Here is a 72089-nt window from a genome sequence, read left to right on the forward strand (position 1 = left end):
GTCACCTCACCTCCTTTTTTTATGTTTTATCACGTAACCTCCTTTTTTTGAGGTTCCATCACGAGTTCGCTTAATTGCCCGCCTTTTTTGTGTTTGTTTCTTCTTGCGCACCTACACGATATATTTAATGTGTTTACATAAGTGATATCATTTAACAGGAATTTAATAAAGGGATGCACATGTGCATAAACTCCCATCTGGATCATCAAACATTAATCAACCTTTTTTACCTTTTTGTTTAACCGTCGTGTAATCATATTCCATTCCATCCAGCATTTTAATTGACCTTTCATCCCTTGGTTTCAAAAAAAGATGCTTTCTTCAATTTTTTTCCATTGTTGGTCTACAATAATAAACAAAATAAAATAATATAAAAAGTAGGATCAATAAACATAAATTATCAATGAATATGTGCATTAACTTTAACTTTTTTATCACTATATACATTATGCACATGTGCATCAACATAAACGATCTTATTAACATATTCTGGCAAATTATGCACATGTGCATAGTGCATAATTATGCACATGTACATCAACATGAATGACCTTAATAACCCATTCTGTCAAAGTTTGCAGATGTACATAACTATGCACATTTTCGTATTTCTTTGTTTTGTCCTTTTTTTTCCATTGATTTTCTCTTTCCGTTGACAGTTCAAAACAACCCCACTGTTCTTTAACCCCAACAACCCACTAATTACATCATTGTCCACCTTTATGTTACCAACATCCAATTTAATGACCATCTCTTTCCCTCTAAACTTATCCACCACAAAATGTGACAATTTTGATGGTAAGCTGTCCGTTTTAAAATTCAAAATACTACCAAACCCCATTTTTTTAAACTACAACCTTCTGTTTTTTAGACATTGCGTCCAACCCCATCAACATTTGATGTGGCAACAAACGTGTCAGTATATACCTCCAGTTGATAGCTCTAACAATTTTTTTTACATTCTGCCCCTCTAATAATTTCTTTACTCTCTGTCTTTTCTGCGATTGTTTTAACTATTTGTGATGTTGATTTATTTGCTAATTTCTTTAACTCTTTTTGATGATATCCGTTCTTTTATTGAACCTGTTTATCCACACATTATATGCACATGTGCAAACGCAATAACACATGTTATGAGATGTTCTTACATACTAATGCACATGTGCATCTTAAAGTTTATTAAAAAAAATAACACATACCATCAACAACAGTGTTATCTGCCTTACTAGTGTTATCTGCCTTACTGACATCCTTGTCGCTATTGGCTTTTAATGTTGATAACCTTCTATTATTTGTCATTCGAACTTCAACAAAACCTTCATTTGTTGTTTCCTCTTGTTCCCGCTTGCTAATCCTCCTATTAATGTCCTTGTGCACACCCTTCCTTGCTTTTTTTCACATCTTCATTTATAAACTTAACATGTTTATACAAAGTATACTATCAACAAAAAAACATTAATACAATGAAGCACATGTAAAATATATACTCACAACAAGCAGCAAAATACAAGCATCAACACAACATGCAGCAAAATACAAGCATCAACGATAGACCCTACATGTATGCAGCTGACTAACCCGGAGATCAACAACTCGGGAAGTAAATACGGATCCCAAAAGCACAGACAGTAAACCCAGTAGCCAGTACCTCGGACATACAATAAAGAGCGGATGTAATGTAACTATACACATGTGCATACAGACAGTAAAGAGCGGATGTAATATAACTATGCACATGTGCATACATACAACAATATTATGCACATGTGCATTCCAAAACAAACACAAACACGTAATCGTATTACATGAACAATATTATGCACATGTGCATTCCAAATCAATATTATGCACATGTGCATTCCAAATCAATCACAGATACATAATCGCATGCACATGTGCATTCCAAAGCAATCACAAACCTACGTCGGCTATAATCTATATGAACAATCGCATAATCGGCTGTAATCTATCTACATGAACAAGCACATACATGAACAATCACATACATGAACAAGCACAAAGAACTTTGTATGAAATCGGCTGTAATCTATCTACATGAACAAGCACATACATGAACAAGCACATACATGAACAAGCACATACATGAACTCTGGCTCTATCTACATGAACAAGCACATACATACATACATGAACAAGCACAAAGAACTTTGTATAAGTTACATAGTATGAACTTACATCGGCTGTATGAACTTTCAAGTTCGTAAATCAATGCAACGACGTATGCTCTTCGTAATATATAAACTCGCTGAATATCGAGTACGACCGTTTTTTGCCCTAAGTCGATTCGGTATTTGCCCTAAATCGATTCGGTATGGCCGTTTTTTGCCCTAATTTTGAGCCGGCGATTGATGTGCGGACGGCGATTGAATATCGACGATGATCGTATGGCGAAATTGCTGATAAACTGCTGGAATTGGGAGCTCGGTGAATGAGTATTGAGTATCGGCGATTGAGATTTTTTGGGGAAAAAATCGACTGAATTGGGAGAGCTGTGTTGGTTGTGATAGTTGTTGGACTTGAAATTGTACTGTAGATCATATTTTAATTAAACGCTTGACGTCCGGGGAGCGCGAGTTTGGAATCTTTTTTATTATTTACAAAGTTGCCATCCGTTCACATTGGTTCTCGCGGTTCTCGCAATAAAGGTGGTTCTCGCATGAACCCCACCCTATATATATAAATGTATATATATATATATATATATATATATATATATATATATATATATATATATAGGGTAATGATCAAACACAAATTGGTCTTAACATACTAAACATGAGAAGTGAAGGAATATCTTTTTTTTTGATTTTTTTCCATCTACCTAAGCATAATGTTTAGTTGCAAAATATAAAAAGTCGTGTATTTACTCTAGTAGAGTATTTGTAGAGTGATTACATATTGCTTTACTAGTGTTAATACAAGAAATGTTTATAGATACCGGTCCGGGACTAACATACGTCCTTGGCGGTATGGGAAAAAAATTTCCCTCTCTCACTTTTTACGTTTTGTATGTTATGCTTATTTGTACAAAAAAGACGATCCAAAATTATAATCTAATGATCCATAATGTCTCTTAGACTTTTTAGAAAAAAACACCCTTTATAAACTAACTCTACCATATATATATATATATATATATATATATATATATATATATATATATATATATATATATAGGAGAAGGATCCGTTAGAAACCACCCTTTATTGCAAGAATCGCGAGAACCGATGTGAACACAACAAAAAATACCTAAAAATAGCTAAAAAACACACAATTTTTTTTAAATATTTTTTATCAAAAAATCGCTACTTTTAGTAGCCAAAAAAAATTAAAACAAAAAATTTTAAAGTTTTTTTGTGCTACTAACAGTAGCGACTTTAATGTAAAAAATATTAAAAAAAATTATGTGTTTTTTTATTTTTTTAGGTTTTTTGGGGGTTTAGTTTTTAGCATTTTAGCTTGGGGTGGGGAGGGGTTAGGTTTTTTTAGGTTTTTTTTTTTTTTTTTTTTTTTTTGGGGGGGGGGTGTTTAGTTTTTAGCATTTAGCTTGTGGGAGGGGGGGGGTTAGGTTTTTTTGTTTTTTTTTTTTTTGGGGGGGGGAGGTGGGGGTTAGTTTTTTTAGCTATTTTTGGTTGTGTTCACATTGGTTCTCGCATGAACCTTACCCTATATATATATATATATATATATATATATATATATATATATATATATATATATATATATATATATATATATATATATATAGGATAATGCTAGATAAAAAACCCTAAAATTCTTAGAAAACTCTGGAAACCCAAATGGGAAGCCATTTTTACCCAACCTCCCGACATTTTTTTTTTTGAAAAAAATTACACATGTAATATACATGTTTTAGAGTGTTTTGGGCCAAAAAAAACAAAAAAGCGCCGAAGGGATTTTTTTAAAAAAAATAAACAAATTTCAGCTCCTAACACGTGTTAAGCAAAAAAGACATAATTTCGCTGAAAATTGCTGAAACTTGTTTTTTTTTTTTAAATATCCCTTCGGCGATTTTTTGATTTTTTTGGCCCAAAAGTCTTAAAAACATGTATATTACATGTGTTATTTTTTTCAAAAAAAAAAATGTCGGGAGCTTGGGTTTTCTCGGGTTTTTTATATATATAGGGTTTTCTATCTAGCCCTACCCTATATATATATATATATATATATATAGGCTAATTATAATGAAGAAACCCACTCCAGTTAAAAAAACTGTGAAAACTCTATAAGTGGACCAGAAGTAGCCACATGTTTTTTGTAAGAGATTGACTGAGGGGCATATTGGAAAATTTACAATAGATAAGACATTAAATACACCAGTTGACATTTGAACTAGACATTGACACACACTTCTCTCTCTCTTTCGACACACACTCCTCTCTCTCTCTGGATAACCATTTCCAGATCTAAGATCATTATCAACCACCAAAATTCTTCTTCTTATCAAAATCATTCATAATCAACCACCATAACTCTAGATTTACAAGTGTAACAACCCGGTGATGGTGTAGTTCAAAATTCTTCTTCTTATCCATCGATCCACCACAAATTATCACCAAAACCACTGGTTTTCTTAGCGGATTTAGTGCTTTGATTGGTTCAAGATCCGATGGTGGTTCCAAGATCCGGCGTGGTCAACAAATCCGATGTTGAAGATGATGTTTCAGATGTTGAAGATGATCCAAAAGATGTTTGATGTTGAACATGATGTTCCAGATCTAAAAGATCCTCCAGATCCATAAGTATGTTTGTGTTTTTGTAGATCTTTATTTTTTGTGTTTTGTAGATCTTCAACTTTTTTTGTAATTTTCAGATTTGCAATTTTTTTGTGTTCCAGATCTAAAAGGTCCTCCAGATTTGCACTTTTCAGATTTGCATTTTTTTGTGTTTTGTAGATCTTCATTTTTTGTGTTTTGTAGATCTGCAACTTTTTTTTTTATTTTTTTGTTTAAGAAGATGAATGTTATTACTGATTTATGATTAAATCTAAAAAATCTATTGTTGTTGGATTCTTGTTAATGAAGTTATATTTTTATATAAATTTTGTAACATTGCTAGTTACATTATTTATGTTGGATTATCGTTAATGAAATTTATTTTTGATGTAACAATTCTCATAACAATTCTTGTGCGTCTTAGTTACGAAATGTAACAATCAAAGAAAAAATGCATGTTACATTTTTTCGTGTGACATAAATAATGCATGTTACTGAAAATAAAGTGCATTGTTACACTTTTTTAGATTGTTGTAAAAATAAAGTGTGTTGTTACATTTTTTTCTAGATTATTGTAAAAATAAAGTGGCTGTTACAGAAACAAAGTGTTTTGTTACATTCATTTGTGTTAGAAATGTAACAATCAATCAAAGCAAAAATGTCTGTTACATTTTGTAGGACCGGTTTTGACTCCGAAATGATTGCGTAACCGAACGTGTGACGTGCGGAATCCGTACACGAACGTGACCGAACACACGAGACGTAATATAATCTGTGATTCTATTGATCAAATCTGAAAACGTACAAGAACCTGAATCACGATGTCACTTTCTCTCTCTAGTTTCTCTCTCTAGCTGTTATCTTCTCCAAAGCTCTAAAGTGACTAAAGTTGCAAAAGTCCTAAAACAAAGGCATAAGCCTCCTATTTATAGGCCAAGGCATTTAATGAGGTTTCTCACTAATTACAATTATGCCACCTTGCTTTTTGTCTAGATATTACATCATAACGACTCGTTTTCTTCTGTTTCTCGCTACTGCTCGGATTGACGAAGGCTATAGACATAAATGCACTAACACATTTTTTTGTGTTACAGAAATAATATCCGTTACAGAAAATAAAGTGCATTGTTACACTTTTTTAGATTATTTGTAAAAATAAAGTGTGTTGTCAATTTTTTTTCTAGATTATTGTAAAAAATAAAGTGTCTGTTACAGAAACAAAGTGTTATGTTTTTTTTGTGTTACAAAAAAGAGTGTTACATATGTGACATAAAATTGATCATGTAAAAATTATGTTACGTTTCTATGTAACATTTGATCATGTAAAAATTATATGTTACGTTTCTATGTAATATTTTTATGTTACAGAAATAAAGTGTGTTATTACAGATGTGGCATAAATTGACAATTAAAAAATGTATTTTACATTTTTATGTAACACAAATACAAATGTATATAAAAAAGAAACAAAAGATCTGATATATATAAAAATGGAAAAAAGGAGCATTATATCAAAAAGAAACAAAAATCTGACACATGCAGAGTTTTGTTTGTTTGTGTCAAATAAGTGTAAAATTCTTCCCATTTTACCCTTTAGGTACACATTATATATTTTAATAATGAGAGAAAGGGATAAAAATCATCAGATATGCAAACAATCATCCTAGCCATCCATCCAATCAATGGTTATTATTGGGTTTTCAAGGTTTCTTTAACTCAAGGGGGTTTTCAATTTATCTTTGCCCTATATATATATATATATATATATATATATATATATAGGCTAATTATAATGAGAAAACTCACACCAGTTAAGAAAACCTAGGAAACTCCTTTGTGTGGATTAGAAGAAGCCACGTCACTGTACCTTTCTGTTGTGGAAGATATGAAGCAAGGGTAGTGCGGGAATTTCATAGTGTGCATGTAAAAGACTTTTACACAAAGATATTGTGTTGTTCAGAGAGCACTGTAATCCACCAATCCCCTCTGATCCCATATTTTCCCTTTTCATCAAATGTCTATATAAAACATTCAAAGGGTTTACACCACCATTCACCCAATTTCCTTCCACATTGAACATAGGTCTATTAACTTACTTTAGAAAAAAAATCATATTACAATTTTTTTTCACAATAGTAAATTACAAAACAAGTAATATCATTTTATAACAAAATATATAAATTTTAAAAACAAAATAACAACTCGTTCAATAAATCCGGCATCCATTTTAGTTTGTTCGTGCAACTTTTTATGGAAAGATTTTTTTTGTTTGAAATCATATTTTATGTTTTTTGATGCAACAAATTTGTAGATTTTTTTGAAAAAAAAATATACCATCTTTTTTTAGTTTGTTTTGATGTAACACATATGTATTTTTTTACTTAGTATTTTCGACGTAACATTTTCCCATTGTAACTTCCGACATCAGTTTACACATGATGCAAATCCAATTTTTTTTAAATACTAGACAATTAAATCATAACATAGTCAAAATAAAAACCCACTTGAGTTAAGAAAAATATGAAAACTATGTTTAACCATTGACTAATTTAGATCTATGGCTCTCTTTTTATCATGACCAAATGTCTCATTTTTACATATTAAAAAATTCTGATAATTGCTAAAAGGTACAGAAGGGTATTTTGGTAATTGCTTAAATATGGTAATTTGTACCTATGAGACGATATCTATCAAAAAAGAGCAGACTTCAAAACCCTACAATACTCTATAACATACTAAAACATGTCTTCAAAAAGAATTATAAATTAATAATAGAAAGGACTAATTACAACCATTGAATTAGTTTTAAATAAAGAGAACCGATTATAACCATTGGATTAATTTTAAAGTCAAACAAATCTGTAAAATGGTGTATTTTTTTTTTACTTTTTATACTCTATTCCATACTTTTACTTTTCATATACTTCTCTTTTTTTCATTTGTTTTTGATATACATTAGATCTTTTTTTTATATTTACCTATACATTTATATTACATAAAAATCTAACATACATTTTTACATGCTCGATTTACGCCATATGTAATAACACACTTTATTTTTGTAACATAAAATGTTAAATAAAAATGTTAACATACATTTTTGCATAATCAATTTTATATCACATATGTAACAACCACTTAGGCTTTGTAACACAAAAAATGTAACAACGCACTTTGTTTCCGTAACAGACACTTTATTTTTACAATAACTTGAAGAAAATTAATGTAAGAATGCACTTTATTTTTACAATAATCTGAAAAAGTGTAACGATGCACTTTATTTTACGTCACATATGTAACAACCACTTTGTTTTTGTAACACAAAAAATGTAACAACGCATTTTGTTTACGTAATAGACACTTTATTTTTACAATAATTTGAAGAAAATTAATGTAACAACGCACTTTATTTTTACAATAATCTAAAAAAGTGTAACAACACACTTTATTTTCTGTAACACAAAAAAAATGTAACCGACATTTTTGCTTTAGTTGTTACATTTCTAACACCCTGTTACGAAGTGTTTCAATAAAAAAGACCAGATCTTGGAGATTCATAACTTCAAATAATCAAAATCAAGTATGTTTCTAGCTATTAACACCCAGCTAATCTAAAAGAATAAACACCATAAACACCAAAATAAACAATAATCAGATATACTTTACTTTTCTTTTTGTGCCATTTGAATCCACCATAAACACCAAAATAAGTCAACCAAGAAAATGATACAAAATTTAAATTTTAAACATACATTTGAAATAAAATGTTACATAAAAACGTTAACATACATTTTTATAGTAATCTGAAAAAGTGTAACAATGCACTTTATTTTCTGTAACACAAAAAAAAATGTAACTGCCATTTTTGCTTTGATTGTTACATTTCAACACCCTGTTACTAAGGGTGAGCAAACGGAAAAACCCGACCCGACCATTACCCGACCCGACCCGAGAACCGATCAAACATAAAATACAGAACCGATTCACTACCCTAAATATAGGGTCGGTTCCGGTCCATAGGTCCAATGTAACAATGCACTTTATTTTCTGTAACACAAAAAAAATGTAACTGCCATTTTTGCTTTGATTGTTACATTTCAACACCCTGTTACTAAGGGTGAGCAAACGGAAAAACCCGACCCGACCCGACCCGAGAACCGATCAAACATAAAATACAGAACCGATTCACTACCCTAAATATAGGGTCGGTTCCGGTCCATAGGTCCAAGTCGGGTTTCACCATGAAAAGAACCGAGAACCGACCCGACCCGACCTTATTTTATATGAAAAATTGGAACCGATCTAAATACCTAGGTACTTGGGTTCGGGTCGGGTTGGGTATTGATGTGCACAAAATGCAACATATAAATTACATCAATAATGGCTTAAAACTAACCCTTTTTTAGTACTAATGTTGGAAAAAGTGTGCTTTTGTCTTCCTTTTGTATTTTCAGGATTAAATGAGCTCAAAATAACAAAAGAAGCAAAAAGACAGCAAAATCTAACATTAATACAAGAAAAGGAACAAAAGTGATATGCCCGACCCCCCCGACAGCATCCTCCCAAGTCCCAAGCAAAACAAAGAAGACAGAAGACTGAACACGCCCCGTGCTCAGCGAGCACGGGGCCATGCCCAAGAAGCAGCAGAAAAGACAAACCTATAGAAGCTTCTACTGCCCACCACGGGGCCGTGCCCAGCAGACACGGGGGCGTGGTCAACTTGCTGCAGGCGCATTTATTGTAATTGCGAATTACAATTAATGAAGAGAGAGAGTGTCAGATGGACACGGGGTCGTGCCTGAGCTTCTGTTCAGCCTATAAATAGGAGTGTTTGGAGCTCTTGCAACTCATCCCTTGGCACACCACCTCTCTCACACTTCACCCACCACCATCACAACACCATCATCCACCACCATCATCCATTGTCCATCATAGAGTGTGTGAGTCGTCTCGGGATCCAAGATTGATCGTAAGAGTTCTTGACAATCAAAGGCCATGTTTGCCTAAGTCTCTTACATCACTTGGTGAAGACAATTGTTTAGTGTAATACTTTTTATTTTTAATCTTTTGCACTTTTTAATTGGTTTTGTATTAATGACTTTAATTACTAGTTTCTTATGTTGAAGGTGATTCTTCCTTATCGTTTGTCCGTGGTGTCTTGGCATTATTTTACTGTCTATATAAAATAAAAGATTTTCACCATTCATATCTCCACAGTCTATATGGGGGTATGTTGGCTACCTGGTCGGGGGTTAAGGGAACGGTTTGGTAAGAGTCTTGCCATTGTTCAGTGTATAGATCCTGCAAAGGACCTGGGTCAAATTTAGTAGGACCTCCTTCAATACCTAAAGGTATTGGATGGCGGGGGTCCAAACTCTTTGATCCCCTCATAAGTTAAACTACTATTAAAACTTTAACCCAGCTACTTAGGACTGTATCCCTGCTGACTCAGACTACTTAGCTGAGGGTAACGTCGCCTTCAAAAGAGGGGCCTACCACATTATGCATTAATAACTTGATTAATTATCTTTCAATAATCTGACCCTTTAGGATTGTATCCTTGCTGACTCAAACTACTGGGTTGCCGTCGCCTTCAAAAGAGGGGCCTACTACAATAACTAAGATAATCTCTTAAACAAGTGCAAAAGTGCGAAAATAATCAAAGGTTACACTACACACGAGTTGGATCCAAGTGATTCATCTTGTCTATCTATTTTATTTTTCAGCATTTTAGTTAGTTTTATTTTCTTAGTTTAAAAATCTTTTGTCTAACATTTTGATTTGATTAGACGTTGAGGATAAACCGGTACTAAAAGCTCTTGTGTCCTTGGACGACCTCGGTATCTTTCCAACACTATACTACGTCCACGATGGGTGCACTTGCCCATATGTGTGTTTAGTGTTAGTAAATATCGTGTTTTATAAATTTAAAACTTGGCTAAAAAGTGTAAAAAGGGCTTAAAATATATACCTAAAACATATACACACTAACACGCATCAGGTATATTTTCGGTTCGGTTCTCGGGTATTTTCGGTCCGGACCTAAACTTGCTCACCCCTACCTGTTACGTAGTGTTACAATAAAAAAAGACCAGATCTTGGAGATTCATAACTTCAAATAATCAAAATCAAGTATGTTTCTATCTATTAACACCTAACTAATCTAAAAGGATAAACACCATAAACACCAAAATAAATACCAAAATAAACAATAACCAAATTGTTGTGAAACAACAACCTACTAGCGACTAGTATATGAACTAAAGTGCAAATATTAAAGAAACATAGAGAGAAAGATAGAATAGAGAATTATTATTCATTGAGATATCTACACCATATACAAATGCCACTATATATAGGCATATACATTAATATAAAAGAACTTAAAGAGATGGGAGTTACAGGAGTTGTGTATGTGGAAAGTCACCTTATAAATGATGCATTCATAACACTCCCCTTGACTATCCACATACCTTTAATACGCTTGGTGATGCTGCCTCGTTAAAAACCTTGCTAGGAAAACCCAGTGGGACAAAACCTCAGCTAGGGGAAAAAGAGTGCAGCGCGTATTTTATCCTCTTGATACTTTTGGATCAGGTATGTTGCCTCATTAAAAACCTTACTAAGAAAACCCAATGGGACAAAACTTAGTTAAGGGAAAAAGAGTGCAACTTGAATAAGTCCCCCCCTCATTTTAACATGTGTCCTTTAAGTGACGTATGTCCATCTTCCTTGAAAGTCGAATAAAGCCTTTGTAGCGAATGATTTGTTGCTTGATCCCTTAATGTGCAATCCTTTATGTTGAGCAATGTTGTATAATCTTCTAACTAGACTTTAGGTGCTTCTTTCCAAAAATTATCATACGTCCACGACTGTGTTTTGTTACATTCCTGCATCTACAAGACTAACCAAACTTGTTTTGATGGGTTAGTAAAATATAATCAAATATTGTTTATACCTAAAATGTTTCTTTAAACTCATTCCAATGTCTCTTCGCTTGACAAAGGTTATATCATGACAATATTCTCAAGTAAAAGATATTATAACCATACATAGCTAGCAAAACATATTAATGCACTTATGCATTTAACGATGGTACTTCTAGAATGAGAATCTCTACTTTGGTAGGAGATGATAATATGCATTTCTTATAACAAATGACTTAACAACCTTTAACATACTTTAAGGTTCAACTATGTCCATACTAAAATATCCAAACATCATCTTCTAGATGTACTTGAGGGATTAGTAAAATATAATTACATATATACTCGAACTGCAGTTCGAGTAATAATTAGACTGTGCCAAGGTCATTCAAAAATTCTCCCTCTAAAATCTCGACAATTTCTCTCAATGATGCCTAGACATCATTACTGTAAATTGCGATTATAGTGAACTTTTAAAAGTAGAATGTTCATAGAACATGGCTAATTTAATCAAAATTATATCCCGCTTTATGCGAATATCTCGAGTTGTACAACACTCGTTTCGAATTTTTAGTCCATACGTATTTTGCCAACTTCATATCATACGTTCTTGAGGTTTTGACATCACTAATGCTTCTAGCATTATCAATCCAAGAGGGAATTCCATCTTATCTAAATATGCATGTGCTTTAACTCTTTAGAAGTTTTGCTACATAAATTTGCCCATTTAACACATAGATATCTATATCATATGCAAAAATGTCATGAACACTTGCTTTTATCTCCAAAATCCATATTGTACCATGCGTGTACACTATTTATTGAGATATCTCAATCACCAGGTACAAGTTTTCTATGTATGTTTCTTGGTGCACAAGTATTACATCGTTAAGATGTGTCCATTAACCTTTTAAGCACTCAATTGCTTTTGAAACTCATCAGGAGTTCCAATTATATCCAACATGTAAAATAATCATAACCTATTCAAATTAGAATATGTATAGAATGATCACCTTGTTCTCGAGAACTTACTTTACATGACCTACATAATTTAATCCTTCAGGACTTTCATGTAAACTCTCAGTATCAAGTGATACATAACATTCATAAGACGAATATCAATTCTCTCTTTATATTACCAGACTAATAAAATATTGGAAAGTCAATGCATCCACCACTGTAGAATACGTTTCCTCGTATCAATCATAGGTCTTTGTGAAAATTCTTGTGCCACCAATTTTGACTTATATCACTTAATTTGATTTTCACATGATTCGCGTAAAAGACATATTTGTATCCAACATATTTTACAACTTCAGTTGTATGGACTGTTAGTCCAGAAACTTTCCATTTCATTAGAGAACTAACTCTGCCTTATTTGCGTCTTTCTATTTTGGCCAATCATTTCTTAATATTTATTCATAGGCAGATCTTAAATCTTGATCCTCATCATTTAATCATTTTAAGCGCTACATTATATACAAAAGTATAACGACGTCGATTTTTTATTTCGATTTCATACATATCTTAGACATGATACAACTTATCGAGATCTCTTTATCTTCAGGTACCTAAGGTTCTTCTTGAACCATCATGTCTATTGTCTCTTCAGGAGATCTTATTACTATAACCTCGACTTGACCATCTTAATTACTTGCTCCAATTTTCGAGGAATTTTATTATTGGAATCGACTAGTCTACCACGCTTCAGGCGTGCAATAGACTCATTACAAAATATGTGGTTGTCCTCTTGGGACACAAATATAACTGGAGCATAAGCAGTTGACTATGTGACTTACTTAGTCACTCTATTTAGGTCAGTGAACTTGTCTGGTAATTTGTTCTTTAATATTGGTAAATGAATTATACTTTAAACTTCTAGTTCATAGTGTATAGTCTGAGGATCAAGATGACATGATAATTCATTTCACTTTTCACTTTCCAACTGCTTGTTATCTCCCCCTAATGTTGGGAACATTCATTCACTAAAGTGAAAACCAATGAGCCATAAACAAATTTCTCACTAATGGCTTTAAGTATTCAATCATAGAAGATTATTTATACCCAACATATTCTCAAACTTTTTAGAAGTCCCATCTTTGTGCGGTGTGTTGGATGAGTTTCGATATATGTCGCACAACCAAAAACTTTGATGAGACATCTTTGGTTCCTGACCAAAAACCAACTGTATGGGGAGAACTATAACTTATTGGCTTGATGTGAATTGATGGTAGTATATATAAAATGACATGTACCTAAATGAACTTTTGCTCCTTTCATGATTATTGGCTTTGTAACCAATAGTAATCTGGATTAATATGCTTGCTATCACCTTAGCTAAGCCACAATCACACAAGCTTCAGGTTGTGGATTTTGATAACCATTTAGACGATGCATCCATTTCAGAATACTAAATGGTATCATGTCGGGATACACATATTCCCTTATTATTTCCAAAATATTTAGGGATCTAAACCATACTTTAGTTGGTATATCATTAACTTCCCTTGAGAGCAAATATTGCATGTGTAAGTACCATGAAGAATCTTCTAGTTCTTTGATATTTTTCACATCATCTAGACTCGGTATGGTCTAACCGGTCATGCCATTGAATTAAATAATCACGATCCATAAACTTCTGGTTTATGATTGTATATGTTTTAGTTGCAATTGTGTTTGTTCAATACACAATAGGAAGTATGAGAGAATAATGTAATATTATTTCAACATTCATGGTATAACATGTTTTCCATGTTTTATGTTCGTATAATCACTCCCTAAGTGTGCCACTTTTTGTGGTCGATTTCAATATTAAAATGGTTGTCAACATGAGGATTATTACAATTTCCTCAGTTACCATGATCATGACCTTTATAACGATCACTGTATAGTCATTGCACTATTAACATGGTTGATCTTATTACATGATCATCATACCAAATTTCTCAATTATGTCCATGAACACGACATTTTCAATGATCGTTATATAATCACATTCACTTCATGGAATGGAATAACTAGAACAAACTTCTTAGTTTTTCATTATTTACTCGGTCACATGAATATGAAATCATTTCAATCTTTTCATATTCTCTTAATGATATTGCTACTTTAAAAGCATATCTCACGTGTGATAATTGTAAGTTTTTCAATTTTCCCTTATTGATAAACTTCTCTTCACGTAACATCAATTGAGAAGTAATTATATGTCCGAGTTATATAATATTACCGATCTAACATTTTACGACCTTTGATAATGAGATACAAGAGTATGACACTTTGGGTGTCAAATATAAGCATATTTATACTTTTATTGATAATAAACCACAACTTTGGTTTAGTTGTTTATTCACTAATAACTATAAAATAAATAATAACATATTAAATCAAGGTATATGTAAAGTCAAATTGTACAATACATAACATTATAAGATGTCACCGTATAAACCTATGATGATAAATTTTGTAAAATAAGATCTTTTCATTATGGTGATAAACTTTATAAAATAAGATTTTTTTTCATTTATATTTAGAAATATCTATATAAATTTCCAATAATAATTACATAACTTTTAAGGCAGTATCGTTCCATAAAAGACAAAATTGATGAAAATATTATAAAATCATACATCTTGAATTTTTTTAGATTGCACATATGCAAGTATACAACAAAATTCATATTTTAATCTTAACAAATGTTTTACACAAATTATCTTAATGCAAATGCATTTGAGTCCATACCAATGGTTATTGACACAAAGTTTCTTTTCTATCATGAAATAAAACCATATCTAATTTTTGAGTTAATCACAGTGTTTATAACTTTGAAAAATCAAAGTATGTAAATACTATAATCAATAAGTAAATACATAATTGAAGGCATGTATATCATAATACTAGTTCACTTGTAAATCACCCGATTGCCTAAAATAAGAATTGATCACCAATAAAACACGATTTGATAGATAATTCAAAATTTCTCTATATATGATGCATGTATCTAAACATGTTCAAGCATGTGTGTTCAGATGTAGAAAGGAATATGATGATCATACCAACACTAGACTGGAACATATAAACACTATACTAGAACATATGAACAAACTACAACCGTTCATTAAATAATTAGGAAACCATAAGATAATTTTAAGAAACAAATTAAGGAGATCATAACTCCCAACATTATCATCACTTTATGACTTTAAGATTGGTTGAATAGATAATAAACCATCAAACTATACCATGAATTCACTATCCAACAAAAGCATATAATTTAAATAAATTCATATATAACTCAACTTTAGTTAACAATGTTAACAGATCAATCAACTATGGAAAAATATCAAAAAGTTTTGTAGCACGCCCGATTCAATGTGGATGTGGTTAGAAATATAAAACAAAATAATAGCATAAATTAATAGGTGTCACCTTATACAAATATATAAGAAGCGTGAACATTTATTAAATAGCTTCATATTTGATGTATAATTTTATTTTAAAAATTTGAAAGATCATGCCTTTGATCTTTCATTTTCTACTTGAAAAGAAATATCACCGGTTACCTTTTTATTTTCTACAATAAATTACCGGATATCAAAGGATTCAAGTTCACGTCTTTTTCAGTCCTCACATAATGACCAAACAGTCTATTTTATTTATGTACAAATGCATTCATATTGTATATAAAGATTTCAAGTTAAGAATAGAACCTGACTTTTAAATTAGAAAACTGTTCCGAAAGATGATTTTGCTGTGTGATGGTTGTAGTGGTGCATCAGAACAAGAGCGGTTGGAATTGTCAACTAAAACGTTGTTCAAACAATTGTATGCAAGTTCCCATGTGCGGAAATCACAAGAAATCATGGACGAAGATTATGTTTTGGTAAGAGCACTTTCGTGCTGATAACGTGTTGTGAAACAACGACCTACTAGCGACTAGTATATGAACTAAAGTGCAAATATTAAAGAAACATAGAGAGAAAGATAGAATAGAGAATTATTATTCATTGAGATATCTACACCATATACAAATGCCACTATATATAGGCATATACATTAATATAAAAGAACTTAAAGAGATGGGAGTTATAGGAGTTGTGTATGTGGAAAGTCACCTTATAAATGATGCATTCATAACACAAATCTATTTGCTTTTCTTTTTGTGCCATTTGAATCCACCATAAACACCAAAATAAATCAACCAAGAAAATGATACAAAATTAAAATTTTAAACAAATACATATAAGAAAACCGGATCTTCTAAACAATATTTTCTTAAACCTAAAAACATACTTGATCTTGATGGTGGTTGTCCGATTTTGAATCTTGGTCGTTGAACCGCACCAACACTTTTTTCCAGATCTTGGAGGTTCGGTTCAAATATTGGTTGTTGTTTCGGATCTTTTGGTGACTGATTTACACCTTCTTGAACCAAATATCGCATTATCGAAACCCTTAAACACACATGCAAAAACCCCACAACTTCATCTCCTTAAAGCCTAATCACACCGGCAAAACCACCTTCGATTTTATTTTGTTCAGATCTGAAACCCAGATGTTAAGACTTGTTCTGAATTTATTTTGTAAAAAGCCGGTGTTTATTTGACATACCTGAATATTTGTAGTTGGTAGAAAATTCCGGGAAGATCGTTACCAAATCTTTGAGTTTTCCATAGTTTTGCAGGAGGATCTTTGGATTTTTTTACTGTGTTTATCCGAAGATTTGAATGAAGAATTTGAAACTAGAGAGATAGAGAGAAGTGGTTTTTCAATTTCCCCTAGGTAAACAATTGAATTGATGAAACTTCTTTATCGATAGATTATTTTTAATTGTGGTTGAAAGATGTAAGTAGGTTTGTAGGTTAAGTACGTTTCAATAGACAACATGATGGATGTTACTGTAGATGAATAGAGCATGTTATATTACCCAGGAGAAGTACACATGCAATTTTAATTTTTCTCAACAAACAATTTATACCAATTATACCCTTAGATGTACTCTCACCTATTATTATATTAAAAGAAACAAAAGGGCACACCAAAAGTGACCTCATCCATTAATCTGATTAATCAATAGTTGATATTAAGTTTTCTAGGTTTTCTTAACTCAAGTGAGTCTTCGATTTATCCTTTTCCTATATATATATATATATATATATATATATATATATATAACATAACACTCTTTTATAATGTTTTGAGTTCAACGTTTTAACATTGAACTTTTGATTTTGGACTCAAGTGGTTAAAACCACTAAAACACATGGACTCAAAACGTTATAAAATGAGCGGTCAGGGACTCAGGGCGTTAAACTTTTTAATTTTGAACTCGAATGGTTAAAACCACTAAAACAAAAGAACTCAAAAAGTAATTTACTTCTTCTTAAATCTTATCATTCGGTTTTCATTCTAAGTGTCGGAATTGTATCAATAACGTAATAAACCGAAACAAGTTATGATGTGAACAAATAGATTGGTATAAAATTTTTGGGTAAATTACTTTTTGAGTCCCTGTGTTTTATGGGTTTTAACTAGTTGAGTCCAAAAGCAAAAAGTTTAACGACCCGAGTCCCCGTAAGCATTTTCTTTAACCATTTGAGTCCAAATTTCTAACTCAATCCACCAAGTTTGTTAACTACAAGGCTAATTTGGTCATTTACACACAAAGTACAAGTCTTATATGCACAAGAGTATAAGGAACAAGTCTTTAATGCATCCCTCCTCTCTTTCTCTCTACCCCTACCACCACCATTAACACCACCGCACCACCACCATCCCCACCGCACCTCCACCACTATCACCACCTTTCGTTGACCGTCAACCACCAGTCACCGCCTGCAAATCGTACCTCCACCATTATCACTGCCTTCCCCACCGTCAACCACCACGGAATCACATAGGCAATTTAAAACTGAAAAAGTTAAATCCATGAGACCATGAAATTCCCTCTTACAAAACAATATGAATTATGTCAAAGTTCATACATTTGAAACAAAAAAAAAATCAAAATAAGCAAACTTGAACAATATTTAGTAATCACTGGTCAGAACCAACAACACATAAAAATTGGAAATAATTACCTAATTCAAAAGTAGTTCACCTTTTAAACCACAATAATCAGTCATCGTGAATTTAATCAAACAAACAGCATTTTCAGAATTCGAGGAGATTCGATCAACACCACCAATCACTGTTGGTTATCGTAGCCATGAGATTGCTTGTGGGTTTTTGTTGGGTGAATGGTTTCTTCATTATCGATATCTAACAGACGTTTCTCTTGATGAGATTTGATGTTCTTGATCCTGCAATTACTCAAGAACCCTAATCAAGAATCCTAATCAAGATTTCTTGCAATCTTCTTGAATTAAACCCAAAAGATAAAAACAGAGAGTGTGTGTGGTTGAGGTGGTGGTTGGAGACGGAGGTGGTTGTGGCTGTGGTGGCGACGGTGGTGGTGTTGGTGTTGATGGTGTTCTAGAGAGAGAAAGAAAGATGAGAGGGAGAGATGAAGGTGAGAATTTAGAGACAGAAAGAGATAAGGTTAAAGAAAGAGATAAGAGAGGAAGAGAAATTTTTGGTTTTATTTTTTAATTATAAGGGTATTTTGGTCATTTAACAATACTTAACCAAAATATTCTAACAGTGTTTGAAATCTGGACTCAAATGGTTAAAGATAATGCTTATGAGGACTCAAATCGTTAAATTTTTTTTGCTTTTAGACTTAAATGGTTAAAACCCATAAAACATAGAGACTCAAAAAGTAAAACATAGAGGCTATCTAAGGAAGCTTGAAGTGTAGGAACTTGAAGGACCAGGTAACCTTGTGGAGCTTTTAACCTCTCATTTTCTTCCTTGTTCATCATCTTCATTCTTGTGCCACTTCCCTAGCCATTAGAGCTAGTAGTAAGCCTCTTGATCACTAAAATAAGTCATGTTTATGTTATGTACAAGTTTCACCATCTAAACAACTTAACTTCTAATGTTAAAAATGAAAAGATCTAACATATTCATGAAGAAAATAAGCGACTACATGAATTTTTGGTGTATGTAATGATGTTGATGTTATATCTTGTGTTATGTTTAGATCAAGTATGTTAAAGCTTAGAGCTAACAAGTTTAAGCATGGATCTTGAAGGATCCATGGTTAAACTTGAAGATGAACATATGAAGCATTATGTGAACATGAAAAATGAATTTTGATACATAATCTTGTAATCTTGAAGTAATAAAGTGGGTGTAGAACTAATTTTTGAAACTAAAACTCATGGAAAGTTTGTTAAAAATTTAACATAAAGCTTATTTTTGAAAGATCTAAAGTTATTAAGCATGGATCTTGAAAGATCCGTGATTAAACATGATGTTAAAAATAATGATCTTTCTAATAAACATAAAAGTGGTTTTAGAACATGATTTACAAACTTTAAAGATCATTAAACTCATGGATGAGTTGGTTAGTAAAATAAAGTTTCATAAAAGTTTGTTTAAAATACTCAAGAACACTTATTTTTGGAAAGATCATCTTATGTAAAGTGTAGATCTAAAAGACTACACATTTTTAACAAGAAACAAGTTCACCATGATGTTTATATGGAAAAATTAGTATATGTTGTTGATGATTATTGTTCGAAAATTGTTTTGATGTTGAAAAGAAAATAAACACATGTTTTGAAAACATGGGAAACCTCCATTTTTAGGGGAAACTATGTCAAAATTTTCATAAAATTTTGTCACTTAGAAAAATATAAGTTTTGGTGAAACTTATTCCCAAAAAATTCACCTAAAAGTGTTTACCAAGGCTTCCCTAATTTTTGCAAGAAATTACAAATTAAGAAATGATGATTTCTTCAAGTTAAAAGTAATATTAAGTATGTATATTTTTAGGGATATATATATATATATATATATATATATATATATATATATATATATATATATATATTTAGTGATCACCAAATTTTGTGCTAAGTGTATATTATGTGTATTATATGTAGTAGTGTATTAGAGACTTGAAAATGCACTAAATACTCCCAAGGAGTATGAATAAAAAAATACACATACAAATACATGAGAATACATAAGTATACAAGTTTACAAAAATTCCTCACAAGGAAATACATGGACAAATACAAGAAAATATATAATAATGAAAATATATTTCTTGACATATTATCTAAGTTGGATAAGTTATGAATTTAAGAATATATTTTGGACAAAAATATATAACCTATACCAAGTATTGGAATTTATACATAAATCGGGTGTATAACAAGAATAACTATATATATATATATATATATATTTTAGCATGACAAAATATATATTTCATACAAGTCTTAAAAATATATTATTTTTAAGAAATATAATTCCGGAAAGTAATAAAAATCAAAGTATTGATTTTTGGAGAAGAATACAAAATACATAAATATTTACATAAAATACAGGTATACTTTCCTAAGAATACTTGTACCAAAATAATATTGAGAATATTATTTCACAAAATACTTATATTTATTTTTGGGAAACTAATATAAGTAACTCACTTGAAAAGTTAAAAATATAAATTATTTTTAACAACTTATTACCTCGAAAAGTCTACATGAACGTATAAAGAACAAATACATAAGCTGAAGATGGTGACTTGTACTTGTGTGATACAGGTCTAGTGACTAACATTAATAGAACACGTATAGGTCACGACGCTATAAAACCAACCGGTGAAGTTTGCGGCGCAGGATACGCAAAGTTGTGAGTTCATGTCCCCACTTTTAAGCTTTTACTTGTTTTTTTAAACTTGGGGAAAGTACATGTAAGCACCATTAATCAACAATATACCTAGACCGCGGAACAAAAGGTTAGATCTAATGGGTTTCAGGCAGCCACACTCTGGGCCACGTGCTACCTGGAGTGCTTTTGTGTCTCTAGTCGTTAACCGACAAGTAAAATGCCTATGGTTTGGATGCTTCCTATGTCGTGACACATGTTAGTGGCCTTGCAAACCACTAGCGATCTCGTATTCCTTACATTTATAGAACTCAGTTTCAGATACGTCTTTACAAATCACATACCATGTTTTCATACAAGTATTCAACATTTATTACAACAACTGCATGAATTCACACCAATATTATGTTGACGATTTTCCAAAACTTACATGTATTTCAGGTAACTAAAGTGGATGTACGCGTGGTCTCACTCTTGCTCCTGGATGTCGCTTATGTTTTAGTCATGTCGTGTCAAGACTCCTTGCCTATTTTGTGGGATTTGGTTATTATACTCCATCCCGTGTGGTGATATAAGAACCAAAACCCTGATGTCTATCTCTTAAATAAAATTGTAAACTTTTCAAACAATATGTCATCTTGTGATGTAAACACTTAACTTATGTTATGATAATGGCATTTGGAGTTATTTTACGAGCGTGTAGTATGTTTACCATTCGTATACAATGAGAACCTTTCAGGATCACACCTCGTGCTTCCGCCTTAGAAAGGGGTGTGGCAGTTTGTGGTTGAGGTGGTGGTTGGAGACGGAGGTGGTTGTGGCTGTGGTGGTGTTGATGGTGTCCTAGAGAGAGAGAAAGAAAGATGAGGGGGGAGATGAATGTGAGAATTTAGAGAGAGAAAGAGATAAGGTTAAAGAAAGAGATAAGAGGGGCAGAGAAACTTTTGGTTTTATTTTTTAATTAAAAGAGTATTTTGGTCACTTAACAATACTTAACCAAAAAATTCTAACAGTGTTTGAAATCTGGACTCAAATGGTTAAAGATAATGCTTATGAGGACTCAGGTCGTTAAACTTTTTGCTTTTGGACTCAAATGGTTAAAACCCATAAAACATAGAGTAGGAGTGTGCAGAAAACCAAAATAACCAAATTGTAACCGAAATAACCGACAAAACCGAACCGAAACAAAAACCGATGGTTTGGTTTTCAGATTTTTAATAACCGAAAATTTCGGTTCGGTTTTCGGATAACCATTTTCAATAACCGAAAAAAAACCGAATCGAACCGATAAGTTACAATACATATATTTTTATATTTAAATTTAAGTTGTGTAAGTGTTTAACCTAATGCTAGTAGATATTATTAATTTTATTCTTGAATGTTAAGTCTTTATAATAAAAACATTATATGTTTATTTATAATTGAAATGATTTATTTATTACCTATAAAAAATAACAAATATCAATATAAAAATTAAATGATCTTCAAATTATTAAAAAAAATGTCTTAATAAAAACTTTGGAGGAACATAAAAATGATTAGATGGTTTAATTTATTTAACCAATATTAATTAAAGAGATTAACTATTATATCTTAAATGTAAACATATAACAACGATTCTTATATTTTAAATTATACATTTTATTTTTTGAATCTTACATAATATTGTTCCAAAAATCTGAAATAACCGAACCGACGTAAAAACCGAAAAAACTGAAACCGAAAAAACCGAAACCGAATGGTTTTAAAAAACCAAAAACCGACATTTCAGTTTCAGTTTTGATTTTGCCCAAAAAACCGAACTAAACCGAACCATGCACAATTTTAACATAGAGACTCAAAAAGTAATCTATCAAAATTGTAAAAGTAATTTTTAGAGTGTGTTGGTAGGAAAGTTTACCATGTCATTTTCAATCTTGAGAGGGAGAAGAAAAAAGAACTTGAATTTAGTACTTTTTATTTTAATGATGTACACATCCATCCATGGCAGAAAACAAGAAGGGACACCACAGGCCTCCTACATCAGGATAGCACCACAGACCAAAGCCACACCTACACTTTCCCTCAAATTCTAGAGAGAGAAACACACACAAACAAGAGAGAGAGAGAGAGTTCAACTTTGAAGCAGAAGCAGAAAGATGGAGCTCACATAGTGATATGAAGATAAAAGGTTAGTGTCATCATCAATTGGGTCTCTGATTATCAGTTACATGAATTCAAATCTCAAGCAAATAACAAAACCTAGTACAAAGCTCTTATCTTTTGGCTAAAAAGTCAAGTTTTCTTGAAATTTTTTTTTTCCTAATTAATTTATGTTGTTTTTTTCTCTCTCTCTCTCTCTCTCTCTTTTTTTTGTGGGGTTTGATGGGTTTTCTTTCTTGTTCATTAGTTGAGCTAATCTCAAAGCCTTAAATCTGTTAAACCCACAAAAAATATATCATTTTTGGAGTAAAAAAATCAAGAATCTTGCAAATTTTTTGTTGGGTTTTTAATTTTTGTATAAACTGAGCTTTGTTACATCAAAGCTCATTTTGAACACATCTCAAACCTCCAAATCTTACAAACTCACCAAAAAAAAAATCATGTTTTGACTAAAAGTAATCAAGATTTCTTGAAAGCTATTGATTTCTTGCATTATTTGGTGGGCTTTAGGATTTTTTTTTTCTTTTTTAGTATTGTTTCATAAACTTCATTTTGAATTTTGAACCACCACCCTTTTGATTTTTTGACATGAAAAAAACCAAGATATTTTTTGCTTATTTTTTAAAAAAAAAATGTGTAATTATTTTCTTAACCGTTTCAAATCTTTTTAGGGTTTCAGTTTGTTTGACAACAGATGAGAGGTATAGCATTTGAAGTTGCAACTTTTCAATCTTCTTTAGACTCCCACAACTTAAAACAAGTCAGTTTTAGTTATAATGAACCCATATCAGTTCTGGACACAAGGAGTCCCAGCCCTTCAACCTCAACCTCCACCCCCTCCTCCTCCATGGGCGGCGGCAGTGGTGGCTGCACCACCACTACTCCACCAATGCTAGGTGTCTCCGGCAACCCATCCCACCAAAAGTGGCCGGAGTTGCAACCCATCCCACCTGAACTTGAACTTTTACAACAAAGATTTGGTGTTGGGTTGGAAGACTTTGAAAGTTTGTTATCTGAATCTGCACAAGACCAGTCTCTCCGGTGGATCTCCGGTGACTTTGATGACTCATCTCTGAGCTTACAACAGCTGTTGCAGTGTAACCAAATTGACCAAAATGCCCCTCCAGCCACCCTGTCTGAAAATTCACAAAATCCCAATTTGTTGCCACCGTTACCACCTCAAGTGCAGTTCTACCACCACAATCTTCAGAAATCCCTTGTTTCTGATCTGGGTCATCGAAAAGATTCGATTTTGAACCCGGGTTTTCAAAAACTTCCGATTTTGAATCCGGGTTTTCAAAAAGATTCGATTTTGAATCCGGGTTTTCAAAAAGACTTGATTTTGAATCCGGGTTTGCAAAAAGTTTCGATTTTGAATCAGGGTCAAGAGTTACTGCTCAAGAAACCGTCTCCGGTGGCGGTGGTAAAACAAGAACCACCACAAAGTTCGGTACCGCCATCCCACCACCACCACCACCACCAGTACCAGGTTATCTGTGACCAGTTATTCGCTGCGGCTGAGCTAATGCTCTCTGGGAACCGCTCACACGCGCAAGGGATATTGGCGCGGCTCAATCACCAGTTCGCTTCGGGTCCGACTCCAAGTAAGCCTTTTCAAAGGGCGGCTTTTTATTTCAAAGAAGCCATGCAAATGCAATTACAGTCGAATCTGAATCCGAACAGAATTACTCCACATTTTAATGGCATGTTCAAGATGGGAGCTTATAAAATGTTTTCTGAAGTTTCTCCGGTTATTCAGTTTATGAATTTCACTTCGAACCAGACACTTCTTGAGGCTCTTGGAGATGCGAAAAACATTCACATCATCGATTTTGATATCGGGTTTGGTGCGCAGTGGGCGTCTTTCATTCAAGAACTTCCGATTACAAACAATGGCAGTGATGGTGGAGGATGTTCGCTAAAGATTACCGCATTTGCGTCACCTTCAACACACCATCCCCTTGAACTTGGACTTATGCACGAAAACTTGTCACAACTCGCTCAAGAAATCGGGATTTCCTTCGAGCTTGAAGTTGTGAACTTTGATTCTTTCGATCCGCGATGGTTTTCAGTTTCTGAAAACGAGACAATTGCGGTGAATTTCCCAATTTGGTCGGCATGCACTCGCTTATCTGCAATTCCTTCGATTCTCCATTTCGTGAAGCAACTCTCACCGAGAATAGTGGTGTCGTTCGACCATGGGTGTGAAAGGACGGATTTACCCTTCCCACGTTACCTTCTCCAGGGTCTCCAGTACTATGAAGTTTTGCTGGACTCCATTGATGGCGCTAATGTTGTTTCGGACACATCAAACAAGATCGAACGGTACCTTTTTCAGTCTCAAATCGAACGGATGGTGTCAGGCAAACTTCAATTTCCCGAGCCAATGCCTCATTGGAAATCGCTATTTGCAGCCGGAGGGTATGTGCCTGTCGGGTTTAGTAACTTCGCTGAAACGCAAGCCGAATGTGTGTTGAAGAGGATGCAAGTTCAGGGATTTCGCCTCGAGAAGAGGCAGGCCTCGCTTGTGCTTTGTTGGCAGAATCGCGAGTTGATGACGGCTTCAGCTTGGAAGTGTTGAATATGAAGAAGATGATCAATGAGAGGTTTTTGATGAACTTTGAACTCTTGATCATCAACTTGTTGAATAAGTGTTTGTGCTAAAGCTAATGTTGATGTTTGATTTTGTGTACTTTCTTTGTTGTAGTTGATCATGTCATCTATCTAGTCTAGACTGTTTATTAACATGAAAGTTGTTTGTTATTGATGTTATGTGTAGTAAATTTATCTAAACAATTCAAGCGTGTTGTAAATAGGTTGTGTGATCAAGTTTAAACGTGTTGACAGGCTCTGATAATTGATTGAAAAGGGCGTAAAGGTTCTCACAATGTATATTTTTAATTTAAACCGGTTGACATGTTTAATTAAAGAATAAACTGTTAAAATGGTCTATCAGGTTTAGTCACTTTTGCCACTTTTGTTAAAAAATCCAACCTTTTGAATCTGGGCTCATGTGTTTTCAATTTTGTTGTCATTTTCATTCAAAATCAAAATCTGGTTTTTTAGTTAACATCCAGTTTTATTTTATTTATTTTTTTTTGTCTTTTTCCTCCTTTTAATGATGGGCAAAATTATCCTTTAACGTTTTATTATAACAAATTAAAAAAAATCTAACCGTTTTGCCTTTCGTTAAAAAAGAGGAAAAAGACAAAAAAAAGTTGGATGTTAGCTGAAAAATCTGATCAGATTTTGATTTTGAATAAAAATAACAATAAAATTAAAACCACAGGGACCATTCTGGCAGTTTACTCTCAATTAAATGTGACATGATGTGTTGATTACTTTATTAAGCGGGTTAAACATGTTTATGGCATACTTAGGTGCATTTTGTAATGTGTATTATCAACTTGTACTAAGCATTTCATGATTCACAAGATTTCAACAAGTATATTCTTGTCTTTTTATACAACATTGGATTTATTAAATTCTGAGTGTTTAATATAAGTTAATGTCAAAAGTAAGGTTTCTTTATCAGACTATTATATATTTGTATGAATATAAAAGTTTATTTTACTTGTGTTTTGATAAACTAATTATTCTAATACATTAAAATATTAAATGATAGGAACATGGGGTGATAATTTATGTACGTATTTTTTTAAGTTAATAAAATACAAAACATGACATCGTGGTCGTTGAAATCAAACTTTTATATAGATCCTTGCCAAACAACCTTGATAATTGTTACAGATTTGGACTAACTCTATATTTAATTAATTGTTACCTGTTATCATTATATTTTAGTGTATAAAGAATTATTATTTGAAAATGTCTAAGAAGATAATTATAGAAAAAAATAATTATACTTGCCTTAAAAACTAAAAAATCACAATTCTTACCCCTTTTGGGTTAGATTGGGTAAAGACTAGAGGTGGCAAACGGGTCGGGTCAGGTCGGGTCATGGGTTAAAATGGGTTCGGGTCAAAACGGGTCAATTATAAAAAAAAGGTTGTTTTGGTTCGGGTCAGAACGGGTTTCAGGTGGGTCAGTTTTTTTTTTTTTTTTTCCGGTTGATTTCGGGTTGACCTGTATAAAAAACAAGTCTTGTTCGTCTGTTGAATTTAAAACAGCTGTGAATGTTTTGATTAAAAACAGTTGCGAGGATCGTTACGAATGTTTCGATGTGGTTCGTCTGTTGAAATTAACCGCTGCTTGTTTATGTAAGCTGTTGCTGGCTTCATGATCATCATATAGTTGTTTTTGTTTCTGTTTTTCAAATGATGGTGCATCAATCCAGTCGTTTTTAGCTATGTTAGCTGCATCATGATAACTATTTTGATCTGATACAACATTAGAATTAATATGCAGCTGTTGATAATAGCGCGAGATATTATAAACGGTAACATGCAATCATCATGTTTTGAGCTGGCCGGAGATAATAATAAGCTGACTTGCTCATTTTATAATACAACTTTTATCATATATGTACTTACGTAATATTTAACGAAGATGAGCTTGCTAGGATATTTATAAATGGTAATGTGCGAATGTGCACCTTGATATGCGTCGAAACGGTACGGGTCGAAACGGCACGCGTCGAGACGGTTCGCTTCGAAACCCGTCTCGGCCCGAAACTCAATTCGAACTGAACCTGTTCTGATCCAAAACCCGTTTCGTGCCGTAACCCGTCTTGTGCGGATACTTTGCCGGCTCGAAACCCATTCCGATCTGAAACCTGCCCCGTTTCTTTAAGACACTAACCCACATCGACCCATTTCTTTAATGTTGTCAACCCGCTTTGACCCGAAAATAACAAGATGAAATTTCAAGTGAACCATTGTGACCCATTTAGTTAAAATATCTTATCCAAACCAACCCATATAATTTTAAAAGCAACTCAAACTGACCCACTTGGAAGGCTTTGGGTCAAGGTTGCCCCCTCTAGTAAAGACAACCTAAAAGGCCTAAGTTCACAGGGTATAGGTACTCTTAATCTCTTATCCGTCACACAAAACTCTCTTCTACACATCAGCAACGTATCACCATATTTCAGTTTCATCTTTGTCATAACGAGTCACATATCGAAAGAAGTCTCACCTCGATCAAGGTAGAGAAAGCAGTGTCACCTCGATCGAGGTAGAGAACGAAACCTTCCTTATAAGGGCAGTGGGAGCCTTCTCTAACAAGGCATTGTCCGGGTGAGCAATTTGTCAGGTGAAAAAAAAAAGCTCCAAGTTCCTTGCTCGGTTCAAAACCAAGTCGAGCTCGAATTGAGATTTCAGATCCGAGCTGAACTGACTAGGTTTATAATCGAGCCGAGCCCGAGCTTTCCCTGGCTCGGCTGGACTCAGCTCGTGAACAATCCTACACTACTAATACATCTGAATTTCTGCACTATAATCTGAATTTCTGCACTATACTATTGAACTGCGGGTTATTATTTTATGGATGATCATTTTATAATCATGGTCTCACTATTAGATTTAAGTATTTCAGTGAATTACTTGAAATCTCATTTGATAATTCAATAATCAAGAATGGTGTTTAAATACTGAAGGGGTATGGTCCCAAAAAGTCGCGCAAACTTCAGATCAGGTTGCGCGAGAGACCATACTCCTTAACACAACAAGGTGTTAACAACAACCTTGCGCGGCCTTCATCGCTCTACGATTATCCCGCGCGAGGGAATGCACACAACAAACCCAGATATCAGCACTTAACATAAAACAATAGAAGAAATGAGCCACTCGGTAGGGAAGCGCGCGGCTACCTACAGTGGTACACAAGGTACAAGTGGCAGTAAAAGGAGCCAATGAGCGTCTAGCAGGCTCTGGTCAATCGTGCGCCACGATCGCCTGACGAGAAGTACACAAGGACGCCTACATGGCACCAATCAGAGGACAGAGACAACTGTCCCACGATCTCCACTCGTCTGCTGATGACAGAAGGACAACAAGGCCGACAACAATGACACGTGGCTCCAATCAAGGTGCGCCAGCACCAACGAGCATCTAGAAGCCACTAAGCGGTCGACGCCAGTGAGACAAAGAGCATATCCGTTTTGTTGTCCGCTTCTGGCCCAAGGCCCATCAGCCCATAACCCCTCACACCTCTCCGGCTATAAATAGAGACCTTACTTCACAGGTTAAACATTCTATTCCCTTGGCTCTCACTCTTTACACTTAAATTACTCTCAAAGCAGTCGCTTATTCTCACGCCGGAGCCTGGTTAAGAGGGAAACCCCCACATTCCCCTCTTAACGAGTAACGGTGTTCTGTTTTGCAGGTTAGACCACCAAGTCGGAGCTTAAATATCTTTAAGAAGATTAACCAACATGAAAGGAACATAAACCAATCTAATTAACTCCCTAATTAGATCACTGTTTCTTCATTGGCGCCCACCGTGGTTTTCTATAACCACCCTCATCTTCTTTTATTTGAGCTTTTGACATCTTTTCCTTCCTTCGACTATGACTGGTCAAGGAATCATCCCAGAGTTCGGTTTCGGAACCAACTCTAACACGGCGTTGGGTGAAGGAGTCCAAACCTTCCAAGCCCAACAAATCGAAGAAATCGGCGAAGTTGAAATCAACAATACTGGGGGTCCGCGCGGGAGCTTCACCCGCATCACACAAGTGGTCACCCCAGGAAACGGTGAAGGACCTTCGAACACAGCGCCACCTCAAAATGTATCTGCATTACTTGGCTTACCAGAAGGCGAAACCCCAGCCTCGTGGTATGCCAAGAACATCGCCACTATCAATGCAGCATACCAATCGCTCATCGCGCAGCAAGCAGTTTTGACGGCAGAACCGTCCTTGGTCACCCCTCCGAGTCAGGGGGTGCGCCAAATGCCACCACCAGCCAATATACAAGGCAGAACCAACAGGCCTCCCCCTACAAGACGTTTAAGCGTACAAGACACGCGCGATACAAGAGGGGAAACGGATAGTTACTATGAATATCCGTCGAACCTTCAACGAGGCCCTGTTCACAGCCGGCTCACGCCGCGCAACATGAACAATGAATGGGAAGAAACCGACCCATATGATCCTACATGGGAAGGTGACGAAGAATCATCAGTCTTTAATCGTTTACCAAAAAACCATGAGTACTATAAGCCAAGACAACACATTGGCTATACAGAAGAAGCTGAACGAGATTTCCGCCTGGCATACAGACCAGCGGAAGCTGCGGAACACTCCAAGTTTATCCCGAAAATCGCACTCGCACCGCTCTCACGAGAGAAGCTACCCCCAACCGTTGGGAAATTCAATGGGTTGACTGACCCAGACGATCACGTCAGAACATTCACGAGTGTGGGCTGCATGGGAGGTTGGAACATGCCCATGTGGTGCCACCTGTTCATTCAAACTCTTACCGGAGCGGCTCGCGCCTGGTTTGACAGCCTTCCGCCCGGAAAGATTAAGTCATGGACAGATTTCAAGACGCAATTCTTAAGCTACTTTAGCCAACAACGTCGCTACCAACGTGACACAGCCGAAGTAGAAGATATTTGGAGAAGAGATGGTGAAGGTCTGGAGGACTTCATCACGCGTTTTAACAAAGAGTGCCTGGAAATAGGCGGCGTCAGTGAGCAACTCATGCGCTGTCACTTCAAAAAGGCTATACGCTGCGATAGTCTCATTAGAACCATCACAGGCAAAGATGGAATGCCGAAGGAGTGGGATAAACTGATGGAAGCCGCAAAAATCGTCGCGCAAACTGAGGAATCCCTTGCTGGTGGAAAGGGCTACTACCCAGAAGATCGATTTTCAAGAGGAAGTACGCGCGACAACAACAACAAGCGCAACAAATACAAGAGTCATGACTGGAAGTCTGAGAGACCAAGAGGCCGTGACGACAGGCCACGTTACAGAGAAGATGCGCGAGAAACGATTGACCGAATCGGTTACAAGAAAGCAGTCAGAGACGACAATCGTGACAAACACTGGACTCCGCTCACAAAAACTCCAAAGGAGGTATTGATGACGGAGAATGTCGATTTCAAGGCGCCAAGGCCAATGACAAACAAGAAAGGGCAAGACCCTAACTTGTACTGCGATTTTCACAAAGATTCAGGGCACCTAACCGACGACTGTTACAGCTTGCGCCAAGAAATCGAGAGAGCGCTCAAAAGCGGCAAGCTAAGCCATTTAGTGAAGAATGTACGCAAGGAAACCCGTCAACTCCAGCGCCATGATGAAGGTAACCACAAAAAGGTCCGACGACTAGAGACTCACATGGTCAACGGACCCAGGTACAGCGCGAAAGAGAAAGGCAAACGCCCTTATGAACCTTCGTGGCAAGAGCAGCAAGTTGTATTTCCAGTAGTGCGCGGCGGACCTCGCGCCACACGTCCTGTAGTCATCACCGGCATAATCGGGCATTATGAAACTGACTACATATTCATAGACCCGGGAAGTACTGCCGACATCATTTATGAACAATGTTTCAATCAGCTGGATGAAGAGGATAAAGCGCGACTCGAACCTGTCGATTATCCTCTGTCTGGATTTTGCAACGAGATGGTTTTTCCTCTCGGACAGATCAGTTTCCCCGTCACGCTCTCTGACGGGAAACACTCAAGAACAACAAATGTAAACTTCATGGTAATGCCAGTGAAATCGAGGCATGATGTGCTTATTGGGAGGGAAACACAAGGCGAGCTAAACATGGTGACTTCAACGCCTCATTCTGCAATAGGTTTCCCAACCAAGACAGGAGTAGCAATCATATATGCCAAGAAAGAAGTAATGTCAACCGAAGAGCTGCGCCCAACAAAGGCGGCAAAGGTCTCCACGACCGAGCCGGAGAAATGGGTTTTAAACCGAAAATACCCCGAGCAGACCGTGACAATTGGCCACGCCATTTCGTCAGACATCAGAACACGTCTAAAGCAACTGCTGTTTCGAAACATGGATATATTTGCCTGGACGCCGGCAGACATGACCGGTGTCCCGCGCAACATCACCGAGCATTGCTTAAACACGTACCCATCTGTCGAGCCAAAGGTCCAAAGAAGGCGCAGCCTAGGGGCAGACAAGACAAAAGCAATGAACGAGCAGGTATGTGAGCTGCTCAAAGCCGGGATCCTGCGAGAGGTAAGATATCAGAGTTGGGTGGCGAACCCTGTGATGGTCGAAAAATCAAATGGCGGATGGCGCATGTGCGTAGACTACACTGATCTCAACAAGGCGTGCCCAAAGGATTGCTATTCCTTGCCTGAGATCGATAAAAAAATAGATTCTCTCGCGCCATACCGATGGAAGTGCTTTTTGGATTGCTATAAAGGATACCATCAAGTGCAGATGAAGCTAGAAGATGAAGACAAGACAGCATTCAGAACAGATCTTGGAATCTTCTGCTACACAAAGATGCCTTTTGGTCTGAAGAACGCAGGCGCGACATATCAACGCTTGATGGACAAAACCTTCGCAGGCGACATTGGGAAGCATATTGAGGTTTATATCGATGATCTAGTGGTGAAAAGTCCCGAGGAGGACCAAATGTTGAAAGACATCGAAAAAACGTTCAACTCATTGCGCAGCGTAAATATGAAGCTAAATCCAGCCAAGTGTTCCTTCGGCATGGAAGAAGGGAAGTTTCTGGGCTTCATTGTCACAAACGGCGGTTTCAAGGTGAATCCGGAGAAGGTACAAGCTATAGAACGAATGCCCTCACCGAGAAACATCAAGGAAATGCAACGACTAGCCGGCTGGCTGGCCGCGCTAAATCGTTTTCTCTCCAATCACGCCGCAAAGTCGTATCCCTTCATTAGCACGTTGCGCAATTGTGTAAAGAAGCAAGAGTTCAAATGGACCCCGGAAGCCGAAACAGCTTTTCAACAAATGAAAGCGTGTCTGATCGAACTCCCTACCCTGACGGCACCATTTGAAAAAGAGCCCCTTGTGCTGTACTTGTCCTCCTCGGATAAGGCAGTAGGGTCAGTATTGTTGGTAGACGGGATCGGTGTGCAAACCCCGATCTATTACGTCAGCAGGGTACTCACAGACCCAGAAACAAGATATTCCACAATGGAAAAGCTGGTTCTTGCGCTATTACACGCCTCCCGAAGGCTGCGCCGATACTTCACGGGCCATGTGATAACTGTGCTTACAAACTTCCACATCGGAACCATACTACAGAAGCCTGAGACGTCAGGCAGATTGGCGAAGTGGGCCATTGAGCTGGGAGGCCACAACATCTTGTATAGGCCACGCCCAGCAATCAAAGGTCAGGTTCTAGCCGACTTCATCACAGAAGTGCCGGCTGATAAAATCAAAGAATGCGAGATGATAGAGACTCCCAAAGAAGATACAGAGGAAACTTGGATGCTTTACACCGACGGGGCATCAAATGAAGATGGCGCGGGAGCAGGTTTGCGCCTAGTAAGCCCCGAGAATCACGAGTTTACTTACGCCATTAAGTTGGATTTCAAAAACACCAACAACGAGGCTGAGTACGAAGCATTCCTGGCAGGCCTACGCCTCGCCATCAAGATGGGAGCAAAGAACTTGCGCGCGCATGTTGACTCACTCCTGATAGCAAGTCAAGTAAACGGCATATACGACGCAAAAGGAGAGGTCATGGCCTTGTATCTGGAACAAGCGAAGGAATTGCTACAGCAATTCAAATCCCACAAAGTTATACACATTAATCGCTCAGAAAACAAGCCTGCCGATGCTTTGAGCAAGCTTGCCTCGACTTCCTTTCAACATCTCGCCAAGGATGTAAGGATAGAGGTACTCAAGAACCCATCGGTATTACTGCGCCAAGTTAACGTAATCGAAGCAGGGCAGCCATCGTGGATGACCCCCATCATCCAATACTTGCAAGAAGGGGTGCTTCCCGAAAACAAAGCGGAAGCAAGAAAGATCCAAAACAAAGCCCTACAGTACGAAATGAACAACGGTATCTTGTACCGAAAATCCTTCCTGGGACCACTACTGCGCTGCGTGGACCCCCAGGATGCGAATTATCTGATAAGGGAAATCCATGAGGGGATTTGCGGCATCCACTCCGGGCCACGGATGGTAGTCGCGAAGATCATGAGCGCCGGTTACTACTGGCCGGGTATGCATGTTGACGCAATGAAGGAGATCCGCAAGTGTGACTCTTGCCAGAGGCACTCTCCAAAAACGCTGCGCCCTAAAAATGATCTTATCCCCGTGTCCACCGCATGGCCCTTTCAGCAATGGGGAATTGACATGGTGGGACCCTTCCCCGATGCTCCCGGCGCCGTAAAGTTCATCATAGTAGCTGTCGACTACTTCACAAAGTGGGTAGAAGCCAAAGCCCTTGCATCCACCACAGCTATGATTGTGCGCAAATTCATATGGGAGCACATCATATGCAGATTTGGCCTCCCGCTCAAGATCGTGACTGACAATGGCACCAACTTTGCTTCGGACGATCTTAAGAAATGGATGAAGGAAATGAACATCGAACACACTTTCACATCCGTTGCGCACCCACAAGGCAACGGACAAGTGGAAAGCGTGAACAAATGCATCGTCGAAGGGATAAAGGCCAGATTAGGAACAAGGCGGCGCGGATGGGTTGATGAGCTCCCAAGCATTTTATGGGCTCATCGGACCATGCCAAAGACGAGTACCGGCGAGACCCCTTTCAGCCTGGTCTATGGCTCAGAGGCGGTAATCCCGGCGGAGATTGGCCTGCCCTCGCCACGCATGACAACGGTCAACACAGTTGACAATGAATCGGAAAGGCGCCTAGACTTGGACCTGTTAGAAGAAAGACGCGAAATCGCGAGAATCAGAGAGGCCAAGTACAAAACCCAGCTGGAAAGGTACTACAACACAAGGGTTCGCATTTGTACCTTCAATCCAGGGGAATACGTCTTTCGCGACAACGAAGCATCAAATGCGGAACGCCCAGGGAAATTGGCACCTAAATGGGAAGGCCCATATCTGATTCATGAGGTCCTGGGGAAAGGGGCCTACAAATTGCGCACCCTAGATGGCCACATCTTACCAAGAACTTGGAATGCGCAACAATTGCGCAAATGTTACATGTAATCTATTTCGGCCTTGCGCCATCTTTCAATTCAATACGCCGGCTACAAGCCATTAGCAATTATGTACGAAGGCCTAAGCGCCCATTTCTGACTTGAATGAAAACATACGACATGTTTCTCTATTACATTTTTTCGTTACAAATGCATGCTAAACTTTTGATTAGCGCGAAAACACTCCAGCATTTCAGGGTTGTTCAAACCACCTCCAAGGTCCTCCACGAACAAAGCGCGAGACCGGGTGGATACCTTAGATACTTAAAAAACGCTTCCATTTATTCGAACTAATTTAACATAAAGTTTTTATAGCAATGCAATAATTGCAACGGAAAAAACCAAAATGTTTCATTTCATTTAAAACTTGCGCAAATGCGCAGCATTGTACATAGTGTGAAGAAATTACAAAGGCACAAATGCCTATCATCCACCTATTCAACAAACTATCCTATTCATCGCGGCGATCATCACCATCATCATCGTTGCCGTCATCTTCACCATCATCATCGTCGCCATCATCATCACCATCACCGCCATCATCACCAACTGGCTCTTCGTCGGACAACTCGACGGTAACTGGTGGATCGAGGACTGCCTTAAGACGCTGGCACCAGTCGTCTTTCTTCAACGATTCAACAACCAACTCCATGATAGGCAAGGAAAGGTTGTCATAGGAGCTTTCAGCGCTTGCCAGTGCAGCATCAGCATGTTCCGTCACCGAGCAATGACTTATGTCAAATTCCTGCCCAAGCATCTGCTCAACATGATCGGCACACTCCAGATAGCCTCCCCGATGACCCACCGGACGCGCCGCATCCGTCAAAGCCGCTACGGCGCGGTCTAGCTCGCTCGCATTCAGGATGGAGTTGGCAACCTTCACAACAAACAAAAAGCATTAAAGATAAAACTCTCAACAAGAAAAAGCATAAGTCAAAGGCACTTACCAGCACTACTCCTCGAGTGCGCATCCATTCAGCCTCCGAGACAAGCGTATCAACGATGCCTTGGGTCTCAGAGTAGTTTGTCTGGGCCACATTAAGCGCAGCAGTGCTGACAGCACGCGCCTCCTCAGCATCAGCAGCCTTGACCTTCTCAGCCTCAAGGTCAATCTCCAAAGACTCGCATCTGTCGATTTGCTCATTCAAGCGACGTTTGAGTTCCGCAATCTCAACGTCCTTGGCGTGGAGATCCTTGTCCTTGTTGGACAATTGCACCTTGGCTTCAGTCAGCTCAACCTAAAAATTGGCAAACGCCTTGAGAATTGACTTAAAGAAATCTCATAAACAAAAAAGGGAAGAGCGAGAGTCAGTAGAACTAACCTCCATCTGCTGCTTGGCAGCTCTTTCACCCTGCGCTTCCTCCACCTTTGAGGTCAAGTCCGCAACTTTAGCCTCAAGATCAACGATCTTCTGTCGTAGCGCATAAGCATGATCGTTGTCTTGGGCGCATATACGCTTAAACTCGGCCTTCTCCTTGGCCAGTTGCTCCTCAACATTGTGGAGTTTTTTCTGCAGACCCTCGCGGCCCCACTCTTCAGCCTTCTTGTCAGCCTCAAACTTGGCTCTCTCCTCACCAAACGCGGTTTTCGACTTTTCGAATTCAGCAATACGTTTCAGCATACGCTCGCGATAAGCCTCCCAGTCGGCGCGCTCCCTAACCATCGTTCGCCATTCGCGAACTATTTGATGGTTGGCAGCACGAGCGTTGGCCTCACCAAGAATATAAGTACGATACAACATTTCGTGAGGTTTCGCCCTTTGCCGATGGACTTCAGCAGGTGTAAAGGAGTTCAGGAACCACTCGCGCGCAGGGCTGAACTCGATGAAAGTATCTTTCTGTTTTAAACTCCAGGGGGCTTGATGAGGAGCGTCCCCACGCTCTTCTTCGGTGTAAGTCTTGTAGTAAATATCCCCAACGGTGTCCTTCGCACCTATCACATTGGGGTTATAACCCCCAGCTCCACCAGAGCTCGCGCCGCTTGAGGAGAAGCGGCTGGAACCCTTGGAAGTAGTAACAGGACCGGTGTTGGTTGGTTTGGTGACCTCAGGACCTGGAGGTTTAAGAGGCTGATCCATAGCCTTTTTCGCCGATAGCTCCTTCTCCAAGGCCTGCTTCCTCGCCACTTCAGCCAACCTCTCCTGCTCCGCCCTCTACTTCCTCTCCTCCTCCTCCTTTTTCTTTCTCTCCTCCTCTACCTTCTTCCTCTCTTCTTCTTTCTTTCTCTTCTCCTCCGCAACTCTCTTCTTCTCCTCCTCTCTCTTCCGATCCTCCTCCACCTTTCGCTGCCCCTCAGCAGCCTTCGCGGCATCCTGAGCCGCAGTGTCAGTGGACTTGACGGTAATCTTGGGCCTCTTTACCCCGGCCTCACTAAACGTGACACCCTTTTCAGGGGTCTTCTTCTTGATTTCTGAAAAATAAAGCAAACGCATTTGAGTAAAGAGAAAAGTATTAAGAAGAGAAGCGAAGAACTTACCAGGAGAAAATCTGTATAACGAGCGCAGCTTGCTCGTTTTCCCAACAACGGGAATCACAGCAGATGTAGGGGCGGAAGCCACACCAGTCGTGGCTTCGCTCCTACCCCTCTTCCGCCCAATAAGCCGGGCACCAGCATCTTCCTCTTCTACTTCTTCATCCTCTGGGAAAGACGGAGTTGCGCCAGCTTCAGGGTTGCGAGAACCCGCGCTCCCAGAACTCTTCGACCCACCAGCACCAGTTTTCCCCTTAGCTGCATGTGATAAACCTTCATATGAGTCACTGATTATCACATAGTCGTCTAAATCACGTTGACGAAGGCGAAGAGTACCTTTGACAGCAGCAGATGTTGCGCGACTAGGGTCGGTGCCCTTACTGGTCACCTCAGGCTCCACCTTTTTCTTCTTCTTCACCGGTTTTTTCTTCTTCTCCTCGGGGTCAATCCCCAGGTCGCGCAACACACCTGCAAAGATTTCAGACCAAGAGCTTAGCTCGCCGTTGGAAGAACCTACAGACTCCTCGCTGGAAAGATAGAAAGTTTCTTTCCCAGCGAGAGTCACAGAGCGCAATGGACGAGGTTTAGGGTATTGCGCACCTTCAGTAGCGGTTGGCGGCGAAGCGAAAGCATCAGCAGCTGGAAACATGAAGTTTCCTTTAATCTGGTCATACCAGCTTTCTTCATCATCGCGCACTGAGCGAACGCCCATGGAGCCACCAAACGTGGAGAAGGCAGCTTGATAGAGTTGCGCTTCTACACACAAAAATAAGTAAGTAACAAGGTAAAGCGAATACACTTAGAAAAGGAACAAAGAAAAGTCTAACCTTGATCACCGATCTTCAAGACCGGAACCTCCTTGCTGCTAGGTGACCACTGGTCACTCATCTTAGCAGCAACCAAAACACTTTCCCCAAACACCCGGTTAGGGGTTGGGGTTAGCTGCTGGTACCACCGAGCAGTCTTCGGGATCGGGAGATCTTCCTTGGGTATGACCTCAGTCCATTCCCTAAAAGGCATAGCGATTGGCAAAACTTCTTCCCTGATGAAGAAGAACTTGGGTTTCCAATCGTGGAAACTCTTAGGAGGATTCAGCAGAATCTTCTTCGCCGCACCTCGGCTCGCAAATGAGAAGAACCCCATTGTTCTCTGCAACTGGTAGAAAGCACGAAACTTATCTACCGATGGCTCAATGCCATGAGACCGGCATAGGAATTCGAAGTGCCGCACCCTCACCATCCCGGGTGGGCTCATCTGGGATATATGGAAGTTATAGTAAGAAAGAATACTGCCCAGAAAATTGGTCGCCGGCAGTCGGAAGTTCCCTTGAAGAAAAAAGTCTTCATAAAGGGTGATATAACCGGGTGGTGCATCAGCCGCGGTCTGGCCCTGAGCCGGATACCGGGCATCCCACTCCGGTGGGAATCTAAAACTACGAACAATCTGTTCGAATAGACCTAAGTCCCATCTAAGGACAGGAACCGGCCCCTCCTCATTAACAGGAGCCCCTTGGTGTTCTTCACTCATGTTTTTAAGAAGATCTGGAAAAAAGGCTTGAAGAAAGTTTGAAGATTTGAAGAAATCTTGAAGAAGACGAAGAACACTTTGAAGATTCAAAGAGTTTTGAGAGAAAAGTGGAGAAGCAACGAAGAGAAGTGAGAATCTCTCACCTTCTCTTCGGATATATATACCCATCGCATTTAATGCGATGGGTAACCGTGCCGCGTTCGCCGCTAGGCTAACCAACGGGAGGTTGCCACGTCAAGCGGAAAACCAGGGGTGACGGTTACCACACGCGCGTGGGCCTCACTCTCCTGACATGAAGTGCAACCGCCGCAGGCGGCATGATGACACCCGTGCCAGGGGTCAACTCAAACGTCGCCCTCAGCGACTTATCTCACCAACCTGTCAGAAGTTCAAATTTCGAAGTTTCCCGCCATAAAACGTGCAAGTAACTTCATGTAGAAGTCACATGAGTCGCGCCAGATATACGTAAACTACTATAACCTCGCGCGCCTAAAAGGCCAAAAAAGAAATCACTCGACACCTGCCTAGTACCTGCGCATTGAAAACAACAGTTTTCAACGTCCGCCATACAAGTCAGGATCAAAAGAACCATTTCCCCTTCTCTTATTTTTTATTAAGTCCAGAGCTCCAACCACTTGCGTTGCGCATGGTGCAGCACTGGACTGGGGGGACTTGAAGGGGTATGGTCCCAAAAAGTCGCGCAAACTTCAGATCAGGTTGCGCGAGAGACCATACTCCTTAACACAACAAGGTGTTAACAACAACCTTGCGCGGCCTTCATCGCTCTACGATTATCCCGCGCGAGGGAATGCACACGACAAACCCAGATATCAGCACTTAACATAAAACAATGGAAGAAATGAGCCACTCGGTAGGGAAGCGCGCGGCTACCTACAGTGGTACACAAGGTACAAGTGGCAGTAAAAGGAGCCAATGAGCGTCTAGCAGGCTCTGGTCAATCGTGCGCCACGATCGCCTGACGAGAAGTACACAAGGACGCCTACATGGCACCAATCAGAGGACAGAGACAACTGTCCCACGATCTCCACTCGTCTGCTGATGACAGAAGGACAACAAGGCCGACAACAATGACACGTGGCTCCAATCAAGGTGCGCCAGCACCAACGAGCATCTAGAAGCCACTAAGCGGTCGACGCCAGTGAGACAAAGAGCATATCCGTTTTGTTGTCCGCTTCTGGCCCAAGGCCCATCAGCCCATAACCCCTCACACCTCTCCGGCTATAAATAGAGACCTTACTTCACAGGTTAAACATTCTATTCCCTTGGCTCTCACTCTTTACACTTAAATTACTCTCAAAGCAGTCGCTTATTCTCACGCCGGAGCCTGGTTAAGAGGGAAACCCCCACATTCCCCTCTTAACGAGTAACGGTGTTCTGTTTTGCAGGTTAGACCACCAAGTCGGAGCTTAAATATCTTTAAGAAGATTAACCAACATGAAAGGAACATAAACCAATCTAATTAACTCCCTAATTAGATCACTGTTTCTTCAAATACTTAGCAAAACAACACAATATTTTGATGCAACATCACAAGGTTTTGATTCGGCACTTAAATCGACTATTGTGAACCGATGTGACTTTGTTTTGACGAGTAATTTAATAAGTGCTCAAATGAATCGGTTATTAGGACGCCACTCACTGACCAGGCCGCGCCCCTTGGATCCATGAACGGTACTGTCCACTTGACTCCTCGCCAGAGCCAAAAATTAAATTAGATATTTAAATTGGTTTAACGCGCACTCCGCACAACCTACAATCATATTAGGTGCTTTTTTTTTTTCAAATAAATCTTAATTAAAATGATTTAATGATACATGAATTATTAACAAAAAGTTAAACATATTACCCTTCATCACTATGCAAATCAAGTTTGTTGGCACCTTTTTTATGTGTAGAAGTGGGGCTAGTCAAGTAGTGCTTTTGTGACCAAGAATACTCAATCCACTCTCCTGATCTTTCAATCATTTTGGTGGCAAAACTAAAAAGGAAAAACTGGTCAAGTGGGTCAATTTTTGATAATCTCTCCTTTAATTTACTATTTGAAAAGTAATTAACGAATTCATAAAGCATATTTAAAGAAATAAATAAGATCATTGTCGAAATTTCGTTGATTATATTATTATAAAGACTTACCATTTATGTATTTATACATTTTATAGAAATATTTAGTCATTTAGTTGTTAACTTTGAAAATAGTCAGTTAGTTGTTAACTTTGAAAAAAAGCTGGTACAATTTTGTAGGGCTGACAATAGGGTAACCTGTAGGTAACCTGCTAAGACACGATAACAGAAAATTACACCATGTGATTTTTTACGTTTTTAAAAATAATCAAAATTTGAAAGTTAGGATCCATTATTTCTCCTTCTAGGTGCATAAATTATACATCTGTCTTATTGACATTGGATATAAAGTAGTTAAACGAGTCGTATTCATGTATAAAATTTTTGTTGTTTGCCTTATCAGATACCTGTTAAACCTGCTAAGACATGATTTGCCAACCCTAAATTTTGTGTGCATTCATTGATACAACAATTTGGTCTGGCCAATTTCTAGTTATTTAAACATTACATAAAACAAAACATATATAAAAATATAAAAGCTTATAGATGACTCATGAAAATTATGGATTTGCATTATAGCTTAATGGCATTTTAGGGGTGGGATAAGAGTTAGGGTTCATTAGGTACTGGGCTTGATTCTTACAACGGGTATTTCCCAGATTTATTGAGTATGACCACCCAGAATCCTATGGCCCATTGACGTCCGTGAGGTAATGTGACAAGCCTGTGGAGAGGTGTGGGTCGGAGGTTGCCGCAGGGGAGGCCCGTTTGAACGGGGGTGGGGTTGGGCAAAGGATGGGTGATGCTGGGCTAGGAGAAATGCTTTCGTTTCTTTCTATTCGTTAACGACCAGGGGAAAATGTTTTTATTTCTTTGTGACGTTATTTTAATTTCGTAATAAACGTAATAAAAACACAAAATAGTATCTTTAGTAGGGACTGTTTTTCTTTATATTGTTAATGTTAATTAAGCAGTAAGTGCTATACTTCGTGCAATGTATTCAAATTAATTTTCCTTAATTAAATTATTAATTTAAGAGACTGGTTGATTTCAAGTTTTCAACACTGTTAAGTCAATAAGACCGGCCACGACTTGGCAAGTTAGCTGGGCTGGGCTGCAATCATGGGATACAAACATGGGGTGGGCTGTAATCATGGGCCGTTTTCAGATCACATGGTTTAATTACGTTCAACTTTGGCGTCGGCTGGGTGTCTTTCGTAAGGTTTGTTTATGAATTCAAATCGTATTTTTCAGGTTTGATATTTTTTTAAACTGAGTTCGAATTTGAACCAATTTATGATCTAAACTAGGTTAGAACTCGCGTCTACACGCAGTTTAATAAATGAAAATACTTCGAATTTGTTCAGATTTAATCAAAACTAAACGAGTTTCTAGTGGAAGGATCCAATAAAAAGTAGATTTTGCCTAAGTAGCGTAAGAAGGATTGTGATGATGTCATGTGTCACTCCATATAAGTAGGAAGGAAAGACATTTTGGTTCTTATAAATAGGAGTGTGAAAATGACACGTGGCACCCTTTTTTTCTAAAAAATACAGCAAAAAAACCCAGTATAAAAAATCTAGCACAAAAAATCCTATACAAAAAAATATAGCACAAAAATGCAGTACAAAAAAATATAGCACAAAAAACTCTAGTACAAAAAAATATAGCATGAAAAAATTCAGCACAAAAAAATATAGTATAAAAAACATTAAGTTCATGATTGCTTCAATCTTAGCGCGATCCACTTGGATACCACGCTCACTAATAACATGTCAAAGGATTTGGACTTCGCGAACCCAGAACTCGCATTTGGAGAACTTAGCATAAAGTTTCTCCTGCTGCAATAGCTCCAGGATGCATCTAAGATGTTTCTTGTGATCGGATTGATTACGAGAGTAGATGAGTATGTTGTATATGAAAACAATGACAAACTTATCTAAATATGGCTTGCAGACTCTATTCATGAGGTCCATGAATGCTGCAGGTGCATTAGTGAGCCCAAAAGGCATCACTAAGAACTCGTAATGGTCGTATCTTGTCCTGAAAGCGGTCTTGGGTACGTCTTAACTTCTAACTTTAAGTTGATGATACCTTGACCTTAAGTCTATATTGGAGAAGAAGCTTGCCCTTGCAATTGGTCTAATAGATCATTGATCCTGGGCAAAGGATAATGATTCTTGATCGTTACCTTGCTCAACTCACGGTAATCAATGCACAGGCGCATTGAACCGTCATTCTTCTTCAAAAATAAGATTGAGCTCCCCAAGGCGATGAGTTGGGCTGAATGAAGCTTTTCTCCAACAACTCATCCACCTGGGCTCTTAATTCTTTCATTTCAGTCGGTGCCAGACGATACGGAGCTCGTGCAACTGGTGTAGCTCCAGGAAAGATGTTGATTCTGAACTCCACTTGCCTCTCAGAAGGTAATCCAGGTAGTTCATCAGGATAGACATCTGGGTATTCAGAGATAACTGGAATATCTTCTATCTTGGGCTTCAGTTCATCCACTGTCACTTGTGCCATGTAGATGACACATCCGCTTTTCAAGCACTTGGATGCTTTAAGTATGGATACTTGATCAGGCAATCCATAGTGTATATCTCCCTGAATGGTGATCATTTCACCGGAAGGGGTTTTAATTTCGACGAGTTGCTTGTCGCACGCGATACGAACTTGGTTATGCGACAACCAATCCATACCCAAAACTACGTCAAACCCCGCCAATTTCATTGGCAGAAGATATAATGGGATAGACTGATTCTTACCGCATATCGAACATCCATCAAGAATAGAAGAAGCGGTTTCTGGGATACCATCGGCAAGCTCTACCTCATATTTAATATCTAGTGTTCTTATGGGAAGATTTAAAAGTTTACTAAATTTAAGATCTACAAAAGATTTTTCCGCACCTGAATCGAATAAGACTCTAGCATAGATGTCATTAATGAGGAAAGTACCTGTTATGACGTTATCGTCATTCATCGCCTGCTTTGCATAGGGATCGCAATGGGTCGGGTTCGGGTCGGTATTGGTAATTCCATACCCGTACCCGGTTATAAAATCACGTCCCATACCCGACCCAATACCCGTAGGGTATTTGACGGGTAATTAACTGTCGGGTATCGGGTTTACCCATTAGTTTGTTAAAAGATATATGTTGAGATTTCTAAATACATTTTTTACTATTGTAATTATTATATTATTTTATTTATACAACAGCTACTAAAATTAAAAATGTACATTACATACATATAAGTTTTATCATAAATTAATAATAACTTTATAATATTTATACACTCACATGCATATACTTCACAACATACAAAATATAAATACTATTATCAAATGCATATACTAAAGAAAATTTATTTTTTCACATTATGAACATACTAAAATAAATCATTAATAGACAAGGGTTAATAGAAATAAAGTATAAATTAAAAAAATCGGGTATATGATCGGGTAAATGGGTATGTGCTTTCGGGTAATCGGGTCGGGTATCACCAAATCCCATACCCGACCCATACCCTCAAAATTTTTTAAAACTAATCCCATACCCGGCCCAATACCCGTCGTGTATCGGGTATACCCGTCCCATTTGTGTCGGGTTTCGGGTATACCCGTCGGGCTCGGGTATTTTTGCCATCCCTAGCTTTGCATTCATTTGGAATGCCCGTGCATTCCTCTTTTTAGCCTCGTCGGGCTTTTTATCATTTTTAGGGCAGTTGGGCTTGATGTGTCCTTTCTCATTGCAGCCATAGCAGACTACATCCTTAAGGTTTTTGCATTCATGGGTCTTATGCCCCCTCTTCTTACAAATGCCACATGTTTTAGCCTGTGGGTCAGAGTCACACTGTCCCAGTGTCTACGGTTGCAAGTCTTGCAAGTGGGCTTCTCACCCGACCTGTCTTGGTTCTTCTTGAACCCGAATTTACCCTTCTTTTTCTTGTTAAACTTTTGGGAGTTGTCATCCTCCCTCTTCCTTTTTCCCTCTGTATCGGTCTTTCCAGACCTGCTTCTCACCACATCTAAGGTGATTGATAGAGACAGATCCACAACAGATCTGTAGGTTGTAGGCTTTGAAGCCTTCACAATGCCCTTAATTTCTGGTGCTAGACCTCCAATAAAACGCGCAATGTGTTTGGGCTCAGGTATGGTCAAGTAGGATACCAACCTCGACAGAGAGTTGAAGTCGGTAACATATGTCCTACAATCCAAGTTCTTCATAACAAGAGTCAAGAAATCTGACTGTACCTTTTCAACCTCATGTTGAGGGCAGTAGGTTTCCTTGATGAGGTCCACAAACTTAGACCATTCTAGATTGTAAAGGGGAATCTTCCCCGTGGACTGTACTAATTCCTTCCACCAAGTAAGGGCCTCACCCTTAAACGACTGGGATACGAACTTCACAGTATCCTCTTTCGCACAACCGCTGATATCGACCACAGTTTCCATCTCGTCTAACCAGCGCATGCAATCAATAGCCCCTTTTCGTTAAGTCTCTTGGCTTGCAAGAGACAAAGTACTTGTAAGTACTTCCTTTAGAGGAACGGGGCTTGTCATCAAAGACAATCTTCTTTTGTGGTTCACTCTTTGCATTCGAAGAGTGAATATAATCTTCTTTATGTGATGAATGTGGCTTAGATTGGGACTTGGAGCGAGTAGCACTCGACTCTTTAAAGTTTTCCATGATCTTTTCCATGGCCTTTCCAACAGTCGCGTCAATGTGAGCTTGAAAAGCATCGTCATTGATGTTTACGTTCACAGCGTCATCAGTACTATCGCGGCGACTACTGTGTGCCTCATCAGAGTTTGCCATTTTAGAAGCTTTGGTACTAAACACCAAAAATAGTCATTGCTTAGTCGCATCACAATAGTAAATCATCGCATTGTTGATTTAACAAGCCATGGTATTATTAAACCATATAGGCTATTAAGTTATAACATTTCTAATGAATGTTGTTTTTGAAATTAATTCGATATAATTAGCCCATGTCATAAAAGAACCATCAACAACATTCAGATAGGACATAGTCCATTATTTATTAGAAAGGGGATCATAAGTCACAACTGTCATTGTCACACTGACAATATTAAAATAGCTCAAAGGCTCATCTCGAGGACATTTAAAATATAGACCGCGATCTCATTTGATCAGGGACTTTTAAGGCTTGAACATAGTTCATTACCTTTAGACAGGGAGTCGTAGACTACAACTGTCATCGTTATAAAAGACGATATAATTTGGCCCGTAGGCAAATCAATTGACATCACAAAAGGATGTTAGAATAATAATCATCGCACTGATGATATTTGTCTTGATCACATTAACCATATTGACTATAAGGCTATACCTTTGTACAAGGGGCGTAGACCACATCTGTCGTTGTCAAAGTTGACGATATAATATGGCCTTTAGGCAAGTTAATTAACATCACAAAAGGATGTTCAAATATAACAATCATCGCATTGATGATATTAGTCATGATCCTCTCGGGACTTAAACGCCACTGAAACAAACATTTCGATAAGTCAATTGCGCAATAAAAGAAAGATTAAATGTACACATTCAGGCGAACAGAACATGTCACTAAATACGGTCCATAAATTGGGGATTTATAGAATTAATAACCGTTCACTTTCGAATACCAAGCCCTAACCGTACGGATCTATCAAAACCCTATGCAATTGTAGAATCCAAAGTTGAAATTAATATTTGTATCTTTGTATCTAAATTAACTTCTAATATTACTTCTTATTTTTGTGTTTTAATATCCACGTACATCAATCTATACTTGTACGGTTTTATTTAAATTCATTAACACATAAAACTTTAAGGCAAATGAATCTCGTCACAAACACGAGATCCGATTACGAGCAATATAAATTGGAACTAAAAGTGTGTTTATAGTGCATAATAATAGCCCTACCTATAGCATAACGAGCTAATTTGAACAATAAAGTATCGCAAACGAATCAATTTACGAAGGATACATGTTAGGGTAAAGAGATTTGAGAAGAAAATTAGATGATACATACCTGATGTCGTCACGCAAACGAATCAATTTACGAAGGATACATGTTAAGGTAAAGAGATTTGAGAAGAAAATTAGATGATACATACCTGATGTCGTCACCATGATGAACTATTGAGGAAAACTGATGTTGTCTATTCAGATGTGAATGTGAAGCACCATCAGCACACACAAAGCACAGAATGGTTGGAGAGAGAGAAAGAGGAAGGGTGAGATGGCTGAGAGACAGTATCAGCACACACAAAGCACAGAATGTTTTTATATATGTAATATTTTTAGTTTTATTTAATAATGAACATTTCAAATAAAAGAATGAAATAACCAGAATACTATACAACAGAGACAGTATCCGTGTTGAGTAAACAATATAGACGGTATCCATCATTTATAAAACCTATGGATAAAAGGTGAAATCTCATCTTTTTTTAAATCAAATTATTTTTTGGGATATTATGTATTCAAAATTTCTTCCACCACAATCCAGATATGTGAATGTGAAGCACCATCAACACACACAAAGCACAGAATGGTTGGAGAGAGAGAAAGAGGAAGGGTGAGATGGCTGAGAGACAGTATCAGCACACACAAAGCACAGAATGTTTTTATATATGTAATATTTTTAGTTTTATTTAATAATGAACATTTCAAATAAAAGAATGAAATAACCAGAATACTATACAATAGAGACAGTATCCGTGTTGAGTAAACAATATAGACGGTATCCATCATTTATAAAACCTATGGATAAAAGGTGAAATCTCATCTTTTTTTAAATCAAATTATTTTTTGGGATATTATGTATTCAAAATTTCTTCCACCACAATCCAGATATGTGAATGTGAAGCACCATCAACACACACAAAGCACAGAATGGTTGGAGAGAGAGAAAGAGGAAGGGTGAGATGGCTGAGAGACAGTATCAGCACACACAAAGCACAGAATGTTTTTATATATGTAATATTTTTAGTTTTATTTAATAATGAACATTTCAAATAAAAGAATGAAATAACCAGAATACTATACAATAGAGACAGTATCCGTGTTGAGTAAACAATATAGACGGTATCCATCATTTATAAAACCTATGGATAAAAGGTGAAATCTCATCTTTTTTAAATCAAATTATTTTTTTGGGATATTATGTATTCAAAATTTCTTCCACCACAATCCAGATTATTGACCAAGAAATAAAAGTCAAAATCAACAATCTCTAAATTTATTTTATTTCTTGCTTCATCCCCAAGTTCCGAATCCACCAACATCAATTACATAAATAATATTGACTTCGAAACGACCTAATCAACCATCTTCAAATGGGTTTAATTCTCCGAAACTTCTCATTCATGGCGGGAACCCTCCTCGGAATCTATGTCGCCCAAAATTACGACGTCCCAGATGTCAAAACTCTTGCAAATCAAGCCCTTACCACTGCCAAACAACTCGAAGAACGTTATCGTAAGCGTAATTAGATTCTCGCTCAAGATTTTTGCATCCATTTACAGGTCTTTGTTTTAACATAATCTCTAATTGTTAACAATGGTGATTTTGGGTTTTATAATGTTTGTTGAACGAATTTGAATGTGGGTTTTGTTCCCTTTTTATTTTGATTATATGAATACAATGTGAAGATGAAATTTAAACGAATGTTGATTATATTTTTGATTAATTTGATGTGTGTTGAATCTGATCCTGGGTTTTATTGTTTCTTGAAATTAGGGGTTTTTACGTTTCATTGCAATTAACTTGATAATTAGGGTTGTAAACGAATCGAACGTTGAGCGAACTGTTCATGAACCGTTTGGCGGGATGTTCGTTCGGTTAATAAATGAAGGAACACGAAAAAGAAATTTCGTTCGTTTAGTTAAATGAGCGAACATGAACAGAGACCGTGATAGTGAATTGCTCATTTATGTTTGTGAACGTTTGGTAACGTTAACGTGTTTGTTTGTGTGTGGGGTTTATACTTTTTACTTTTATGTGATGCCGATTTTGTTCGAATGTTAATATGTGTTCATTTGTGGTCGTTTATGTTCATTGACGTTTGTTTGTGTTCATGAATGTTGGGTTGTGTTCATTTCTGTTCATGAATGCTTCTTTGTATTCGCTTGTGTTCATGAACTCTCGTTTGTGTTGGTGTGCGTTCATGAACGTTCGTTTGTGTTCGGTACCTTAAAATTTAACTAACATGAACAAGTTCATTTCTTTAATGAACGAACACGAACATACAAACTTGTTCTGTAAGTGTTAATGAACTGTTTGTGAACACATGTATTTCCTTCACAAAAGACACGAACAAGGCCTTGTTCGTGTTCGTTCGGTTCGTTTGCAACCCTATTGATAACGTGTTACTGTTTTTTTGGTTGTCGTTAACAGCAAGATTTGGAAACTTTGGGGTCCGAGATGCAAGAAATAACTTTTTGGATAAAAGTGGCCAAAGTGACGAAAATGACAGTTTACTCATTGCAATCAAATTGATAATGTGTTACTGTTTTTATTTATTTATTTATTTTTAATCTTTTTTTTTTTACATTAAATCATTGCTCTTGTGATAGAAAAATGTTCAGATCATAATAGTGTCTTCATTGTTATCTACAAACTGAGTGTATTCTATGGATGGTCCCTTATTATATCTAAGCATAGTTAGAGCCTCACAGTATAAGTTCGCATGATCGGAAATTGCCTACAGTTCATCGGGTGTCTCAGGTTCTCGAGATATCTACTGATCGGCATTGGAGTGTGCTTAAGCATCCTGCGTTAGTAATCTCAGTCAGTCTTGTTATTGAGTGTTCTTTTGCTCTTTACATGCTTATGTTGATTGGGGTGAATGCTCTAATGATCCGATACACTGATCTAGAAAAGGGCCCAACTTAAACGAGCATAGCTTTTAATCCATTTGGAGTTACGGGCCCATAAATTATGGACGCAGATGGAAAACGGGCTGTACGTTTGTAAAAACTCCGTTCATGGTTTGCCCGACTCTCAGACCCAGATTCTCTCAGCCCTGATTTTAACTTTGATGGATTTTCTCAGTTTTTAGCCAGTAAAACTGTAAAAGGTTTTCAATTCCGGGTCGTTAATTTGGAACATCTTCATTTCTTCTTTCTCCAAACACATGGCGGCTTCCCCCACGTAAAATCAGTATTATACGTAAGAAACCGACACAAGCTAGAGTATATGTAATACCCCAGCAATCCTTTTTGATGTCTCCAAGCTGAGCAACGATTTCGGTTGCCGTTTCCAAGTTCAGTATACTTTGGAACACTGCCTTCCAGTGGCGGATCTTGCCCGTTGAACCTGCCAGGGCCAAAAGACACGGACACTAAAATTAGCACTACGGCCGAAAAACTTGCCAGGGCCGAACATAGTATATATACAAAATTTCGAAAGAAATGCGGAAAATTAGCACTACGGCCGAAAAACTTGCCAGGGCCGTGGCCCTGCCACGGCTCCACTAAGATCCGCCCCTGCTGCCTTCCACTGCCTTCCTTTTCCTCATTTCACCAATGGAGATAAGTGGTGCGAGGTCTCTTTGATCCGTTATGGGAAACTCTTATCACGAAGCCAGGGTTTCCTTACCTATGCTCTTTCCAGCCCTCAAAATGCCTCTGGTATCCAGTCGGAAAGAGCACGCAACTTGACGTGAAAGTTGTCGAGTTTCTCTTGGTAGCAGGAGCCATTGCACAGTTATGAAGTAGCCATGATAGGATCATTAGTCTGGTACATTCTTCTTTTATATAGTTTAACTCTACTCCGTATAACAAATAAGAATATCAATTTTTGAGTGTTTGTATGTCTATTTAAAGGGATTTATTGTCGGTCATTGATATATGTCATATACCAAGTCAACACTTGAAAACTAAGTAATAAAATAACAAACTGACACTCAGCATACTTAATCTCACAACTTAATCAATTGCTTAGTTATTTATGCTTGGTTCATCAGATTAAATGGGAAAATCAGAATATAAACACAATCATCAGAATGCTAACAACCCGGTCATGGTTGGAGAGACATCTTTGTTTTGAGTCTTGCGATAAATTACGGACGCACCCACTGGCGGAGCTTCTTTGGAGCCGGGGGTGCCCCGGCCCCCGCCCGTTTTTCACTCGTAGTGTTAAATTTTACCGAAAATTTTCGCAAAAGAAATATATTTTTGTGGTGTAAAATATTGGATTTTTAAGAGCTCGAGCCCACCGATTTGGATTTCAAGAGTCTGCCCCGCTGAGTTTTTGTTCTAGCTCCGCTACTGGTAGCACCCCCCTTTCGTCTTTCCTTTTCTATCAACCAGGGTTAGCAGTTACATATATCTGCATTGCACAAGGTAAAGAATGCCAAGCCATACAATGATAACAAACCCAGCTAAAGTCAAAGAAGTAGAAAAGAAAAGAAAAGAAAAAGGAGAGAACAGAAAAAAGAATGAAATCGAAGCTAATAAGGATTCAACGGGTTATCCACAACAATTGTTCGACCCAAAGGGGCAGGGGTTTGTGGTCGGGAGGTTGGGGTTTGCAATTTAGAAAGGGTTGGCGGCGCAGCTTGTTGCCCGTCTACCTTCTGTTTTGATGTAACTTAACAAGTTTTCTGGTTATATCAATCGTTCGTTTAAAAAAAAAAAAAAATAAGGATTTAAACCAAGTCTATCAATTAAAGCTTAAAGGGGTTAACCACCCCAACCACATCTCATACTTTTATTTCATGGTGTCACCATAAGAAAAAAAAAAACGGTGTCGCCCATGTTTTGGTTAACATATTGCATATCTATACTTATATAATAAAGAAACCAAGTTTTGGACACGTGTCATCTATAGAAGGTATCCTTAAATTTATACTTATCTTATATTAACTAAATAAATAAATAATAAATTAATATTAAATCTTATCATACTTTAATAAGATATTATCTTCAAATCTAAATTGTTAATTTAATATATTTTTAAAACAAATACCTTTCTTTCCAACTTATATTATATTAAATATATAAATAATAAATTAATATTAAATGTTATCCTAATTTATTAAAAATATAACTTTTTTTATATATGTTCATAAGCTACATTTACAAGAAACTAAGGATCACGTGCACCTTTACATTTCTATAATGACAAAGTTTGTTTCAACCTTCTAGGGTAGTCCAGTTGCCCAGCCTCACCCACCCTCTCCCTAGAGGTCCCGAGTTCGAATCTTGGTGTCCACAACCCACAGCCAAGCTCTTCGCTCTCAGTTGGGTATTCATTCCCAGGCAGCTATGGGGTTAAGCTAGCTTGTGGAGTGTGATCACTCCAGCGGTTGGGAGGACCGTGGAACATCCCCCCCCCCCCCCCCCAAGTTTGTTTCCCCACACTCATTAAAAAATACTTGGTGGATATTGGATCACTGGAGTATCATCGTGTCACCAGCGGAGATAAAAAATATATTAACGTTTAATTGTTTGTAAAGATAGAGATTAATTTACCTTTCAAATTCATAGTCATGCTTCAACATCAAAACAGAATGTACTTTGTTTCTTCAATTTCTTCAATTCGTTTTGATTGGGACTACAAGAGAATATATAGAGTTTTTGGGTCTATAAATCCATCTCCATATACAACTCTATTTTTTATTTACTTAACGGATTAGGATGAATGTTAGTGTTTCAAATTGAGCATTATAAGTTACCTTTTATGTATAGATTTTCGATTCCCACAAGAGAGGTTTTTCCAAATTATTGGGTTTACTCATGAATTGGTGTATAGGCATCATGCCTACTGGAATTGAATATGATCGTTTTTCCGGTGATCAGAGACTAACAACATTAGGGTTCCGTTAGTCAAGGTCCATTGGAAGGCAATATGTTAATAGTTGGGACAGCCAGTGGTTATTTTTGAAATTGGAATTGTTAGCGGCCAACAACGAATAGTTGGGATTATTAAAATCCAATATTCCTTTCTTTAATTGTGTTTTTAAAAATAAATATAACTTTCTTTATTATTTACTATAAAAAGTTACATTTATATAACACGTGTAATACACGAAGTTGTTAAAGATATAACTTTTTATCATTTGCTATGTAAAATTAGATTTATTCAACACGTGTAATACACGAGGTTTTTAAAGATACAATTTTTTTTATTATTTGGCAGATTTTTCAACCCGACTGACTATACACGGGTTTTTTAAAGATACAACGTTTGGATGTAATATTTTTATTATTTGGTAGATTTATTCAACCGGATTATACACGGGTTTTTTTAAGATACGACGTTTTTAGTATTTAGTATACAAAATTACATTTATTTAATCTGTGAAAAATAATATTTTTTATTATTTGATATATAAAATTACATTTATTTAACCCGTACAATATACGGGGTTCATAAAGATATAACTTTTTATTATTTAATATATAAAATTACATTTATTCGACCCGTGTAATACACGGGGTTCTAACCTAGTCAGAAAATAGAGTAAATCGTCTTTTATTTATATATTAAATTTATTCTTTGTATTTAAAAAAACAAGCAAAATATTATTTAGTTTCTAAGTTTTGCATGCTCTTTTTTTCTTTAAGCTAACCGATGTTAACTTTTCAGTTAATTTAAAGGTAAAATGACCATTTTGCCTCAAAGACATAATCTGAATTTTATTTATAAAGGACATTATTTTATTTTCTTTCTTTTTATTTAATGAGTAACGTAGAGCATTCACATCTATGGCATCAAATTTTGTGTGTGCTGTTTTTAAAATATAAAGAGTATAAAAAGTGGTTGTGAGTGGAGAAGAAAGAAAATGTTACTGTTCATCTGTATATTTGGGGGGACACTGTTCACCCGCTATAATTTTTAATATATTTTGAAAGTGGTTGTGATTGGAGGATAAAGAAAAGTTAATGATAAAGGTATAAAAAATATTATTTAATTGAAAATGAGAGAGAAAATGTAGTGTTTTTAGTGTAATTTAGGGTGAAAATATGGTGGGATGGATGTGAATGCTCTTACAAGTTTTGTCCTTTACGTTAACACTCTTTTGTAGGCAGTGTCCTTTAGTGCAAAAGTTGACGAGTTTTGTACTTAACGTTTTAAAATACTGCATGTTATGTCCTTTAGACCCAACCAAGTTAAAATTTTATGTTAAATTAGGGTATTTTTGTAATTTTAGTAGGGAGATGAGGGTACTTCTGTGATTTTACATATTGATAAACTTAAAACTCTCTTTCTCTCTTTTAGTCTCATCTTTCTTCACACTACCCCCTCTCTCTCCCTACCATCTCCCACCACCACCACCATAAACAAGACATGCTAATAGACCGTTTCAAAAACGGTCACTAAACATCAACGGAATATAAACTCGAATGAAGAATACAATCGAAATATTAAATCGACATTCGCATCGGTACTCTTTTAAGTCCAATATCAATCAATCACAATCCATAACTAACAAATAACTACAAAATCGAACATAAACATCACCAAAAGTATATGCGTTTGTGATGTGCGTGTCGTGTTATATATTTTTATGTATATTTTTAGTCCTTTTTAACACTTTAGTCAACTTTTAAATTTATAAAACACGATATTTTACTAACACTAAACACACATATGGGCAAGTGCACCCATCGTGAGCGTAGTATAGCGTTGGTAAGATACCGAGGTCGTCCAAGGACACAAGAGCTTTTAATACCGGTTTATCCTCAACGTCTAATCAAATTAAAATTTTGGAAAAAGGTTTTAACATGAAAATAAAAACTAAAAAATGCTGAAAATAAAAATAAAATAAAAACAGATAGACAAGATGAATAACTTGGACCCGACTCGCCTTTAGTGTAACCTTTGATGTTTTCCGCACTTTTGCACTTTTTGAGAGATTATCTTAGTTATAGTAGTAGGCCCCTCTTTTGAAGGTGACGTTACCCTCAACCCAGTGGTTTGAGTCAGCAAGGATACAATCTTAAAGGGTTGGATTATTGAAAAATAACTAATTAAGTTATTAATGCGTAATGTGGTAGGCCCCTCTTTTGAAGGTGACGTTACCCTCGGCTAAGTGGTTTGAGTCAGCAAGGATACAATCCCAAGTAGCCGGGTTAATGTATTAATAGTAGTTTACATATGAGGGGATCAAGCCATTCGCACCCCCGCCATCCAATGCCAGTGGGTACTGAAGGAGGTCCTAGTAAGCTTGACCCAGGTCCTTGCAGGATCTATACACTGAACAAGGCAAGAACCTTACCAAACCATTCCCTTAACCCCCGACCAGGTAGCCAACATATCTTTATATAGACCGTAGAGATATGAATGGTGTAAATCTTTTATTTTATATAGACAGTAAAATAACACCAAGACACCACGGACAAATGATAAGGAAGTTTCACCTTTAACATAACTAGTTATTAAAGTCATTAATACAAAACCAAATAAAAAGTGCGAAAAGATAAACAAAACAAAAGTATTACACTAAATGATTGTCTTCACCAAGTGATGTAAGAGACTTAGGCAAACATGGCATTTGATTATCAAGAACTCTTACTATCAATCTTGGATCCCGAGACTACTACACACACTCTATGATGGATGATGGTGGTGGATGTGGGTGTTGTGATGGTGGTGGGGCGTGGGTGAAGTGTGAGAGAGGTGGTTTGTCAAGTGATGCCTTTGAAGTGAACCAAACACCTCTATTTATAGCCTGCACAGAAGCCCGGACACGGCTCCGTGTCCATCCACTTTCTCTTTCTTCATTAATTGCAGTTTGTCTGCATTAGTTGACCACGCCCTCGTTGTCACGCCCCTAGCCCCGGTTTGACCCGGTCAAGAGCCGCGGGACAGGAACCCCGTGGTATTTAATTTATATGACAGCGGAAGACGTCTATCAGGATCTTTTTAAAACTTGAAATGCTTGTTTATTTCATAATTCGGGATGAACCCTGTAATTTACAATAAAGTGATTTCACTGGGATATCTTTATTTTACAAAACATGTTTCTTCATTTATTTATATTGAGTCACTTCCTTAAGCTTGTAGTGCTTCACGGCACTTTTCCTGGATCACAACAGATCACCTGAAACATGTTTAAAAATGGTTTTATCAGCGGGGAAATACTGAGTGAATCATTCTTTTTGTCTAAAATAATACTTTTGTTATAATTTACAGTATTAAGAGCGATTACAATGTTTATACATGTCAACCATATACCCACGGTATTTGTCACTCGACCACCTATTGGCTATCTCGTTGTCCAATGGTGTCTGTGACTATGGTCATATCACCCCTTGGCTAACCCGTTGTCAAATGGTGACGGATAATAAGTAATGTATACAAAACCCCACATACCGGCTGTAATGAAGACTACAAAGACTTAATCCCTGTAATTATCACTTTGAAAACAAACATGATTTTGAAAGCAAATTTGGTAAAAAGAGAATGACTCACATTGCAGATTTATGCGGGCAGAGTTTAGCCTAGTGATTAGCCTGTTAACCTAATTTAAATAACAATGCACACGAACTGGGTTAGTAACTAATACAACATTTACGACAACTCATGAGATTAAACCCTCAAAACAAATGACAAAGTGCGATACTTAAACATTCATCGAATTAACGACGAATGACAAAGTATAAACCCAATTTGAGCAGCACTTAAACATCCGTTGGATAGTTTCAATCGATCGGATATTGAATCGTAATAGCGATCGAGTTATTACCCTGTTTATCGCTGCAGCGTTTAGTGATTTGTGTGTGTTTGTAGTAATTAAGCGATATCTCAGCGTACAAATGGAATTTGAACGTCGAACGAACACCAGAATTCAAGTGCCAAACTCCCCTTTTTATATCTGAAAAACCGACTCCCTCGCGTGGCGCGAGAAGTCGTCGCGTGGCGCGAGGCGTGCTACCCTACCATAGGGTAGCCCCGTGTGTTTGTTGGCTTGCTGAGTTGGTCGTTCGTCAAAATTCGATATACACGTAAAACTGTTTAGATATTACCGACTAGGGTTTACCCCCTGAGTTTTAGGGGCCCTGATCCTGATTCTGATTATTCTGAAAATTTTAGGGTTTATGCAGGATTACTTGGGTTTCTCAATTAGGGTTTCCTATTGAACAATTAAAATAATAAGTAATAATTTTAGTGAGAGTTGTTACATCATCCCCACCTTAATAAAAATCTCGTCCTCGAGATTTACTGGAATAGATGAGGATATTTTCGCTTCATTTCTGATTCTAGCTCCCAAGTGTATTCTGGTCCTCTTTTTGAATCCCACTTGACTTTGACTAGTACTAGTCGTTTGTGTTTAAGAAACTTGATCTTTCTATCTTCTATCTGCAGTGGTTTCTCCACAAATTTCAGCTTTTCATTTACCTCTATATCTTGAAGAGGTACTACCAGGGATTCGTCAGATAGACATTTCTTGAGGTTGGATACATGAAACACATCATGTACTCCAACATATTCTTCTGGTAGTTGTAAACGATAGGCAACTGGTCCTATTCGTTAGATTACTGGGAATGGTCCTACGTACCTTGGACTCAGCTTTCCTTTCTTACCGAATCGTACTACTCCTTTCCAAGGAGAAACTTTCAAAAGTACTTTGTCTCCGACTTGAAACTCTAGCGGCTTGCGGCGATTGTCTGCATAGTTTTTCTGACGATCTCGAGCCGTTTTCAGGCTTTCTTTGATTTGAGTTATCTTGTCAGTGGTTTCTTGCACAATTTCAGGACCTAATAACTGACTTTCTCCTATTTCTGCCCAACAAACTGGAGTTCTACATTTACGTCCGTACAATGCTTCAAATGGGGCAGCTTCAATGCTTGAATGATAACTATTGTTATAGGAGAATTCAATTAAGGGTAAGTGGTTATCCAAGTTACCAATCAATTACACATGCTCGGAGCATGTCTTCTAGAGTTTGTATCGTCCTTTCACTTTGTCCGTCTGTTTGTGGATGATATGCAGTACTTAAATTTAGTCGGGTTCCCATTGCTTCTTGAAAACTAGTCCAGAAATGGGAAGTGAAACGACTATCCCTATCCGATACAATGGAGAGCGGAACTCCATGTAAGGATACTACTTCGTCTACGCATAACTTGGCTAACCTTTCCATGCTAAAGGTTTCTTTCATGGGTAGAAAATGAGCTGATTTCGTTAATCGATCTACAATTACCCAAATTGCATCATTACCTTTTCTGTTTTTTGGGTAATTTAGTAACAAAATCCATTGTTATGAGTTCCCATTTCCATACAGGCATTTCTAACGGTTGTAGTAGTCCCGAAGGTTTCTGATGTTCTGCCTTTACTTGCGAACAAGTAAGACACTTAGATACATATTTAGCTATGTCCTTTTTCATACCTATCCACCAGAAATTATTTCTTAAATCTTGGTACATCTTATTGTTTCCTGGATGTATGGTATACCTAGATTTATGAGCTTCTTCTAAAATTTTATCTCTTAAATCTCCCTGCTTAGGTACCCAAATTCTTTTCTTATGGAATCTCCAAATTCCATCATTTCCTTGCTCTAACTCTTTTATTCGTCCTTTCATTCCTTCAGCATCGTCTTTGATTGCTGTTTCTTGAATTTTCTTTAATTGTTCCAATCAATCAAATTGCAGATTTAACCTAAGAGCATGAACTTGCTTCTGCTTTTCATGATACTTACGACTTAGAGCATCAGCGACTATGTTTGCTTTTCCTTCGTGATATTGGATATCACAGTCGTAACCACTCAGGATTTCCATCCATCTTCTTTGCCTCATATTCAACTCTTTCTGCCCAAATATATACCTTAGACTTTTATGATTCGTATAGACTGTAAATTTACTACCGTAAAGATAGTGTCTCCAGATCTTAAGGGTAGAAATTATTGATCCTAATTCTAAGTCATGAGTCGTATAATTTTCCTCGTGCTTCTTCAATTTCCTGGAGGCATACACAATTACCTTCTTGCGTTGCATTAGCACACATCCTAATCCTAATTTTGAAGCATCACAATATACTTCAAAATCTTCAGTTCCTTCTGGCAAGGCTAGAATTGGAGCATTTGTCAACTTTTGCTTTAATATCTTAAAAGCTTCTTCTTGTCTAGGTCCCCATTCAAACCTAACTGCTTTACAGGTTAGTTTAGTCAAGGGTACAACTATCTTAGAAAAATCCTTAATAAATCGTCTATAGTATCCAGCTAAGCCTAGAAAGCTTCTAATTTCCATAGCTGTTTGCGGGGCCTTCCATTTGGTGATTGCTTCTATTTTAGAAGGATCTACGTGAATACCTTCGTGATTCACCATATGCCCTAAAAATTTCACTTCTTGTAGCCAGAATTCACACTTCGAGAATTTGGCGTAAAGCTTTTCCTTCCTTAACAAGGTTAAGAGTGCATGCAGGTGCTTACAATGTTCTTCCTGACTTTTGGAATAAATAAGTATATCGTCGATGAAGACAATTACGAATTTATCCAAGTATGGTTTACAAATCCGATTCATCATGTCCATGAATGCTGCAGGAGCATTTGTTAGTCCGAAGGGCATGACTGTAAACTCATAATGACCATACCTAGCTCTGAAAGCAGTTTTAGGTATGTCTTCCTCTTGTACTTTCAACTGATGGTATCCGGAGCGTAAGTCTATCTTAGAAAAATACCTAGCTCCCTGGAGTTGATCAAAAGATCGTCAATCCTAGGTAATGGGTATCGATTTTTTATTGTAACCTTATTTAATTCCCTATAATCAATACACATTCTCATTGACCCGTCTTTCTTTTTCATAAACAACACTGGTGCTCCCCAAGGGGATGAACTAGGTTGTATAAATCCTTTGCTTAGTAATTCATCTAACTGCTTCTTCAATTCTAGCATTTCCGTGGGTGCTAGCTGGTAAGGTGCTTTGGCTATTGGTGTAGTTCCAGGAATTAGATGAATCCTAAACTCTACTTCCCTATCGGGTGGTAATCCAGGTAATTCTTCTGGGAATACGTCAGAGTAAGACTACTGGGATTTCCTTGAGTTCCTTACTTTTGTGTTAATGATTACTGAAATCATGTACACTACTTCTTGTTTTCTTGAATAACTAGCCAACTTCATTACTGAAATGAATTTCGGTGGCTTTCGAGGTTTATCTCCTGTGATTGAAATTACTTCTCCTGTAGGTGTATAGATTTCTACAGAATTTTTATCACAGAGAATTCTAGCATGGTTGGCTACTAACCAATCCATTCCTAACACTACATCGAATCCGGCTAACTTCATAGGTAACAGGTTTGCGGAAAATTTATGGCTTAAGAGTTCTCTCGTTTCTTCTCGCAAAACCTTATCTATGTTAACAGAATTTCCATCTGCCGTTTTGACTGTAAAAATTTGCCTAAGATTGGTCAATGGTAAATTAAGAGTTTGGCAGAATGAAGTATTAATAAAACTTTGGTTTGCACCAGAGTCAAATAATACTTTTGCATACACGTTATGAACCAGGAACGTACCAGCTATCACATCGGGAATGAGTTCTGCTTCTTGAGTGGTCAGCTGGAATGCTATGGCATTCTTTTTAGTAGTTTCGTCGGTCGTCTTAGCTTTGTTGTCTGCTGGTTTGACCAGTTTTGGACATTCGGTTCTGAAATGCCCGGTTTCTCCACAGTTATAGCAGATCCTGGTCTTTTTCCTACAATCTTCCTCGCGATGTCCTATAGCTTTGCAAAAGTTGCAGGTTTCATTGCATTTTCCAAAATGTTTCTTTCTGCAATTCTTGCAGAAAGGCGGAGTGGAAGATTTCCCGGTTCCCCTCTTCTTGAACTTGCTATTATTACCCATATGAAATCCTTGGGAAATTTTCTGAGCCAATTCCTTCTTCCGATTTTCTTCTCTTGTACGTACCAGTTCGTCAGTTAGGGTGTTAGCTAGTTCTACCGCATCGTCTATAGTGCGAGGTCTCGCAGCTTTAACGATATTACGGATTTCGCCAATCAATCCCCAGATATAACGGGAAATAAGCACCGGTTCTGGCAAAGCCAGAGTTGGTACCACTCTCGCATACTCGAAGAATGTTGAAGTATATCCTCGACAATCTACACTCATCCTACGATGGCTCAGGAATTTATTTGCCATTTGTTCCTTTTCATATTCGGGACAGAATTTTCTTTCCATTAGCTGTTTAAATTCTTCCCAATTCATGGCATAGGCCATATTCCTGCCTTTGGCTTGAAGTACTGTATTCCACCATTTTAGCGCCCCTTCTTTAAAAAGATGCGAACCATACATAACCTTGTCTTCTTCAGCACATTTACTTATCATAATTACTGCTTCGGTTTTCTCTAAGCAACGCAGTGTCGTAGTCGCCCCTTCATTGCCTGCAAATTCAGCTGGTTTACAAGCAAGAAATTCTTTGTAAGTGCAACCAGGTGTTGCAGCTTTTATTTTCTTAGGGAGTGGGGCCTGCCGTGGATCATTATCGTGATTAGTATGGTTGCCGCCTCCGTTTATGCTATTAATTCAGTTATGTTCTTGAGTACGTTTACTAGGAATAATTTGTTGAGGTTCAACAGGTTTCTGGGCAGCAGCCAGGATTGCTGGAATAGCATTGGCTATCCCTTGAGGAACGATATTCTCGATATCTTGCCTGGTCATAAATTGATTTTCCTGATATTGCTCAGATTGATTCACTTCATTAACTGGTTCATTACCAGCGTTCTCCATCTGGTAATTATTATATGTGTAAATTATTAGTGTCAAATAATCGATAATTAAATATAACAAAACAATTGCACATAATCACACCAACTTTTATAACACACATATAGCCAAAATTGTCGATTTCTCGACTTCCATTTTTATAGATTATATTAGGCATCCGTACACACTTGTTGTTTTACAAAAGTTTTTATTTTAAGCTATTTTACAGAGTTATATTTTCATTACTACTGTTATTATACAAACACAGCCTCCCAACCCCACTATTCCTTTGTCAGGTGGCATTTTTAGAAGTGACATTCCCTCTCGTCGTACTTCCAGGAGATTTGTTCTCCCACTTCCCGGATCCTATTCCCTGCACCTATCAGCTCCTCACCAAAATGGCGGAGTTCAGCTAAGTTTTCATTACTCATCGGTGGGTTTGGTATAGGTTCTGGGTCGAACTGAGGGAAAAAGGTATAAGGGTTATTAAGAAGGTTTTGAAACTGCCAGTCGTTAGTCCACCACTCGTCCATTTCTCCTAAAGGTTGGGTGTGGATCAGAGGGTCTGGAATAGCTGGTTCTAAATTTATTGGGAGTTGGGTTTCAGCAGGATAAGGGTAGAGATTGTTGGTGATAGGTCTAATGATATCACAGCTTGCTAGTAGATGATCTAATTCCTCCTGAAATGGAAATTCTTCAGTTTGCTTAGAACTTTCCCCAATTTCTATTCTTGTTTGCCTAGAATTTTCTCCGATTTCTATCTCTGCTGGCCTAGAACTTTCTCCGATCTCGATCCCTTTTCCTTTATCCATAGGATTCTCTATTTTGGGAATTTTCCTAGTTGCTGGTTTCCTCCTGCGTACTTTCCTCCATCTTACATATCTTCTTCTTTTCTTAGGCTTTGATTTCTCCGGAGGTGGAGCTTGAAATTCCATAGGTTCCTCCACATCGGCAATGTAACCAGTAAAGTCTTTGGAAACTTCTATTGGTACAGGATAGAGATTGAGATTCTGAAGGGCTTCAGATAACTCATTCATGCTATTTAGCATATATGCAAAATGCACACAAAATGCTAAGTTAAAATTTTATAACAAAATTTCACAGATAAACATTTAAGTATTATTGCGTACCGTGTGACTAATTTAATACAAAGGGCAACTGAAAATTAAAACATACTAGGGTTTATTTATTTATTTACTGGGTAAACTTTTCTTTAGAGCTTCTAGCTTGTAGGTAATATAGGTGCTAATACTGGGTCAGGGTACTGATAGTTTTTAAAGGTTGGTATTTACTGCTACCGTGGCTAACATATAGAGATCTACCCATTTTTCATCTAATTTATCTTCCCATGGTGGATTATTGCCTATTTTCTGGGTTTCCTGATTAAACCTCACTTCCTTTAATTGTGATTTCTTTCCTTTCTCCTGACTTTTCCCTTTTCTTTTGGTGTACTATCTAATTGACGATAGATATCCGAAAGTCTTTGCTTACCCATACTGTAAACAAATATTTAAATAATAAAACATATAATCACAAAATGGCAATTAGTAAAATTAAGTATTTTACTGAATACTTAATAGGCTTAAATCAGTGGCTCTGATACCACCTTTTCCTGTCACGACCCTAGCCCCGGTTTGACCCGGTCAAGAGCCGCGGGACAGGAACCCCGTGGTATTTAATTTATATGACAGCGGAAGACGTCTATCAGGATCTTTTTAAAACTTAAAATGCTTGTTTATTTCATAATTCGGAATGAACCCTGTAATTTACAATAAAGTGATTTCACTGGGAAATCTTTATTTTACAAAACATGTTTCTTCATTTATTTATATTGAGCCACTTCCTTAAGCTTGTAGTGCTTCACGGCACTTTTCCTGGATCACAACAGATCACCTGAAACATGTTTGAAAAAGGTTTTATCAGCGGGGAAATACTGAGTGAATCATTATTTTTGTCTAAAATAATACTTTTATTTTAATTTATAATATTAAGAGCGATTACAATGTTTATACATGTCAACTATATACCCACGGTATTTGTCACTCGACCACCTATTGGCTATCTCGTTGTCCAATGGTGTCTGTGACTATGGTCATATCACCCCTTGGCTAACCCGTTGTCCAATGGTGACGTATAATAAGTAATGTATACAAAACCCCACATACCGGTTAGTAACTAATACAGCATTTACGACAACTCATGAGATTAAACCCTCACAACAAATGACAAAGTGCGATACTTAAACATTCATCGAATTAACGACGAATGACAAAGTATAAACCCAATTTGAGCAGCACTTAAACATCCGTTGGATAGTTTCAATCGATCGGACATTGAATCGTAATAGCAATCGAGTTATTACCCTGTTTATCGCGGCAGTGTTTAGTGATTTGTGTGTGTTTTTAGTAATTAAGCGATATCTCAGTGTACAAATGGAATTTGAACGTCGAACGAACACCAGAATTCAAGTGCCAAACTCCCCTACTTATATCTGAAAAACCGACTCCCTCGCGTGGCGCGAGGGGTCGTCGCGTGGCGCGAGGGGTGCTACCCTACCATAGGGTAGCCCCATGTGTTTGTAGGCTTGCTGAGTTGGTCGTTCGTCAAAATTCGATATACATGTAAAACTGTTTAGATATTACCGACTAGGGTTTACCCCTCCTGTCACACCCCCGTTTTCCACGTGTCACCGGTGGGCCCGGTGTGGGGTACAGTGACGTAGTTGGCATCGTCATAGACAATCAACACAATATAATAATGCACAGCGGAAGCAGAATAGAAACATTTCAACTTTAATTAAAGTGCAATAATAAATATCACAGTCGTTGAAATGGATCCACAGGCGGATCAAATAAAATAAGAATAAAATAGTTCAACAGATATATGTCGTCCGAGTTTGCGAGACTATTGTGGACGCTCTTTAGGAAACAGCCAGCCTATTTCCGTATAGTACCTGCACTTAATCTTTTGGGAAAATACGTCAGTTTACACTGGTAAATACAAATCGACTGACTCATTTTGAAAATGATTGAAAATTGATTTAAATGCACAAGGCATAAATATTTTTATTAACTTGGGATATTTATATAATATAAACTTGTGAACGAATTACATGCACTTATATCTCTGGTGGCCCGGGATCTACTGTCCGGGCTAGAGATTTAATTGACACACCACATCAAAGAGTTATACACGACGGGTGTACGCCTACACCCCGTGCTCTGGTCGTGGCCATCTCGTAAGATAATGCCAAGGATATCCGGGACACGGTCAATAACCCCCCAAAGCCTTTAAGTAAGACAAAACTGTTTAAACGAAGTCGCACAAGCTATTCAAGACTGTACACCTATAAGGCGCAGGACTTGTGCGCCCGATCAAGCGGTATTTTAAATACCGTACCCCAAGCCCGTATAGGGAAAATAAGTCAAAATGTATTTACCTGAGCAAGTATAAGTCACAAACGATAAGTGGTGGTAGCTTTTACCGGGCCTCCTAATCTGGAACAAAGGTTTATAATTAACCTATTAGATTCCTAACGGGTCTTTTATTTAAGCCTAAGCTTTGACCGGTTAGTTTTAGGAATGATACGGTTTACGCACGATTAAGCGAAAGACCGGATAGAATGTGATTTAGACCCGACAAGTTTGAATACTTGTATAATATGGGTATACTAAATACATTCTGGATTTTGAAATAAAAATGATATCGTTTGACCCGGTTCGGTCAATTTACGCAAACTAGTTACGTAAACCGAACCGAACGCGAAAAGGGCGATACGGGTAGCCAAAAGATTCAAATGCAAGTTCCCTGAATTAATATGCTTAGAACATGATATCATATCAGTAAGTTATGTTCTATATTGCCCGGAATAGTTTTAAACCCAATTTATGCCTTAGAAGGGCATTTTGGTCATTTAAAAGATAATAAAAGGATAAAATTAGAGATCTGAGTTTCGGGTCTGGTTCATACAGTAGATATACTTAATATAACATATTATATCAGTAGGATATGACCCATATACCAAATATATCATTTAAAACCAAACTATGCACCGTAGGGGTATTTTAGTAATTTCACAAGGGCTAAAAGTGCCAAAACTGGAAACCTGAGTTCAAAATATTATACTTACTGTTATTATATGAAAATATGTAATTTACATTAGTAGGTATAAGTCTTGTAGGTTTAAAACAAGTATAACGCTTACTATGCGCTTAAAACGCTAAATATGCGATTCAAGGGCGTTTTCGGGTTTTCAAATTAAATCTGAGATTTTTATATTTCCAGAATACTTAAAATAATTTATTCATCATATAAAATCAGTAGAAAAAGGTTTCGGGTCAAAAGGATGTGTAAAACTCATTTTATGGCTAAAACGGTCAAAACCGACATAAGCCGAATTGACTAGGCGACCTAGGATCCGTTCAGCCAAAAATTAATTAAAAATCATCAAAATTCCCAGAATATTATAATACATCAGTTGGTAAAAAGTTTTGTACCAAAACGTGGCCAGAAACGGGTTCTACGCAAAAAGGACCGTTTATGTAAATTTATAATATAGTTTTACGCTAATGGCCATAACACACAATCTGGACCACCAACTGATCCGAAACTTTCGGTGCAAGTTTATATAATAAAAATAAAGGTTTCTATCCTTTCACTTTTCCAAAAATCCCGTTTTAAATCAAAAAGGGCAAAATAGTCAACTTTATGCATAAACCGGAAACAAGCATTCGAATAGGCTAAGCATAGACTCAATCAAAGAAAATTTCAGAAAGTTTAACTAAAATAAAAATAGTCAAAAATACTTTCCAATACAGATCTTGAACATGCATGTACGAATCCGAATCGATAGTCTACGAAATAATCGTTTTACAAGACTTTCGGTTCCGATTCGTGTCTATACTATAGATTGTCGAGTTGATGATGATTAAAACACATTCTTATATGTGTTACAAGTTATTTTTAATGATCAATCAGGTTGCATGTCATCTATATCATTAATCATGTCATTTTTCACAAAAATCGCTTCTGTTGACTTTTTAAAAATAGGTTTGACTCGACATTAAGCATGCATGTAGTGGGAATCAGTTAGTACCCTTTAGAGGGTTTGTTTCCCACATAAATACCAATCTATAACAAGTTTCAATTCGAGAAATGACTGAAAGAAATCCGTTTAATCGGAAAGTCAAAGGTTATGAACACCCAGTTTGACTTTTACTAATAATCAAAGCAAAAACGGATTATAGAACGAATTGAATGCTTACAAGAGTCCTATAGAGGTTTAGTGAACACTAAAAGTCGGCCTTGATGATCAGATTTCCTCCAGAAAGCTTTGAGAGCTCTTGCAAGTCTTGGTGTTCTTGTTCACAATTGCAAATGTCCAAGAAAATGATCAATAATCTGATTTAAAGGTACAAATTCGAGGTTCCTGTAGTAGTAGGCATGCATGGCATGTTATTGGGCTAATTGGAGGCAAGTTACAACTGTAATGCACTCAAATTCGGACTCAAATCAACCAAAATACGATTTCTGGTCGCTGGGCAACCCACGCGGCCCGCTTGGGCTTTCCCAGGCGGGTCGCCTGACCCCTTGTTCAGCCAAACAACTTTCATTTGTTGACAGCTTTGACCCCTGAACTTGTACGCGATGTTTCGGCTATTTTTCTCGACCCGTAAACCCCCAAACTTGGTTTTTAAGAACCTTAGGACTTTTACCAACATGGTAATGCCCTCGGATAACTTTGCGCTCAACCGAAAAGCCCTGAAATTCGACGTTGACGCTTTTAGTCCCTTAAGTACGGTTTTGGCCATAACTTTCTCATACGTTGACGAAACTTCATGAAATTTTTACCACATATTCTAGTGAGTATATTTTAGCTATACAAAGCTTCGGGTCTGCCAAAAGTTCACTCAGAGGTATAAATTAAACATGTTGACACTTTTGGCCCCTATAGTTTACAATACTTCACTTTTGTGCAATTTTCGCGTCGTATGATCCATGAACCATCCGTTAAAGGTTATAAACATTATGTGGGGTTATCATAGAGCCTATTTATCCATTGTTGACACTTTGGACCCTTACGTTCCATAGTTTTCACTATTTGTCACTTTTAGTCCCTCTAAAGTATGTTTTCACATAACGGAACCTTATGACACGTGTCAAGACATTATTGGACGAAATTTTTCGAGGTGTTACATCCTCACCCCCTTAAAAGAAATCTCGACCCCGAGATTTATTCAAACAAATGGGGATATTTTTCTTTCATCGTGGATTCCACTTCCCACGTGTATTCGGGACCTCTACGGGCATCCCACTTGACCTTAACAATAGGCACGTGCTTCCTTCGAAGCTTCTTTACCTGTCGATCCTCAATCGACAAAGGTTTTTCCACAAATTTTAGACTTTCGTCTATGTGTATATCTGTATGCGGTATAACCAGTGAATCGTCAGCGAAACACTTCTTCAAATTACAGATGTGGAACACATTATGAATGGCACTAAGCTCTTCAGGCAAGTTTAACTTGTAAGCGACTGCCCCGACACGTTCGATTATCTCGAAAGGTCCTATATATCTCGGGTTTAGCTTGCCCTTCTTTCCAAATCGCATTACACTTTTCCAAGGTGATACCTTAAGCAACACTTTTTCACCCACATCGAAGTGAAAATCCTTGCGCTTAGGATCCGCATAACTTTTCTGCCTATCCCTGGCAGCTTTCAAACGATCACGGATCTGAACGATCTTGTCTGTTGTCTCAAAGACGATATCTGGTCCAGACAACTGGACATCTCCAACTTCTGCCCAACAAATGGGCGATCTACACTTTCTACCGTATAGGGCCTCAAAAGGCGCAGCCTTTATGCTGGAATGGTAGCTATTGTTGTAGGAGAATTCAATCAGTGGTAAGTGCTTATCCCAACTACCACCTAAGTCGATCGCACATGCACGAAGCATGTCTTCCAAGGTTTGAATAGTACGCTCACTCTGACCATCAGTCTGAGGATGGTAAGCCGTACTAAAATTCAAACGAGTGCCCAACGACTGTTGGAAACTCTTCCAAAAATGCGACGTATATCTAGTATCCCTATCGGAGATAATAGATATAGGTATACCATGTAGCGCTACTATCTTATCGACGTATAATTGAGCCAACATATCTGAGCTATACGTCTCTTTGATGGGTAGAAAATGAGCTGACTTAGTCAGTCTATCTACAATGACCCATATAGTATCATTTCCCTTTTTCGTTTTCGGAAACTTGGTGATAAAATCCATTGTCACCATTTCCCACTTCCATTTGGGAATTTCAGGTTGTTGAAGCAAACCTGACGGCTTCTGATGCTCAGCCTTGACTTGCGCACAAGTCAAACATTTGGCCACATACTCGGCCACGGACTTTTTCAAACCAATCCACCAGTAGTTTGATTTCAAATCCTGGTACATCTTATCTGCTCCAGGATGAACTGAATATTTAGAGCTGTGGGCCTCCTGGAGGATAACATCCCGAAGTCCTCCATATACTGGAACCCATATTCGTCCGTTTAGGCGCAGCATTCCATCTTTGTCGTGGGATAACTGCTCCTCAGTTACTCCCAACTTTTCTGCAGGATAGTTAGCTTCCAGCACAACTTCCTTCTGGGCAGCTAACACCCTTTCATTCAAACTATTCCTTATCTCAATGCGCTTGGCATTGATTCTGATTGGCTTCACCCTTTCCTTTCTACTTAAGGCGTCGGCAACCACATTTGCCTTGCCTGGATGGTATCGTATCTCGCAATCATAGTCATTGAGAGTTTCCATCCATCGCCTTTGACGCATGTTCAACTCCTTCTGATTGAACAGATGCTGAAGACTCTTGTGATCCGAATAAATTATGCACTTGGTTCCATACAAGTAATGTCTCCATAACTTCAAAGCAAATACAACTGCACCCAATTCCAAATCGTGGGTGGTGTAGTTCTTCTCGTGCACCTTTAGCTGGCGAGAAGCATAGGCAATGACTTTGCCTTTCTGCATGAGTACACAACCCATGCCAGTATGTGATGCATCACAATACACCACAAATTCATCTATACCATCGGGCAATGTCAATACTGGCGCATTGCTCAGCTTCTGCTTCAGAATGTCAAAGGATTCCTGCTGCTTAGGGCCCCAATCAAACTTAATCTTCTTACGGGTTAATGAGGTTAGGGGCGCAGCAATCCTTGAGAAGTTCTCGATGAATCTCCTATAATATCCTGCCAATCCAAGGAAACTGCGAATCTCGGTAGGAGTCTTCGGCTCCTGCCAATTCATGACTGCTTCGACTTTAGCGGGATCTACTTGGATACCACGCTCGCTTACAACATGTCCAAGAAATTGGACTTCTCGAAGCCAAAATTCACACTTCGAAAATTTGGCGTAAAGCTTCTCTTGATACAGAAGTTTGAGAATACAACGAAGGTGTTTCTCATGGTCAGCTTGGCTCTTCGAGTAGATAAGAATGTCATCAATGAAGACGATGACGAACTTATCCAAATAAGGTTTGCAGACGCGATTCATGAGATCCATGAACGCGGCTGGCGCGTTAGTGAGCCCAAACGGCATCACTAGGAACTCGTAATGTCCATAACGAGTCCTAAACGCGGTCTTGTGTACGTCTTCATCCTTGACCTTCAACTGATGATAACCTGACCTCAGGTCAATCTTGGAGAAATAACTTGCTCCTTGCAACTGATCGAACAGATCGTCGATCCTGGGTAATGGATACCGATTCTTGATAGTGACCTTGTTAAGCTCACGATAATCGATGCACAGACGCATCGAACCATCCTTCTTTTTAACGAACAAGATTGGCGCTCCCCAAGGAGATGAGCTAGGTCTAATAAAACCTTTAGCTAATAGATCATCCAACTGCGTCCTCAACTCCTTCATCTCCGTTGGTGCCAATCTGTATGGTGCTCTTGCTACAGGTGTTGTGCCTGGTATGATATCTATCCGAAACTCTACTTGTCTATCCGGTGGCAATCCGGGTAGTTCTTCAGGAAACACTTCAGGATATTCCGAGATAACAGGAATATCTTCAATCTTCGGCTTCGGCTCATCTATGGTAACTTGTGCCATATAAATGACACATCCCTTCTGCATGCATCTGGATGCTTTGAGCATGGACACTTGCTCAGGCAATCCATGTTGGGTATCTCCTTGAATAGTAAGTGACTCACCAGACGGAGTCTTAACTATTACTTGCTTTCTATTGCACAGAATCTGGGCTTGGTTACTTGACAACCAATCCATGCCTATCACTATGTCGAATCCAGCTAGCTTAAAGGGAAGCAAGGATAACGGGAAGGAATGATTCCTAATGGAGATAACACATCCATCTAGAACAGTTGAGGCGGTTTCTAAGGTTCCATCGGCTAATTCCACCTCATATTTCACGCTTAAGGTTTTAACAGGAAGGTTCAACAGTTTACAAAACTTATCATCTACAAACGACTTATCAGCTCCTGAATCAAACAAGACTCTAGCAAAAATATCGTTTACAAGAAACGTACCGGTAATGACGTTATCATCAAGGACTGCTTCCTTTGCGTCCATTTTGAAGACTCTCGCATTAGTCTTCTTCCCTTCCTCGGCCTTCTTTGCAAACTTTGGGCAGTTGGGCCGAATGTGACCTTTTTCGTTGCAACCAAAACACGTTGCATCCTTCATTTTCTTGCAATCCACAGCCTTATGATCTGTGGACTTGCAGATTCCACATCGTTTCTCCGAAGACTGGGATTTTGTTTCAAACCGACACC

At 37.7% G+C, this 72089-nt stretch overlaps 1 protein-coding gene and 1 long non-coding RNA gene across 4 annotated transcripts; both read left to right on the forward strand.

Annotated features, from left to right (window-relative positions):
- The first annotated feature begins 23379 nt into the window (after window positions 1-23379).
- On the forward strand, window positions 23380-26341 carry LOC110923082 (scarecrow-like protein 6). 3 transcript variants are annotated; one of them, XM_022167266.2, is made up of 2 exons: window positions 23380-23573; window positions 24217-26341. In XM_022167266.2, the coding sequence occupies exon 2, from the start codon at window positions 24240-24242 to the stop codon at window positions 26124-26126; it is 1887 nt and encodes a 628-aa protein (XP_022022958.1). In that variant the 5' UTR covers window positions 23380-23573; window positions 24217-24239; the 3' UTR covers window positions 26127-26341. The 3 variants fall into 3 exon arrangements, with proteins under 3 accessions (XP_022022958.1, XP_022022963.1, XP_022022965.1); XM_022167271.2 differs by having other exon boundaries at window positions 24225-26341; XM_022167273.2 differs by having other exon boundaries at window positions 24240-26341.
- Window positions 26342-48931: 22590 nt separating this feature from the next.
- LOC110922759 lies at window positions 48932-50288 on the forward strand. Its single transcript, XR_002583467.2, has 2 exons — window positions 48932-49147; window positions 50066-50288. It is a non-coding gene; the product is annotated as an uncharacterized LOC110922759 (long non-coding RNA).
- Window positions 50289-72089: the final 21801 nt, after the last annotated feature.

Source organism: Helianthus annuus, chromosome 2 (genome assembly GCF_002127325.2).
Source record: "Helianthus annuus cultivar XRQ/B chromosome 2, HanXRQr2.0-SUNRISE, whole genome shotgun sequence".
Classification (NCBI taxonomy): domain Eukaryota; kingdom Viridiplantae; phylum Streptophyta; class Magnoliopsida; order Asterales; family Asteraceae; genus Helianthus; species Helianthus annuus.

Coding starts and splice junctions, on each gene's coding strand:
- LOC110923082 (XM_022167266.2), top strand. CDS start 24,240: ATGAGAGGTATAGCATTTGAAGTTGCAACTTTTCAATCTTCTTTAGAC.